Genomic DNA, 72089 nt, shown 5'->3' on the forward strand with positions numbered 1-72089 from the left:
AAAGCAATCATGGCACACCAACAATAAATAAATGGCATAAAATACATTCATGAAAAATAGAATCTGTAGCCTATCAAATCTGTAGCCTACTGCACTAACAATAACAACCACAGTTGAATTTACCTATCATATACCTATCAACATTTTATTATCACACTGTTGTGTGTTGTGTGTTGCGTGTGTGTGGTGGGTGTTTCTTAGTGCTTTAGATTGTCATAAAAGCTGTGAAAGTCTTTTGGCATGATCTCCTTGAGCTCTTGGAGATGTTTGAAACAAACTCCTGCACACACTCATTCTCTGTCCATTAACATTTAAAAAGAAAACACGAGCAGATGACCTTTGTGAAGACACCCTTCTCCTCTTTACTGGGGTGACATCTATCAAACCTTGCACATACATTCTCTTCTCTTCCCAGTTTATGTTCTCCCAAAAGCATTGAAAAATCTTCTCCCTGTCTGCCTCATACAGAGCAGAGCTTCTCTGAGAGCCTGAGAGGAGGGGGGAGTTGTTTGTTTTTGACGGACAGTTTGAGGGTCCAATGGAGTTAGGCGTTTTCGTCAGAGGCAATGTATTTATTTGGTCATAAATGCGGTGGTTTTGTGGTGGCATTGGCATTACAGGCTCATAGCAGTGTTGCCAGAGAATGTGTTGCGAATAATATGGAAAAGAAAATGCTGTGACAGTATATTTTCTTGTGTATATTATCTCTTGATGTTCAAGTCATGATGACCCAGTCTCTTCCATGCACCACTTTCTTCCACAAATAAAAATGTGCACTTTTTCATATGAACACTGGAGGGAGCTATAGGCTAAAATGTGGTAGATAGATGTATCCTTGTTATTTTTAACTCTATGATGTAACCTCACATACCAGCCTCATGCACTTGCGCAACACACACACACACACACACACACACACACACACACACACACACACACACACACACACACACACACACACACACACACACACACACACACACACACACACACACACACACACACACGTGTTTACATCTTTTCTCAGACCCCTCCTCCACTACACACATTCTTGGGTATTTACAAATACACAAAAGCCATTAGCCTGCCTAAACTATCACCACAAAACCCAGGGGCCCTCTGATGAAAGAAAGTAAAATAAAATAAAAGGTATAAGACCCAGGTCAAATTTGAAGGCATCAGCAAAATTGCTGCACAAATAATGTCAAAGGAACAAGACCACGTGAGGTATTTATTCGGTGGTGGAAAAAGTACTAAAAAGGTGCTTAGGCTAAGTAAAAGTATCAATACTGCAATGTAGAAACACTCCATTACATGTAAAAGTCCGGTAATCAAAATGTACTTGAGTAAAAGTACATAAGTATTGGCATCAACATATACTTGAAGTACCAAAAGTAAAAGTACTCATTCTGCAGAATGTCCTGTTTCACAAGGTATCATGTTTATAATAAAATGTATAAAGATCTTTTGAAAATAGCAGATCTACAAGCTCACAATGCGTCGCAATGCGACGCATTGTGAGCTTGTAGATCGGCTACTTTCAAATAGCCAAAGTTTAAAAAGGGCTGAACTGGTTAATGTAAGTTTTGTAATAATAATTCAAATCTACAAAGTAACTAGTAACTTCAGTTTTGTACAATATTAGCTTCTGAGATGCAGTGGAATAGAAGTAAAAGTACTGAAAATTGGAAATACTCCAGTAAAGTAAAAGTACCTCAAAATTGTACTTAAGTGCAGTACTTGAGTAAATGTACGTATAGTTACTTTCCACCACTGGTATTATTTGTTAGGCTGCTGAACTAAATGCATCTCACTTTGACTGGTCCTGTCATCAATAAATCAGGCGTTTAGTGTCCAGGGGACACCGGAGAGGTCACTTGAGCCTGGACGGCACCTGACCCCTCTCTTTCTGTGCTTTCACTGATGAGACAGAAAATGTATCTGCTGACACGAGGCAGAACCAGAACCAACAAATATGTTACACTATAAATGGACTTATGTAACATCATCATTGTAAAGCACACATTTGTAGGTCACTGGGTCATTCTGAGATTAGTCCAAAACGAGGCATTTTGTGTGTGAATTCTCTACTTCGTGTAGATCTGGGGTTTCTCTTCTTTTTTTAAATAAGAATATATTTTTTGAAGAACTTCAACTTCCCTTATTATGATTAACATTTGTCACACATTTCTCAACAGCAGTGAAACTCTGGCTAAAGCGATTCAGTGAAACGAAAGAAAAATTCAAGCTGAGTGTGTCAGGCTAAAAGAGTGTTGTAATCAGTGGTGGAAAAAGTACTCAAATGTTTTACCTAAGTAAAAGTATCAATACTGCAATAGAAATACTCTGTTACAAGTAAAAGTCAGGAATTCAAAATGTACTAAGTAAAAGTACAAAAGTGTTGGTATCAAAATGTACTTAAAGTACTAAAAGTACAAAGTACTCATTATGCAGTAGGCTATGCCACTTACATTTTTAAATGTATACAAATCTTTTGAAAATCGCAGTAGATGTGTTGATCGGCTATTTTCAAAAAGCCAAAGTTTTAATAGGGCTGAAATTGGTTAATGTATATTTTGTAATAATAATTCAAATCTACAAAGTAACTAGTAACTAAAGTTTTCAAATAATTGTTGTGGAGCAAAAGTACAATATTTGACTCTGAGATGTAGTGGAGTAGAAGTAAAAGTACTGAAAATTGGAAATACTCAAGTAAAGTAAAAGAAATACCTCAAAATTGTACAGTACAGCACTTTAGTTACTTTACACCACTGCATGGTTGTAACTTGTAACAAACATGAAACATCTTAATTTATTGCAGAGCTATTCTCGTTCTATAACCATCACGACGTCATGATGTCAACAACACACTCCCTCCCAGGCTCCTCCCACTGCGCGGGGTAACTGTCAAAACAAATCATTATTTCTTCATCCGATGGATCGTTAAGACCACGGTAACGTTTCTTGATCCACTTTTTGTTCATCGCCATGTTGTATTATTATTCCGCATGTACGTTTCTCTCATGATAATAATGCTCAGCTGACGCATGGTATGGTATGCTCATTGTTAGCACTAGCAACACACGATCGGTGTTAGACTGAAATGGGTGGCCTGCACTGGCCTATCGAATTCTGTTACTCCGGTTTTACATAATGACTGCAGAGTGCTGACAGTTATTGTACTTACAACCTCAAAACACCAAATACATGTTTTTAGGTGAATGAATGAATAGTTTAGTTCGATACTCTTTTTTTTTTCCAGTGACACATTTTATTTATTTTTATTTTTTTAATTTAGCCTGATCGAAAAGGCTTATTAATGCCTATCCTTATTTTGTTACATTTTAACAAGAAAGAAGGATGTGAAGAACTTAACAAACATAAAAAATCCATAATGTACATAAGTAGATCCCTAGTCTATCAATCCTACATTTGATCACATTAACAACTTTGGTCAATAAATGCATCAATCATTTCATTCGGTCTTTGTCCAGTATAAACTATTTGAACCTTTAAAAAGAAAATTGCATTAAATGTATACTTTGCTTAATAGTCTCACAGCTTCACACCACGAACAGAAATACATGTACTTTTCAAAGTAGTACTATACTAACACTTGGTTGTTTTAAGTTTAGTTCCCCCCTGTCCCCTCTCAACTCATACCTACCATTCCTATCCTTAAACTATATATGTTGCCACTTTCCAGGAAACAGCTTATGTCTTGCTTTATAAATGATGTGTCACTTAATTGCAATGTGCAACCATTAGCGCCAATCTGACCAGCTGTTGTGCGTTTATAGTTACTGGCGTGCGGCCGCACTGGATCAAACCCAACAGTCTGTCATCGCATGTTACAGCGATACCCTCCCCCTTGAAGTAACAGTATTCTATAGGTCAACGCCTTTCGGTGTAACCGTAGTATTACAGCACGCTTTTATCTGATCCGGTGCAGGGCGGTTTTGAAGCGAGCGTCAAACCTACAGCAACTGGCCAACAAAAACCAGCCATCACATCGTTCCAGATCGTCGTAGCTACTCTGTCGGGATCCCCTGAAAACGGGGAGATCATTAGATCATCGGGCTTAAAACGCTAATGTTAAAACGTGACGTTATGATCGATTCGTGACAAGTTTAAACAATTGAAATGACTCTTTAAAACCGCAGGACAACAATGGCTGGTGGTGTCGGAGCGACTAGTGAGCGTTGTCGTTGTGTGCACTCGGACTGTTGCCTGTCAGCAGGATCATCATAAAGCCAAGCCAGGCTTCACAGAGCCAAGCAGATCAGAGGAGCCACATCATCATCACCACCGAGGGATACACAGAGGTAAATAAATGTTCATCTCAACTCAACTCGAGTATAAATGTATAAATCCATGAATGTAATCTAAACGTGATTATAAATAAGTGCAAAAAAAAAGGGTCCCCATAAAGTGATGATCCGCCAAAAACGCATTGCTTCGGCCCTAGTCCAGCTTTTAAATGTAGGCCTAAAAAGGATATTAGACATACCAAACATTATTATTATTATTATTATTATTATTTTAAATTGGGGGGTGCTTTATTTTATTTTATTGTATTTTGTATTTGTCTTTGCTTCGTGTTGTCTTTTTCTTTTTTATGCTTTGAACTTGTGACCTTTGCCTTTGTCTTTTTTTCATTGCTTCATTTTGAAAAAATCAATGCAAACGACATACCAAACATATTGACGAATACTATAGCAGTGAATGCAATATATACTAAACTAGGCACTACATTCTGACCTGTAACACTGTTCTTGTCAGTTGTAGTTTTAACTGTAAATTCCTTGAATGTGCATTTGCTAAGATTTGTCAAAGAAAATAACATGTTCATTGTTCACAGACAAAGAAGTTAAGAACTTTGAGTATTATTTCCTACAATCAAGTAAATGTCATGCCTGGTTATTCTGTAAACGGCAACACTTCAACCAAGTGTTGTTGCAAAACTTCAACCACAATTGTGTGTGTAGCCTGCAGTGGTGCAATTTTCAATACTTTCACTTCTACCCCACTACATCTCAGAGGAAAATATTGTACTTTTACTCCACTACAATTATATGAAAACTTTAGTTACTTTGTAGATTTTGATTATTATTACAAAACACACTAACCACTTCAGCCCTATATATATATATATATATATATATATATATATATATATATATATATATATATATATATATATATATATATATATATATATATTTATTTATTTATTTCGGCCATTTGAAAATAGCAGATCTACAAGCTCACAATGTGTCGCATCAAGCTTGGGACATTCTGCACAATGAGTACTTTTACTTTTGGTACTTTATGTATGTTTTTATGCCGATACTTTTGCACTTTTACCCAAGTACATTTTGAATACGGGACTTCTACTGGTAACAGAGTATATCTACATTGCAGTATTGATACTTTTACTTAAGTAAAACATGTGAGTACTTCTTCCATCACTGGTAGCTTTGCTACTGTATTACCACAGACAGATATAAAGTTAGGTGTTTTTGCACATCATGACCGTTTGACCCAAGTAAAAGCAGCTCTTCCAGACATAAATGAACATATAAAAACAAGACCAGGAGACCTGGTTCTGCCAGACCCAGAATGAAGCTGATGAGCTTTACTTAATTACATACTTGTGACATAATAATGATGTCATGAATAGTTCATGACGAAAGGGGGACAGACTTTTTTTTGGCTGGGGCCGGAGGACAAAGTGACCATGCCCATGTATGGACGAAACAGGTACAAAGCCTCATGTAAGCCCGACCCCTTGGGTCTGGCAAAAAAGGTTTTGTCGGACAATAACTGTTACGAAAGGCTTTCACTCACCCTCACAACATATGGATATTTGATAGGTTGCCATAGTTACCCACTGAATATTGGCACTCCATATATGGAGCTATCCGACATATCTAACTAACCTATCTAAGTCTGACATCACAAACTCCATATTTGGGCGTGATTGATCTCCATATACGGATATGGCTGCCTCATCGTGACATCAGTGAAATGTCACGAGCCTCCAGCCAAGCACTATATAAAGGGTGACCGTCACCCTTGAAGGCAGACGCAAGCAGTATTTCCTCCACGCCTCGATTATCTCCGAGACACGACTTCTCAAGACTATATTCGCAGTCAACCTTCAAGTCCCTTGACCAGCTCTCACCCGAGAGACTCCAGCACCTTTTAGGATCAGGATATTTGGCCTTACAACCCAGATATCTCCATTATACAGGGATCATCCGATCCAATCTTCTCAATCAGCAGGGTTCAACATCTCGGTTAAGTTCTTACCCGGACTCCACTGCGGTGGGTCCTAGACTCGGAGAACCAGTCCCTTTGAGTATTATTTTATAATAATCTTTTGGCACACACCACCACACAGCCGCTGACAGTTGATGCAGAAAGATTGCAGGTCATTATTGCTTAGGGAATTGAGTTGACATTGGAATGCTTTCTTTTCTCTCCCCCAGCTTGTTTGAACCATAAATCGACCTGAAAACATCCTGTGGCCATCATGGAAACCTGTCAAGTCACTCTAGTTGTGAGAGGAGACACAATACCAGGTATGACAAGTTTGAACAAAAGTACTTAGCCGCGAGCAACTTGGATGCAAATGGCATCCAAGTTGCTTGCAGCTACTTTATTTTAGATTTGTGTTTTAAATTAGATTTTTAGATAGTCAATTGCATTTTTTAGATTTGAAGTTTTATATTGTAATCAGCACAATAATTCAGTGTTTTTAACCTGTCTTTTAACATCTGTGATCATGCTGAAAGATGAGAAAACTAACAATTTAAGACTCATCTTTGCAATTCAGACTGAACTTGTACTTGCCAACCAAATGAAGTAATCTTGGGACATGCAAGTTTATGTGCCTAAGGGACATTTTCAAGCTGTTTTTTGAAATTGCACTGGCCAGTAATATGATTAACCCTTTGTCCAGTTTTTTGTGCAGTGTAACAAGTAGAATGATGTGGACCTTTTGTAGGTGAGGTGATTGCTGTGGTGGGTAGCTGTGGAGCCCTTGGCAGCTGGTGCCATGCGAGAGCTGTGCCTTTGCAGCCTGTTGGTGATACAGGGTAGGTGAAACATTACGATGAATTAATGTGAGCTCCTCGGGTATAATTTGCTCTTTGAGATATTACCCTGTTTATACTTTTTTTCTTGAAAAAGAAAGAAGCAAGCACTCATCAGACGCGTCGTTCAAAGTACAAAAAGTAACGGGTGCACGGTTCAGGCAGAAACAGTTTCTTTGAAAAGACTACCAGCACTCACTTTCAGTTTAAACTTTTTATTTTGGTTCCTTCACACCCTTGGACGTGAAGTTTCGAGCCTATCGGCTCTTCAGACACTGAAGTACACACACAGGTTTCTGTGTTGTGCTTGTAGGTGCTTGTGTGTTTACTCCAGTGTCCGATGAAGAGCCGATGGGCTCGAAACGTCACGTCCAATGGCGTAAAGGTCAAGGAACCAAAATAAAACTTTTAAGCTTTAGAGCATGATCTAGTGTGCGGGCGTCGTCAACATTGGCCACGTTGTCAACATTGGCCACATAGTTTCCATAACCCTTGACCATTTACGTCCCCATTGCTTCATTTTTGAGATATTGTGTTTACATTTTGGGCTTAATCAATTAACACTACAGAATATACCTGAACAATTTTGTTACCTTAAACTCACTGTATTGATACAATTCCTCGTTGTACTAAAGGTTCCAGTTCAAAATGCAGTACTTGTAAATAACTATCTTTCCAGGGTTATTGATTCACAGATTTAGGAATTTGAATAGCTTGTTATTAGAGTAATGCAGTAATGTTTGCTCAAATAAACAGCATGGTGTCTTTCAAAAGGGGGATTTACTTATACCTAGCAACTTTAAAGTCTCATAGAATGTTTTTCCACTGAATCAACATGAATGGCACTTAAAACGTAGGCTAAATATAACTGAAATAATTAGGCTGGTAACAAAAGGCGCTGCACGCAACCTACCGGTACTTTTTCTGTTTATTGTGACCCTGACTGATACTTTATTTGGCCAAATGTGTCGGCCAATATAGGACTTTTAAACAATATTAAGTGTTTGTCAGAGAAAAAAAATTGTTACTTGTAACGGACAAAAAAGTTATCTTGAATGTAAATGTCTTGCCTCAAATATATTTGAGTTTTAAATTCTTAGCCCAAACGAAAGATATTTTGAGTATCCTGCGTGTGTTCTGTACTGTTGGTGTTTGTTCTAAATGAAATCCATACAGGACAAGATCAGTGACTCATTCTGGCTCTCATTTACAAAATGTTGGTTGTTTCCTCCAACAGTGCCACGTGGAGTAAAACTATCACTGTTCCCAGGGGAGCCGTGTCAAATTACCGTTATTTCAAGGGTTTCTTCCTGGCATCAAAGGTGAGTAGTTTTTGTTCTTTCCCCAAGCTAAAATCTAATGGTATTTTAATGGTGATGTTGAAGTCACTCCGTCATTTGTACAATTGATGTGTGTTGTTTGTAATTATTTCTTTTAAGGTCATTAGCAAGAAGGGGATGAGCAGGTTTTACTCGACTGTTTGTTTTGTACACTGTTGTTATGGTTGTTTTCTTGCCAATTGGAAGATTTGCATATACTGTATCAGAAGGCAATTCTACTTGGCCGCTCCTATTAGGGCTGGGCTATATGGGAAAATCAAATATCACAATATTTTGACCAAATATCTGCTATTGATATTGTTGGAATGACTAATGTTGCTTTCACAAAATACTTACACAATGAGCTTTTTGATAAATAATCATCAGTAATGCAAATTTAATAACTAAGTGAGTAAAGGCAAATGATTGAACAGCTAGAACGTAAGTTGAGAAAATTGCATTACTAATGTCTTTAAAACCAGGAAAATACAACACTTTTGCCATATGATATTACCATAATATTACAATATCCAAAATCTCAGACGATATCTAGTCTCATATATCATATATATATATATCATATATATATATCATATATTATATCATATATCGATATAATATTGATAAGCTGCCCAGCCCTAGTTCACATGGTCTTTGCATCGCATTCCCTACATTTGTGTGTATCCTTCTTGGAAATGAACCCATGTCACTCTATGCAATCCTGGGCTGGCTGCCAGCTGGCCTGCTCTAATCTTAGCACGTGAGCTTCTCCCATGTGTACCAGGGAGAAAGCTACAGCAAGAATACACACTCGCATAACCAACACATACCAGGGATAGAATATCTCTTCTAGAGCAAGGGATAGAAGAGATACAGTCTATCAGAGTGAGAGAGCGTGATAAGAGAGGAAACTTGGCAGGCAGACTGGTAACGGCTAGCGTTTTCCTCGAGTGTTGTTGTTGTTGCCTTGAGGACATGCTGACTTTGCTTAAGTCTGGTTCTGGGTTTGTTTTCCTTCTCATTCATGGGTGGAGTTGACACCATGATGGATAAAGAAACTGTACTCTCTCCATGTACATGTTTGAACTGGTTGCTATTTTTCTTTTTTTCTCCTCACTACTTTAGGGCTCCTAAAGCCTGTACTGGTCTCATTTCATTTTACTGGCCTACTTTTTAAAAGCTCTGTCGATGGTGTCACGTGCCGAACATAGCGGATCTACAAGATGTGATACATGAGGTTGTAGATTGGCTATTTTCATCACGCGACACATCATTTAGTGAAATATAAATCAGGTGTGCTCTTGGGAATTTTCTTTTCTTTTTCTTTTTTTTGCCCTCATGGAGTAAAGGCTTAGTAGCAATCATTCACTACTTTATAAAGGCAAGTTCCAAACCAATTGTAATTCATTCACTCAAAAAATACTCAGTGGTTCACAATCCTAGTCCAGGCCCTGAGGATTGTACAACCTACAGTATATGCTGGAAGAAAATAAAGTTTGATAATCAATGTGTTCACACATAAAGGGCAACATATAATGTAATTGAAGCCATGATTCCAACTTTATCCTTGATTGTAACTAACAAATTCGCTTTCCAGGTTTCAACCTGCATTTCAACCTGGTGATGGCTCGTATCGCAATACAGTAAATCTATTGCCAATGAATATGATGATATGTACAGTCTATCAACAATGTATAATGGTGGATATTTTCACAGTCTATTAACAGTCTATGAACCCTGAGTATATGAATGAATATACTGTATAGTCTATCAACAATGAATACAGATGGGTGACAAATTAAAGGAAAAACCAACAGAGTTTCTTTGTAAGGTGTTGGACCACCACAAGCCGCCAGAATAGCTTCATTGCACCGTGGCACAGATTCTTCAAGTCTGTGGAACTTAACTGGAAGGATAGGTACCAGTCAGTCATATTCCCTAATTTGGTGTTTTGATGATGGTGTCTAACACCTCGGTCCAAAATCTCCCATAGGTGTTCAATTGGGTTGAGATCTGGTGACTGCGAAGGCCATAGCATAATGATTCAGATCATTTCCATACTCATCAAAGCCATTCAGTCACTCCTCATGCCCTGTAGTGTTTATGTAAATGTTTAATCATATGATAAAGGTGATCACTCAGAATTACTTTGTCATTCCCCGCATATTGCCCCCCCGTCCCCAGCCTATTAGAGCCACATAATAGAGCCCTCACCGTTGGGGTCAAGCATTCATGCCTTACACAACACAGGCACTCGCCCACCTGTGGAGATTGCAGAATAAGGTGACGGATGTCTCATCTGATCATATGACTTTTCTTTCCACATCTCTGTAGACCAGCTTCCAGTACCTTTTCCAGTTTTTGCACTGGGCTTTGTGTACTGACAACCCTACTTATAACATCCCTCTCTGTCGACAGGCTTTTCTTGCTGACACAGTCTGACCCTGATCACATCCTGCATTGACTGATGTCTTTCTCCCATAGATCGAAATGCAGATGTCACAGTAGTCACAGTTCCTATAGAAATACTAGCCAGTTGAGCAGTCTTTGTCACTGAAGCTCTTGCCATCTGTGCACCAATAATCAACCATCTTTCTTTCAGTCACTTAGATCCTTTCCTCTTAACATCTTGATATGTGTATGCATACCACAGATAGGCTGTGCATCATGCAGTAGTACAAGCATCTGCCTTTGTTATGTTTCTCCACTCATTTTATTCAATTTTTTCCTTTAATTTGTCACGTGTCTATATGAATGAATACATGTATAATGCATATATATGAATTTATAAATATTGGAATTGCAGAGTTCTGGTGGTCCCTGTCAAGTGATAGTCAATAAGTGGGAGACCCATCAGCAACCGCGCACTCTGCGCCCCACAGGTACCCACACAAGAAAGACAATCATATTGTTGGGTTTGATAACGTTGCTCCATACAGATACAACCTCCCCTTTTTGGGCACTCATTCTCAAAGTTTATTTGGGGAATAGGTACATCTGAGCTTCAGCTTCAGTTCTTTAAAGGGCCTGATATATACTTTGTCGAGCATGGTGTCACATACCGAAAATAGCTGATCTACAAGCTCTCAACACGTTGTGCGTGTTGAGCTTGTAGATCGGCTATGCAACTCAGTGTAAATCCGGCTTAAGGGCAACTTCTATGTTTAGGGCGCACTCTCTACTGTGGGAGCTTTGGCGAGGTGTGGTTTTGCTGGGGGGGGGTGGGCTTTGTTGTTAAAGCTGGAACAATCTAGAGTCATACAGGAAACACTATTGTAAATACAGGCGGATCCCTCTGGTGAACACTATTGTGTTTAGGACTCCCACTGACAAAGGTTCTTTAGAAACACAGCTTGATAGGAACAAAATAACATGCAGTGCGTAGACATGTCCCCTACCCTGCGTGTTGTCCCCTCACCCTGGACCCTGTCACCCCATCCCCCCTTTTTTTTACCCCCTTCTAACAAGTCCCTCAGAGGACCTTGTGTCTTACGACTTGTATTTTAGTTGTTTCTGCAAGTTAGCCAGCAGATGCTTTTCTTTTCTTTTAGAATTCAAACCTGTTGCAATTAGTAGACTCTTTAATGTGCTCTATGGAGAAGAGCTTGCTTTTGAATTGAATCTGAATAGTGTATATCAGAATTCAATGGGTGACGCTTAAAGAAATGCCATCAACCACTAAAACAAATATGGCAAATAAATTCAAATTCAGATCCACAAGTTTTAGTGGTTGTTTAAATGTCTATTTAAAAGTCTTCTAATATATTGTTTCCTCCTTGCAGAGGCACTCTTGGATGTTGATGATGGCCAGTTTGGAGTTCACAGTAAGTTGAAGAATACACCGTTAAATCTACCACTGTCATTTACAGTATGAGTCATGGATGCCCGTTAGAATCACTGTCTTGATTAATGCCCCATAAGTTATCAATACTATAAGCAGCACATTACGTGTCTTCAAAATGACTCTGTCTTGCTCTGAGAGATTGAAATCCATACCAATGACCTCTTAGAGACTTACCGGTAAGCATTTAGGATTCGTGAGGTTTCAAGGTCACTGTTCTAGCCTGTCCTTTTCTTATTGTCGTCAGTGTGGCCAGATGCATGGGTAGAGCTCAAGGGAGCTATTGGGTGTCTTAGTTCTCACCATGCCTTTTCTCCCTGTACTCCGCCCTCCCTGCAGATGGTGTAGATTGTATAGACGCTGGGTGGCTGACATGCCAGACAGAGATTCGTCTACGTCTGCACCATTCCAAAAAGTCTCCAGTATCCATCACCAAGAAGAAATACAAGAAGTCTCGCTTCAGGTAAGCAGGGATGGAATTCAACACCACCACTCTCTGAAGGTCCCGGCTGAAAGGGACATGAGACAGTTGTAATCGAGCAGAACTGCAGTTCCTTTTGACGTAAATGCTCCCTGACAACTTGGGTAATTCATGAACAGCCTAAATGGTGTCGCACTCCATGAGCAGTGACTGAAAGGTGCCAATTTGACTGTTAGATATTCACAAGAACTAGGCAATGTAGAAATAACTATTTGAGAAACGGGTGTACAACAGAACAGATACATGATGCCCCACAGGACACAGTAATTAATTCTCCCATTCCCTATTCCCTCCCTCCACCCCTGGCCCACTGACAAACAAATAGCTAATACAAATAAATGATCACAAAACGGCGACAATCAAACAATACATACTATAGGCAGTGACCGTATTCTGAAAATGGTAAACCAATTGCAGGCAATGACTGAATTTGTCCACACTCCATCACTAACCATATCAGTTAGTAGGTCCATTGTCTAATTGAGAAAACGGTGGAAACCAAAGGTCGTGGAATATCTGTCCACGGTTATGCTTTTCAAAGGTCAATTTCTCTAGTGGAAGAAGTCTATGAACTTAAGTCAAGATGATCTTGAAACATCTTAAAAGTGGGAGTAATTTTTCCAAAACCGTAGAATACATTTCTGGGCAAGTATGTTATAATAATTAACAGTCTATATTTTTTGGACCAACACTGATTTTGTAAATAAGTTAATTGAATTTCAGAAACATTTTAGCTTTTCACAGTACCAAAACATGGGTAAAAATGTCTTCTTAGAATGTCAATCTTTAGAAATGTTATGCATTTTTATTGGAGTTGGATAATATTTATCCCTTTTGAGATTTCAGAGGACATTGTTTGGTGTTACATACTTCAGACCTCACCATAGCTAAATAAAAAATAGAGGAAAAATGTTTATGATCTTAAATCCTACTTTAGTGAAATTACAATTTTTACACCAAGTCCCCTAATCACCCCACACTTATTTATTTGGCTTACTGTTTATTGGATAACATTAATTTATTGGGAAAAGTCTACATGATGTTATAATCCTGGTATTTCAGATTTGATTTGCTTTTCCTTCCCAGGATTAGGCTGCAGTGGGAGGGCTTCGAGGAGGAGGGGGAAGATGAGGAAGAGGAGCTGCCCCACCCTCCCTCCTGGCACAAGATTTCCACCACTCTACAGACCAGCATGATCAGTAAGGACGGCTACAAGTCACGGCACTTCCAGCCTGAGGACGGATACGCCCTGGAGGCTTCCCAGTGGATGGAGTACAGCATCCACACCATGAACCCAGACAACCTGGAGCTCACTTTCGAGTTCTTTGAGGTAACTTCATCTGATTCACAAGTGTCCGTAAATAACCTACAACCTGAATCGAGAGACTTGGGTTGAAGCCAGGAATCATTAAAATGGTTAAAAGTGGTCAAGCTGGTAGCTGAACACATGACAATGCCCAAGACAAAATATGAGACTTCACCTAGTTTACACCTGTTCAACATTGCGCTAATCTCATGTCTTCAACATTGCGCTAATCTCATGTCTATGTCTCCAGGAGGACATGGGTCAACATGTGGTCCTGGGGGACACCCACCCAGGGCATGTGGGTACTGCCATTCTCCTCTCCTCCACCTTCCTAGAGAGTGGCAAGGACATTGGAGTAGCCACGCTTCCCATCATGGGCCGGAATTCCAGACAGACCATCGGGAAAGTCAGAGGTAAAGTTTTGTAGGAACGTTCATTTGCATTGATCACCAACGATCAATATACTGTAGGACAGTTAGGATACATTGACCACTAACTATCATTGTTAGACAGTTCAGACACATGGTTCACTAATGACCACTAACAATCGGTGTAGTACAGTTCAGACACGTATTACTGGTCTTATCCGGCTGCAGGTGAAATAAAAGTGACCCACCCAGCCTGTATTCAAAGGATGCCTTTTGTATGAAGATATCAACCGAATAACGTGTTCACTTGTGTTTTCCTTCCAGTGGACTATCTGGTGATAAGGCCCATCCAGCGCCTTCAGTGTGACATGAGCACCTCCTTCACTAAATACTGGAAGAAGAGGAAAGCCCTGGATGTTGGCCACAGAGGAGCTGGCAGCACACACGCAGCCAAGTAAAGCATGAACACACACACACACACGCAGTGTTAAGCCTCATTTAAACTCTTATCACACTCAATTTAAAGCTAATTACCCTCAATTTGACCACTTTAATCCTGGCGTCCCTATTTTGGGCATGTCATTATAGGTGTCTTTTCTTTTTTTATACAGCAGATCTACGAGCTCACAAGTTTGAGCTTGTGGATCTGCTATTGATACGACAAAGTATAAAACAGGTCTTAAGTGGTTAAATGATGCTTTATGCCTTGATATCTCATACTGCAGTACTAATGTTATGAGAGATGTTCATCATTGACAAAAAGATATATTGTCAGATAGACTGTACACCAAAGAATCAACTTTTATCATCACATCACAGTGGTTTTACAGGTGTAAAGAAGAGGGTGAAATTATTTTGTTCATTTGTAGTTTTCAGGAAAGTGAAGAAGAGTAGAGCAAGGAAAGCAAGCATAGAAGCAGGTCAAATAATCAAGTGTTCCTATGAATAGAGTGGGGAAAAATACATAAAGATTTGACATGTGTAGTAAAACGTATGTATATGTAATGTATGCACATGAGGTTAAAAATAGCAGCAGATGTGTACACGAGGGGCAAAGAACAGTAACAGATATAGAACATTGGCCTTTGTGCAAGTGGTCTCACGTGCAGGTAAGACATGCAGTAAAGGAAAGTAGTCCACGTGAAGGAAGGTCTGTGTGTTCTGTACAGACACAAATGCATGCCTAGACTTTGCAACCAAATCCCACCATAAAGTAAACTCACACAGTGTGAATCTGATAGTTAATTTGTCCTGTGCTTATTACCTGATATATGTTGTTATATTCATGTACGTGTATTGTTCAATTTCTGTTTTTTACAGGCACCACAAAGTCAGGGAGAACACCATAGCCTCATTCACAAGCGCTGCCAAACATGTAAGTTAGCCACTTAAGGCGGCTTTCCATATACATGGACTTACCTAGCCCCACCCCACACCGCCCACCACAGCGACGGTTTCCACTACAATGAAGTGGGTAGAGTGGTGTGTAAGTGGTACTAAACTGGTGCCTAAAAAGTACCCAGTCTTGGGTAGGTCTGAGCTGGGCTAAGCGGGGCTAAAGCTGTGCTGCTACTGATTGGTCGGCTCACAGCTGTGTCTGTCCACTCAGGTCTCTGTAAAATGTAAACACTACGGTAGCAGTGTTGCCATGTCCACTTATTATAAGCGACATTGGGCTTATTTTTCTGTAAAGTTGCTTGTAAATATTGGTAGTACTTTTACTCCACTACAATTATCTGAAAACGTATTAGTTACTAGTTACTAGTTACTTTTCAGATATAAATGATTACATTATAAAACATACATTAACCACTTAAGCCCTATTTTATACCTAGGCTATTTGAAAATAGCCGATCTACAAGCTCACAACGCATCGCATCATTGTAGATCTGCTATTTTCAAACATTTTAGTACTTACTTTTGGTACCTTAAGTACATTTTGATACCAATAGTTTTTGTACTTTTACTCAAGTAATTCCAGACTTTCACTTGTAGAGTGCTTCTACATTGCAGTATTGATACTTTTATTTAAGTAAAACATTTGAGTACTTTTTCCACCACTGCTTGTTTCTAAAATGTAGTTGATTATTTGGGGCTTGTTTCCATATGTTGTTGAAACCAGTGGTTCTTAAACATTTTCATGTCAAGGACCCCCAAATTAATATGTATTTGTCAACATTATATATGTATATATTTTTTTTAAATAGCAGATGCACACACTCACAATGCGTCGCATCGCTACGCGTTGTGAGTTTGTAGATCTGCTATTTTCAAATAGCCGTAGATAGTCGCTTCTTTTGGGATTGTTTTCATAGACCTGATTGCTTATTTTTTTCTGCTAAACCTGGCAACAATGAATGTGCGACGATACACGCTAATAATGTTTTTTATATAAGTGATGGCAACGTGTTTAGACACCACACAGGTCTTCCCAACAATAGCGAAGATTAAAGTCAGGCTGAACATGGCCAAATAATAACTTAAGAGCCAAACTAGCTCTGAGGAAGCACGCTAGCATTTAGGCTAACCCTGTAGCCTGAGGCTAAGTTGGTGTGTTAAAGAAAGGGGCGTTGATTTCCTTCGGGAGGGGAGGGGAGGGTGGGGATTTTGCAAGTGGGGACTTTTGTGCAATGGAAACGCAAGACATTTTGAAGCGGTGCGGTGCGGTTCTGGACTGTACTGGACAGTGTCGTGCTTAAGCTGTGATGGAAAAGCGGCTTTAGAGGCCTATTTCATACTTTGTTGACGATTTTGTCACACAGAGAAAATAGCCCATCTATGCACATTGCGAGCTTGTAGATACGCTATTTTTGAAAGAAAAAAATAAGTTATTTAAATTTATTTTTGTCTAAATTAGGGACACCAGGTTGAATGTAGTCATAGATCCTTCATAATGATGGCCCATTCCACGCTTTGTCAATCGTACAAAATGGTCCAAACTTCCGGTCTCCCAAGTGGGCACGGTCACAGCCTAGAAGTCTAGAACAAAGATAATTTGTCTGTCTGACCCATGTGACAACACATCGCAAATCAATCGAAGCTGGGTAGTCTTGGTTTCATCCTATCGTCTTTGATCGGGTTAACCTACGTGACACCACCTCCCCCTATGCCATTCCTTTGTTTCTGTGGTTGTGATGTTGTATTTGTGTTCCTGCAGGGTGCTGCCTATGTGGAGTTTGATGTTCACCTCTCCAAGGATTTCGTCCCCATCGTTTACCATGATCTGACCTGCTGTATCTCCACCAGGAAGGTAATAATTCATGGCTTTGTTCAGACTGCACACAAATCTGAAATCTTACCTTTTGTACGTGCCGACTGTCCACAATGTTATTTGCGAGTGATCAGATCAGATTTGTGTATTCAGACATCGTCGACCTATCTGCATTGGTTGCCGTATTGATTATTGTTAATGTTACAATGTTGCAACAATTGAATCTCCCCAGTCAAATCTGGATAGGCCAAAACTCTTATTTGGCATTAAGAGGTTTATCGGTGACACCGCCCTCGTCTCTGCATCAGTACACACAATCTAATATAACCAGAACATTGTACATCTCATCTCCCTGTCTGCCATTAATGGGCAAAAAAAAAGACATTGTTATAAAAACAGCTGAGTCATGAAGTCGCATAAAACGATCGCAATGAGGCTGTAGGTCTGTCTGTCTGTCAGCTGCTCAACTATGCAAACCTCTAGGTTGCCTCGTCCAGAAAAGCAACCACCATGCAAAACAAACCTTTTAGAACACATGTAGAAATATTTCAAATGAAACCACAAGACAGTATGACGATGTGTGGTTTCTGTTGCAAACCCCAGCATAAATTGTTTCCTCTTATACTCTGTGACAGAAAAACGACAAGACTTCTCTGGAGCTGATTGAGGTGCCAGTGAAAGACCTGACCTTTGACCAGCTGCAACTTTTGAAGGTAATGTGAAGGCACTGTTCATGCATAGATATGTAGCTCAAAGTGGTAGTAAGAGACCTGACATTAAGACCAGCTACAGCTTTTGAAGGTGATTGAATGAATACTTTTTATTGTGATGGCACCTTTTCTACTTAACCATACGTATGTAAGTAGAAATATATCTGTCTTAGTTAACTGGTAGAAATGTTGTCTTATGCATTGGAGACCTGGGTTTGAATCCCAAGCCGGACATACCTTTCGTCTTAAAAAAGAAATGTGTACAAAACATTAACAATATAATAAACGCCAAGGTATTGAGTATCATTTGTTGATTTGTTTTCCAGCTGGTCCATGCCAGAGCCATCAAAGTGAACGATCCCAAAGGTATGCAACTGTTCTTCCCGTCTCTCTGCCACAGAAGTTAATAAGATTAGATTCTCATTTCTGAGATTTATACCTAATTGCATGACGGCACTTTGCTGATCGCCACCGTCGTGCAACGGAGTATAAATGAAGCATTATGATAAGCCATTGCACCGCTGTTGCAGCAGGGGCTTTGATTTACCTCTATGCTTGTTGCATATGCTTTCGAGCTGTGGGCTTGTAGGATCAAAAGAATGGCTTGAATCCAGGCCTTTTGTTCTGATGAAAGATGGCAATCCTCAGCCATTGCTTTCATCACTATAAAGCTCATGTGTGTGTGTTGACTTAAAGTCTCTGGGAATCAACTGTTTGTCCTTTAGATCTGATGGATGACGAAGATGAAGTTGATGAACATCAGCCCTTCCCCTCACTCTCACAGGTAAATAACTGCTTCATGACGTGCTACTTAAGTACATTATTTGATTGTTATGCATCAAGCTTTGCTTTTGCTCTCACAACGACCATTAAATAATCTAAGAGACGTGTACATTCATAGCGTAATAATTCCTCAGCTGGTAGACTATTGGTTCTATTCCCGGTTCCTACAACACTGTATTATTATTATTACATTTCTGTTTTCTAGATCTTCGAAGCTGTTCCTGAGCATGTTGGCTTCAACATCGAACTCAAGTGGATTTGCCAATTGAAGGTCGGTTCTGCCTGTCCGGATTAGTGTGTTTTTACTACTATTTTACTCAGAGAATGGATATAAATGTGTTGTGATCAATACTGAGGATTTGATGGTGCCTGTACTGCATTATCTAGAAAAGAAATAAACTGATACTTCATGTGTTAATTGTGAATTTATTTTTGTTTCAAAATGTAATTGGAGGATGAACCCCTTGAGATGCATCGTCTCGTTTTCAAGGGGGTCCTCACATTTAAGCTATGGTTACTCTGCTTTGTCCTTAATAGAGATGACCTTTTTTGTATTGACAGGATGAGACGTGGGACGGCAATCTGCCATCCTACTTCAACATGAACACTTACCTGGACGTCATCTTGTCATGTGTTCTGCAGAAAGCGGGCAAGAGACGCATTGTTTTCTCTTGCTTCGACCCGGATATCTGCACCATGTAAGCGCTTTGGGCTACCTGTCATGTGCCTCCACAATTAGATTATGTTGTGTGGGAACAGAGCATAGCATGTTTATGCCCTGGTCAGTTTGCACAAATGTTCTTTTTCACGGTGCTGCTGCTGCTCGTGGTGTTTATCACTCCCCAGTAGGAAGGTTTTGCTGATACTGCAGAGCCTTTGGCTTAATTCTTCCATTGCGTCAATGTTAACCAGACGCAATCATTTTTTTCTGATAAAGCCAGCCTGCCTTAGAGGATGTATTTCCATGTCACTCCCTAGTCCCTACAACCTTTAGATTGTGACGTTTAAGTTAAGTGACTCCTGTTACACTAAGTTAACTAAGTTTGCTATTGTTCATATATCCCAACATGCATTTATTCAGTTCAGTGCACAGGGTTACCTCAAGTACGGTGTGCCGTCACCGGTTTAGGGTTTTCGTGACATATTTTGGGGTTCAATGGCAATTTGGTAGAATTGGTGACCACCTTAGGTGTTAACAACCAATCACACAGCTGAAATACACCCTCCTGTTAGTTACTGATTGACATGGCATCTCCAAATCTAAAGACTAATGAAGATTTGTATTGTCCTTTTGTACGTTCATTTAGTCATTTGACTGTGTGCCCACCCAGCCTTGGGTCACACAAAACAAACTCTGTAATGGTCATTGAGGTCCTGTCCTCTTCCTCCCTTAGGGTGCGTCAGAAGCAGAACAAATACCCCATCCTCTTCCTGACCCAGGGTATCACAGACCTCTATCCCGAGATGATGGACATCCGCTGCCAAACTACCCAGATCGCCATGAGCTTTGCACAGAGCGAGAACATCTTGGTAAGCGGTGCTGGCACTAGCCGAGCAATTTATCTCTCTTTTTGACATTTTACACCTGTTGGCAACATACTGAAGTCTTCTGCCTGGCAAGCAAATACCACCAGTTTACAGCTTGTGTTCACATTTTCAACCCATGTTCGTATTGATTTTTTGGGGGTGGCAGAGAGCTCACAGACAAAGCAAACAGACTCCTGACCCACAGTTTATCCATGACGTATCAAAGCACAATCGATAAGGATTTCGATTGGATGGGTGCCGCTCATCTGTCCTTTATTGATCATTCCTCTGCTCTGCTCTTCTCTTCTCCCATCCACTCAAATCACTGCTACTCATCCCATCGTGCTGTATTATGATTCATTCTTCTTTTTCCTGTCCCTCCAGGGTATCAGTGCACACAGCGACGAGCTTCTGCAGAACCTGAGCTACATCCGCGAGGCCCAGTCCAAAGGCCTGGTGGTGTTCAGCTGGGGAGAGCACAACAACGACCACGAGACCAGGATGATGCTGAGAGAGCAGGGGATTGACGGGCTGATCTATGACACGTAGGTCAAAGCAGGTCGAGCGGAAACGAGTACAAGGCCTTTAAGACTTTAAGTCGTTAGTTAACCCATTAAGACCACCGAGTGCCGACAACCGAGTGTTGCGCTATGAGCTTGTAGATCTGCTTTTTTTTATTTTTTATTTTTTTTGTGCAAATCTTTGAATAAATATTTTTTAAAAACATTTTAACTCTAATCTTTGCTTCTGGGGGATTCTACAAATTCTACTAAATCCTAACAGTTTTCTGATAAACTTACTGTATGTTGCTCTATCAGTGGTGCTCAAACTTTTTCATGTTAACCCCCAAAATGATATGTATTTGGCCACAGACCCCCATCTCAAAATATTTTGTTCCAGGGACCCCCAGAAGCAAAGATTTGAGTTTAAAATGTTTGCTTTAAAAATATGTATATTCAAAGATTTGCACAAATTTCCAAAGATTTTTCAAAAATCTGATCTACAAGCTCATAGCGTATGTATGAGCTTTTAGATCTGCTATTTTTGAATAGCCAAAGTATAAAATAATAGTTGAAGTGGTTACACAGATGCGTTCCCGGTTTTAATGGGTCAAGTGTGGATTCCTAACGGAAACACACCTTATATTATTAGGTGCCTATTATACAGCTTTGTATTATTAGGTTCCTTATTATCAGTGCTGTAGTCTAGGTTTATTCAGACGGTATGCCATAATTATTCCCTCGCGCACGGCACGTGCACATATTCGTGCACGGTCACAGAATGAATTATTGTGGTTACACTATTTTTTTCAAAATTTCTGTTTGAGTAGAACACACCACTGCTTATTATGTAACCTTACATTATCAGGTGCCCTTTACAGCTGAGGTTTGAAGGTCAGATCAATGCCATTTGTTAGATTAGGATAGATTTATGGACAGTCAAAGGTGAAGCATTACAGTATGTTTGACGTACTGTAAAGGAATATCGTTTGTTGGAACAAAGCCATTGGTGCGTTCTCCTCCCTTTTTGGTTGTATGTAAAGGCGCACCTGTTTGAACAACAAAAAAAGCAGTAACCCAAGTAATCCAATCGTAACCTGTTAGACCTAGCGTGTTGCTAGGACTGCCTGTCTGCCAAAAAACACATTCCATATCTTGCCATGCTTTTCAGCACCATTGCCAGTGTGTCAGGTCAGTTAGATTTATAAGATGATAGCAGGGTGTGTTGTACCAAACAAGCTACAAATTGAATTTGAGTTCACACAGATCAGTGGCATACAGAAATGTTTGTTCCAATGTTCAATGCCAAAAACAACTACATTGTTAATCTTAGTTATTCAAACGACAATTAATCATCAAGTACAATGATCGTGGCAGCGCTAGCAGTATGTTCATGTTTATTGGCAGCACACAATATGTGTTCAGGTGTTTGACACAGAGCAGTGGTATGGGTACAGCTGGTGCAGAACTCATGTGAAGCTCAGCACAACACCACATCTGGCTCCCTGTAGTTGAACTTTTGCATGGCACGCTCTATGATGAAATTCCCTGGTACAACAAAAGTAAGAGTAAGAAACCAGTTCTATTGTTTGCAGTAGAGATTGTTTGCAGTAGAGATTAGTGATAGTGAAATCGCATTGGACTTTATTTCTCCAATAAATATGACGGAAACTTACAAATAAATCATACAACCTCTAGAAGTAGGTGTTGCCCCCACCACCACCATTTTGCAGCAAACTAAAATGGCTATCTACTTACAATTTAAGCATTTTGTCTCTGTTGGAAACCTATCCAGTCCTTACTCATCCCATTATTAATAATTAACTCTTTTAAAATGTAAAGGCCTATATTTATGTCGGCCATTGTTTGTTTGTATGTATGTGCCACTTCGGTTGTTAGAAGAACCTGTTTATTTTGGTTGCCTAGCAGCATACCCAGAATCTCCTCGACCTACCGCTGTGCCAAGCAGGAAGCAATGCACACATCGTGTCCAATCTGTAGAGGTGTTTCACAAAACATAGGAATCTCAGCCCTGACTGAATGTTTTGCCTGGGTGCCAACTCGAAGTAGTTATTGATTTAGTGCACCAGTTTACCACCCTCAAACTAGAGCCCTTGTAGTCTTAATAATGATGTGGCCTCCCTGTCCAATGGTGTGGCCTCCCTATCCAACCGTGAACTAACAATAGTCAGTTACTGTGTGTGCAGTTTGGGAATGAAGCCACACAATCAGTCGTGAAGCCGCACTGCACAGGCTGACTGTTTGTTGGCATGTTCCACGTTGACTGGTGTTGAGACAGTTTGCGCCTCATTTGGCTAAATAGAAATGTAGATCTTTATAAATACTTTTCACAGCAACAACACTTTGTCAGGGTATGTAATGAAAATGTAATATTACAGAACTCTGAACTGACAGGCGTTTGGCATGGGCCACAGCAGTTGTTCAAGAACTAGGTTATTCATTACCTAATATTGGAACATGTCACTGGACGATGGGTAAAGTTATATAGCTGGCTCAGCCAAAACGGATGCTTCCTCAAAGGAGCACTTTGTCTGCTCTGACCGTGTGACCGGAGCTGTTCATTCAGCCACCTCAGTGCTCTCTCTTCCCCATACCGTGAAACTGTGTTTGTGTGTGAGCTGCGACCTACATTTTTCGATCCCTTTCTCAGAAAATTGGCCATAGGGATTAGGGAGTTATGCCACTGGTTCTCCGGTTCACCTACATTCTACGTCTAAGACGAGGCGGTAGCACCATCCTCACGTTGTTGTCATAACTGTGCCTCTTTCTTTCAGAATTTGTGAATGCTTGGATCCATATTTTGACTCAAGTTCTTCAGATGCCCGTAATGTCTCTCTGGTTCCTGGTTGTGTCTTTATTGATTTGCTCACTCACCACCCGCCTTATGGTTGCTGTTGTTTTTCTGTGTTTTGCTTGGTTGTTTGTTTTTGCTTTGATGCCCTCTGCAAAACTACTGCCTGAAAGCACCACAGCTCACCGCTTAACACTCAGCTGGAACAGAGAAGTGTTCCTTGACAATGATGCACAACGGTTGACTTCTCGCTGGTCTCAAACTTTGACTCCGCTGTCAAAGACAGCTTGCTTCCCTGTTGGTTCTTTGATGAGATTCTCACAGTATAGTTGGATGTCAAACAGCGATTAGATTGGTCAACTGCCCTGTCTATCATTTTGGACTCTAGACGATACATGTCCCCTCCCCTCCTGCTGGTTGATGCCTGTATGACTATGTGTTAAGCTCTTTATCCCTGCTTGTTATGCATGTGATAACTGCTTGCAGAAGTACAGAGTGAATGGCTTGACTAGCACACAAAACGGGTCAGACTAGACCTGCTTCCTTTAAAAAGGTCACCTTTTGACCTCAGGGTTGAAGCACTTTCCCTGAAGGCTAGCACCTCTGTGTTTTAGCGATGAAACTGGATAGTGTGACACCGTGGTTTGGCCAAAGAGGTGACACTTAACCACGTGTAATCTTTTAACTGCTTAATTTAAGAGGGTGGATGGTCTCGAATAACCAGTATCTTCTAGAAAGCTGCATTTTGGCCTAATATTTCTAGCTATTTGTCTGCATCTTGGAACAGGACGCCAACATTCCACATACCTGTTCTACTTTTTTTCTCTTTTTTTTTGGTTTGGGGAGGATCTGAATCGGTCTCATTCCCCATTTGGATTTAATTTATGCAGTGACTGAAAGCTAGCTGCTGCTATTGGACATACTGCAGTTGTCATTAAAGGGACACTATCATGATTTTCTGCATTGTCTCTATTTGTTTTAGTGCTAATGTGCCATTAGCAACCATAACACGGAGCAGTCTTCTGTGTGTTTCTGAAATGCCATTGACGTTGAGCTGAAAAGTTAACTCCAGTAATGTTGCAGGAGTAAAATCTGTGAATGTGAAAACTGCAACCCCTAATTACTGGCTTTTAGCTGATGTCCTGGGTGGCTGACCTGTGACATTGGCTTTGTTCATTGTAATTATGATAAAATGTCGATTTTCAACCACTTTAGTGTAATGCGGTCAATAGACTGTAGTGTATGGGCGTGTCAGGCCAGTGGTTGCCCGTGAAATGCATCATGGGAATTGTAGGAAGACCAAGAACTGCCGAAATAGATAGACAAGGGAAATTTCAGAATGAGTTGCCTCATAAATACTGTATATAAGCTTCAACAATTACTTGAAATGCACATCAGAAGTGTGATGGTGTCTCTTTAATAAACCTTGGATGCATGAAGTAATGTGGTTTGTGCCTCTGTGATAGTTTGGAGTAGTGTTCATGTTTGAACAGCCTAATGATAATGTAGAATATCCATTTTTATTGGGGATCTTATCCGAGTGATAAGATTCCTTATTGAGTCGGAGCAAAAACCAGTTTAACCAGTTGGATGAAATAACATTTTTCCGCCTACTCATTCATTATCGGATGTTGTTCTGCTGCATCTTGCATCGATACTGAATCATGGTTATTGTCATTTTTCTAGCCTAAACTTCATTTTGTCAGCTTAGTTGTGTTTGCTTCTTTTTGTACTGTACCAAAGGCAATATCCCTGCAACAGGAGGGATCAGTTAACGTTTTAAAGCTTTGACACAGTCGGAAAGAGAGAATGATTGAATCAAAGCCATGACAAAAGTTTTACTTTGACACCTCCGTGTACTCTGTGACCACTGTGACTGATTTACCCCCCTCTGTCTCTCCTGTTATTCAAGGATTTGTGAAGACCTGGGAGAGCAGCCCAACATCTTCAAAGTAGAGGAGCAGCACTCCCTACGGGAGGTGATCACACAGGAGACCATGGAGACCTGCTCCTGCTACACCATCCCGTGCTCCTCCACCCCATGCCCTACCTCCAAGGCTCGCGCGGGCAGCGGCAGCGCCGAGTCCGATTCCGGCCTCAGCTCCTCTTAAATCTTCTGCTCACTGCCATGACCTCATACTTTGCTCACTTTTTTTTCTCCAGTCGAAAATGCATCATTTTATGTATTTTATGCGCATAGCAGTAGATGACCGGATAGTGCGTCGACTAGAGTTGTTCCGATACTGATGCCAGAAATGCCTTCCGATACGGCATAAAATGCTGGATCAGGTATTTGCGAGTACGCAAGTCTTATGAACCGATCAGATGTCACGTAATTTAACCAGATAATAGCTCATTGTGCTACCCAGGCAAACAACACATGTGGTGCTAGCAGAGAGTGTATTGTCACTCTCAGAATGGCATTCATTCTCTGTATGTATATTTTCCATGTTGTACAAAGGGTTCATGTTGTACAAATGTACCTGAGCCAGGCCATACATACAACCATGATTTGTAATCAAATCACAACCATGGTTACACACACTTGACATCGGATCGGTTGGCAAGTTAGAAGCGGTATCGGAACATCTCTAGCAACGGCCACATAGTAATTGCAGGGTCCCTGGGATTCGATTCCAGCAGGATATCTGTGTTGCATGTCGTTCGTTCCCCGTTTCTCTGCAGTCTAAACACGGGCAACCTACTAGTTGTGCATAGTTCAATTCAACCATGAAATGCCAAACTTCTGATGATGTACATTTACATCGTTTTCTTATAGCATCTATGAAATGTAATGCAGGGAAGTGAAATTGCTTGAGACAAGCTTTCAAATGCAATCAGTCTCATCCTCATCCATCCGATGAATAGTTTAGTTCAGAGGTTATGTACGACGATGTGTTATTCACCACCAAATTGCAACATATGGCCGATATTGAGTAGTAAGAGATCTAATGTCGTAGGAAACTTCATGGCCTCCTGTTGTGGTTTGATGATCCGAGTAGTGTAGTGACATACGCATGTACATCCTGTACTGTACACACACACACACACACAGTGTCGTTACAATGTTTCGCAATCACTGCACAGCTCTAACTAACAAAGCGAAAAAACTGCCTGGAAAAATAATCTGTAGAGCAAGACTTTTTTTTTTTAATACTTAACTACTGCCTCACGTCCATGCTGGAGGGCACCGAGGTTTTTGGTGGAAGAATAACCGATTGAGGACGAATGTCTTTTCTGAGTTAATGTGTGTGTACAGTACATGGGTTGAGGCTGGAGCTAGTAATTCTTTTTTACTTTTTTCCTATCCTACCGTGCATGGCCAAAAAGCAATGACTATAACTTGAACCGGCGTTCACTCCACTCCCCCATACTGGGAAAGTTTGTAATTTTTATAGATGTATTTTGACCATTCATAATGTATCGTCTCTCAAATATCAACTTTATTTTTGTATATTTTGAAACGTGACGTACTTGTGTTATGTCTACTGCAGCAAAACGTGTCTACAGCTTCAGTTCTCACAAGTAGTCTGTAGTATTATTTTTTTTCTCCAGAAAATGGTGGAGTGATCGCCAAGTTGACATCCATGTGAATGTTTATACCATTTGTTTTATTTATTTTCATGTATTATGAAACGGGGCCTGTTTCAGGATCACATCATCTACTCAACATAATTGAAAAATGTCTACTCAAGGAATTCATAATCAAGGATAATTATTTTGCCATTTTATTTTATCTGTTAAAGTGCTAAAATTGTATATTAATAGATTCTACAGTAGCACTTGATGTCATAACGTCTAATGCTGCAAGATTATTTTTCTCTGTTCCGTTTCCATCAGGATGTCATTTCTTTCCTGTATATAACCAATACTTTTAAGAGCAATATTTATTGTACTCAAATAGCAACGGCTAATGGGTGCTGTATTAAGAATTCGACTAAACCGGTCAGGACAATATCCAGCTTAATACCAGGGTTTTTTCATATGACTCCCTAAGGGACTAGATCACATGACTCCCAGTACAATGACACATCGCATGTTGCCATTAATGAAAGCTCACCTCTCAGTGGCTTGATGAACAGCATCTTAAAGTCACCTACAATCTGAGCAGTGATTCTGTCTCACTTTTTGACTTGACTCAAAATGGACTGTTCAAAACAGTCCGCCTGTTTTCTAGGCACCTATAAATTCATACTCATGCACCACACTGGGATTTTTAAAGGTCATTCAGACGATTGAATGTGTCCTAGATTTAGGAGCACGGTCAATCCTTTTAATAATTGCGTTATCCTGTACATTTATCTGATGGGTGGGTGCGAGTGGGTAAAGAATGTTTTCTCTGCGACAGAGTTGGTAAATGGTACCTCACAGCCTTAATGAGGAAAGACTATGTAATACGTTTCCATTTATTTCTCTCGCTGCTGCTGCTTTATTCTTCGACAATACCTCGATCAATTTATTTCACCAGACCAAAAGTTTTTCTTTTCTCTTCTGTTGAAGAACAAACACTTTGCTCGCTTTGCACTTTCAGAAATCACAACACCCATCATTTGACTTCCATTTGCTGTACGTTAAAATCATATTTTGGTCAAATATACATCTGGGAATATGCACATATACGTGATATATATTACAATGGTTCATCTGTAGATCATGCAAAGACGTCTGTAGATGTATGTATACTGCCTGTGTCTCCATCTGAGAGCTGTAAAAAACATTTGAGGTATGCATGCTTCTCAGAGTTGGATGTATAAAACCAGTGTATCGGTAATATTACTGCTCTGAACACAGGAAAGTAAATAAAACATGAACACATTTACAAAAACAATTGTTTTCTTTTTTGTAGATGGGGATGCTAGATTTCAAGTGGTTAACTACTATTCAACCTGTGAGCCGTGAGGATATTGCAAGTGGGCTCTCAAATAATTGGTAAAACACTAAAGACTTAATTGATATAACAATAATATAAAAAGTCATGGATTATTTTCTTAAAACCTTGAAAAAACATCATTGTGATACCAATACATAGGAACTTCTATACTATGTTAGTTCCATTGATCCAAGCCAGAACCCAATCAATTCAAATCATGCTCTGAAAATGCATGCAGTCCATCCATCTGTGCCGCCCACGCCCAGATTTTCAAGTGGGCTCTGATCCAGAAAAGGTTGGGAACCACTGATGGATCGTATTAGCCATCATATCCAGTAGCTGCTACAGCGGGACAGGAAAATGCGAGCCATTGTATGATCTCTACAACATGTGTAGTGATAAATTACTCAAAACACAGACATGGCACTATGGGTGTCTTACTGTCATCTCTTAACTGCTCATCTGAACCATATCAGAGTGAACCCTGAACTGTTTATTCACCATCACTGTAAAGGTACAAAATGGCTCTTCAAAGATAAATTACAACTGATATACAGTATAGAAAAAGACAATTAGAATTAGATTTCACATTCCATTTTTGGCTTACATTATGTTAACGGTGTAATCACATTAGCTAATGCATCTTGCTACATAACACTGTTGTGACGTCAGTGTAGGGAATTAAAGTGACACTGATGTCAGACTGTTTGACTGACTACTGTAGGTGGTGAAAGAGAGATCGTCATTTCAGAAAGCAAGGGAATGAAAGGCACAGGTCTTCAGCAGCGACAACGGCAAACTTATTTGCTGCAAACACACACAAAAAATTCAAAGAGCTGAATTTTGTATCCACTCCAGACATCTAAAGATGGAAGGCTAGCATACAGTATTGTACTGGGTTTTGGTGACGGGTTACATTCAGTGTCAAGTCTAATTTTAAACTAACATGTTTAAATGGTCTATTCAAACATGTCAGTTGCATGGACAGCTTGCATACCCATGGCCACAGGGTCTAAAATTAACACTGAGGAGTTGACAGAAAATGCTGTAGTTTATACTACTCAATAGGAATACATTTACTTACTATAAAAGAAATGTATTCACTTTCTCTCTCGACATATTTTCAAAGCTTTTTACATGCACACACCGAGGCATTGTGTGTGTGTTGTGTTGTGTTGTGTTGTGTTGTGCAGTCCACTCATTCATAACGTTGCATTGCAGCACTGAACACCTCCCCGCCTGCCTACCAGATGCAGATGCACTATCAGCCATTCTGAGAGTGCAATGTGCATCATGGTCACACATGACGCGGCCGTAAACGTCACACCTGCTCTCAGCCCCTGGTTTGATGGCAGCTTTCTTGACCTTAACGTCATTAAGACCAAGGACCTGTGTCAGACAGGAGCAGGTGGCACAGGGGAGGGCCTGTCACCATGAATTGGCAGGAAGTGGAGCAACGTCCTCTGACACTTCAGTACAGCAGCCAAAGTCAACATCATTTACATACAAGGCAGCAGGTGGATCCACACTGGCCTGCTGTTATGTCTTCAACACACCGATCTGCTGTTGCCGTGGCTGTTTCCTTCATACTTGAACAAGACCGAAAGGGTCGAAAAAACGTCGTATCTGCTGTTTGTTTGAATAAAACCTTGGAGCATAAAAGTGAGTTGCGAGCCCTATCTTTGTTTCATTATCACGGTTCTTACAGTTAAAGGTCAGCACCAAAGAACGGAGGATGTGCGTTATTTGTTTTTCTGCCTTGGCAGTTTCCGCCAGCTTCTTTGTGATCTGAAGCACAAAATATTTCCACAGGTAGTCCGGCACTCTTCAAGCCCACATGGTGTACCTCACCTGCTTTAAGACCCATTTTTGGGGCTGTTACCCAGGCATCTCTCCCACAGCTGCCAGATCACCTGGATGTCACACGCATACCTGGATCATAGGCAGATTGAGATATATCAGTACAAATGTTTCACACAAACCTACAAAGCAAAGGAGAGGAAAGTGAACTTACTCACTTATGTGATGATGACCCGGATTGTTGCTTATGCGTCACAGCAGGCTAATCTAAGCAGGCTATAAGGCATATGATAAAGTTACAGGATTTTAGTGATATCAAGATTAGCCTGGAATGAGGCTAAGTAGTTTCTACACGTTGCAAATCTCACGGTCCAGATGGGCAACTTTGCCTGTGCTGATTCACTGGCAGCTCCTTTCTAAAGGCTGTCCCAGCTTTCACTGGACACAGAGGAGCAGGGCAATCTTGGACCTGTGGAAACAGTCTGTGATTGTGCCCAAAAATAGGCCAAAAGAAATTAATGACCAATTACCCTAACCTCAATCTGGGAACCAATGAAGATTTTTTTTGTCTTTGTTTTTGCCTCTGGGGGCACGACCTCCTCATTTGTGTCAAGCAGGAACTTGGGTTTCTGAGTCTTGCTTTCTGAGTTCTCACCGTTCTTGGATTCTTGGATGAGTTTACATACAGTACCAGTCAAAACGAGGCGTTGAGGACGCACTTCTTGCAATGAGCAACAGTATGTTTGAACACTGATCAACTTCACAATATAGTGAGGATTTTGTCTGTTGATTTTAGCAGTGCATTTAACATCATCCAACCCCACCTGCTGGTAGGCAAATTGATGGCACGTGGGCTTAATCCTAGCCTCATTCAATGGATTAGTGATCTACTGAACCATACACAGCAGGTTAGATTCAATACAGCAACCCCCCCCCCCAGGGCTGTGTTTTGTCTCTTATACCAGTGGTTCTCAAACTTTATTTTAGTGTAAGCCTACCCCTGCTACAGTACAAAACATCACAAAACATCCTTCCTGATACTGACACATTTTTGGTTTTCTGTCTTGGATTTTCTTTGTCCTATATGTCCTATATTTCTTTATTGTAGCCTATTTTGTTGTTGTTTTTGTCATGAGATCATCTTCACCCAATCACCTTTGCATCCCTGCCAAGTAATAAAATACTGTAACAATGAAAAGTTATAGAGGCCACTGTCATTTAAATTCTTGGGCTGATTTTTGTTCCCAGTCCGTGCACAATACAATAACGTGTATATTTAGGATACCATTGTGAGATTTCGTAGGCCTATAATGTACATTTGTTGAGATGTAGGATAAGCCAAAGTTTTAGGGTTCAAAACTGCTAAGTAACATTTTCGCACTCCATCTAAACTCTAAAAGGTCATCTGATCTCTGAAAGGTTAACTATTTGGTTTTCACATGCATCTTTCATGCCTTTGTTATGTACCATGTTGAGATATAATAGCCTTGTTATGTCCCATGTAGAGACGTATGACTTGATGTACCATGTTTTTAGCATACTGTACAAGGCTTGGTAGGAGAGAACAGATGGCAGCAGGAGTTTTGGTATTTAAGTGCTCTTTATTTTCCAGTTCCTTACAGAAACTTAAATGAATCTGCCTGACATACATACATATAAAGTCCTAGTAAGTCGATATTGCCACAGAGAAATGATGGTGTCCAAGGTAAGCCCCGATCGTTATGCTGCATCAGTGGAATGGCTCCGGACTCACTATTATCAGAGGACAAAAAACATTAGAAAGGGCTCACTGACACTCAACCCAATTACTTGCGCCACATTATACCTACTAAGCAATGCCTACTGCCGCAGAATGCCACTCCTACGCTATCCCCTTACAGTGAACCACAAAACCACACCCCACCATTACAGATATAATGTAGCATATTGAGAAATAGGATACAGTATGTACCATGTTAAGATGTAAGATAAAATGTACAGTGTTGAGATGTAGGATATAATGTACATATTGAGATGTAGGTAAAATGTTAAGATGCATTACATACAATATGTACATGTTGATATATATCAGTGTTTCTCAACCTTTTTTGGGCCAGTGCTCCCTATCCAATATCCAGGTCCCCACAGCCAATTAAAATGCTCCCTCCGCCAAGAGCACCCCATCACCCCCCTTTAAAAAACATTGCTTCCAGCACCCTCCAAATTTCTCTGCACGCTCCCTGGGGGGCTGTACCGCCCCGTCGAGAAAAATAAATAAATATATATATACAATATACATGATGAGATGTAAGATATAATGTACAGTACCATGCTGAGAGGCTGCCAGCCTTTTATCTGTGGGATCAGCATAGAGTTTTCCATTCAAGGCTGTCACTGCTGACTCATAGTCCTCATCTGAAAATACACAACACGTCATGCTTTCCTTCAGTGTGCAGAAAACAGTGCTTTCCTTGCTTAATTTCTCCTTGAGAATCAATAATGTATCAATCAATCAATCAATCAATCAATCAATCAAACTCCTCTTTAGACATTCTGTCCTAGGCCAGCTAAAGGCACATTTGGGTCTGGAGAAGGTGTTGATCACTAGTATAGATGGTTTCAAAATTCTATTGTTGCTAGGAGAAAACCCTTGTGACTATCCTGTTGAAAAAAGATGGGATAAGATGTAGCAACATCAGCTGCTGATGTTGAGGAAATGGATTTGCCTCAAATTCAGAGATCGTTTTGTGAATCCAAAACTAAATGATAAAATAAGCTATTTTACATTAGATAGATGTTAGATTACATATCAGGGAGCACACATGCTCCATTTAATCATACTTACGCCTCCCGACTATATCGGGAGAGGCCTTCCCCCTCCAAGCCTGATCGGGTACCGATTATCTGGCAATATTATCCTCTCATTTTCAATCATGTATCTGAACGATCACTACTGTTCAAGTGGGTCACGGCACGATATGATGGGAGTGGCATACGACAGAGAGAAAGACATGCAGTTTACAAGGACACAGCTGTCAAGTGAATGAGATGACTTTTGACATGACTTCATAACAGCCTGTTATGAAACAACCCGTTATGGGCGTTTTGGACAGCTGAGGCCAGTTGATATGTGGCAAGACACGACTCATGGTATCACAACACCTCCAAGGCCTTAAAAACAAGGCTCCAAACATCCCAAAACAAACTTGTAAGGCTACTTCTTGGCCTCAATCACAAAACCCATCTAACCCCTGCTCATTTTGCTAGGATTGGATGGCTTAGGGTTGAGGACAGAGTACAGCAACGTGGACTCACTCTCACATTCCTCCCCGGTATCAGTCTGGACTTCGGCCCATAGGGAGCAGGTATGAGAAATCAGAAAATGATTTTGATGCTTTTCACTGTTGTACGGACAGCAGTTGAAACGCAGTCACTGATTTCTGATCATTTTCTGATTTCTCATACTCGCTCCCTATGGGCCGAAGTCCAGACTGATACCAGGGAGGAACGTGAGAGTGAATCCACGTTATCAGTCTGGTCAATGCCAGGCTAGCGTTGCTCACCCCCGGCCCCAGCCCGATAATCTTAATAAAGTGTGCATGCCCCATTATTTAAAAATCTTGCAGTGTGTGCATGTTTAAGATATTCCAATAAGACATCTTTTAAGATTTTCCTGTAGTGTAGCAACCAGACTTCAAGATTTTAAAACTCCTGCAGTGTGAGCCCAGTTTAAGGAAAAAGGACAGAGGTGGCAGGTTTCACTTTGTAGCTGCAGCCTCACCGTCATCTGTCTGGGAGTCACTGGTGTAGCCTTGTTCGTTCTTGTAGCAGAAGAAGGTGTGGGGCAGCAGCAGCTTCCTGGCCAAGGAGGCCTGCTCGGCAGTGGGGCTCCTTACATACACCACCTCCACGTCTCTGTCTGACTCACCAGCACTATCTCCCTCTGCCTGCGGGGGCACTACACAGCAATAAAGACATGAAGGGGAAAAAAACATTGTGAAGAGCCTGCAGCAGGAGGCATAAAATAGGATAAATGAAGGTGCCACGGTGTTGTGTAACACTATATAAGGCCGTTGCTATCGATCAAATTTGCAGCTCTGAAATGTTCCTAATTATAGGGATTCTCTGTATATCCAGGTGTTAGTTAGATATAGAAACTCTCCATGCATTGCACAAAATCATACCATGCATTTTTTCCACAACAATACAATACATAGCCTATGTACAACTACGCAGTATTATGTACTACTATGTACTACTTCATTCAGAATGTATTTCCTACTTAATTTTCAAAATCCATGATACAACCTGTGAAACACAGGAGCGTTCTACCCTAGCTTGAACCCTAGCTACCATACTACACTAAAATGGTTGCAATGAGAGGCAGCACACAGAGCATCCCTCTCCGAGGTACTGTGGCCAACACAGCCCTTGTTTTTACATCCTGGTCGAGTACCATGCATCTCAGTCTTGGACCATATTACTTGTAGCCTACTATGTGCTGCACCAGGGATGCCAAATAAGGATTAAAAAAGGAAAGATTCCAAGGGCCCTGGGTGGACAGGTGCCCTCAAAGATGCCATGGTTTACAGGTTTCATTATTTGATATTGTACTGTAAGTCAAAAATCTCAAAATACATACGCTCCTGTATCTTATTCACTTGTATAGACTAATATACAAGTACATTCAACGTGAGATGATAACCTACCCTAGCTTAATTGTATCTTTGTATCCTATCCCGGGGCACTGCTGCTGACATATCATAGCCGCTGCTAACTTTAGTTATTCACATCTATCTATCTATCTTTTATTATTATTATTTCATGAGAGGAGAGAGTGACGTCTTATTTCTTCTGCATTGCGAGCGCTCCATAAGTAGAGTAAGTAAGCCTTGCCGAGCCATGTGGCCCAAAGGGTAGGAGCCTATCTCCTGTTTCTGTAGCGTGAGGCGGCTTGATGTACAAGTACATCCCTCCCACAAATCAAGAAGTAAACCAACAACTTAACTTCAGAATCAAACAAAAGTGGCCAACATGAATAGATACCTTTCTCTGGGATTCTGAATGCAGACGTTGCTTGTGAAGCATGTTCAATATGCCCAGAGTCTTTGGCTTTGGAAGAGGACGAAGATGCCTCTGTCTCGTCTGTCTTGTACATGTCCTCTTCACCCTGGTCAGCTGAGGTATCACTATCAGCCTTGTTGGGGGTCGCCGGGAGTGATGAAAACAGCTTCTCACTAGTGCGAGAAAAGCCTTTGAAATGTGGGTCTTTCTGTCCAAACTGGAAGTCTCCTCCCGTAATCTTAGCCAACTCTGCAAAAATGAAGGTGTTATAATGAATGGATAATGGATTTTGATCTTGGCCAGAGAGTATGGATGGCGCTTCCATTGATGCTGTGGATGCTGTTCTAGCTGAGGGGTTAGGAGCTTGACAAGAAACACAACTATCGGCAAAGACCTCATTCCTCACAGCACATGTGTCACAGTCCCACTGACTTGGCTTTTTGCGAAACTCTCCAAAACCAGTGAATCTACAGGTAGAGCTTGAACTAATGGGTTTTGAATCAATCCCAAACTTGATGGTTAAGCCACCTGCTGAGGTTGACCCTGCAGTGAGGCCTTTGGTTTCCCTGCAATCTGGCCTTGAAGAATTAAGATTATCACTTTGGCAAGCAACACACTTTGCAGCCATGGCAAAATTTCTCACACAGCAAACTTTACAGTCCCAGTCTCCTTTATTCAATACAAACTGGGCTCCTAATGTTGTTGCTTGGAATTCAGTGGGTTCTGTTTCTTTCTTCTCTTGCTCATCATGCTTTTCTGGTAACTTGGGCACAATTTTCTTTTACTTCCACAAACTTTGTTTTGAAGAGCGCTGCCTCATCTGTGGCTTTGACGCAGATGGATAGCTGCTCTGACTTTGGCCGTTTAAATGCATGATCAATGGTAGGAGCTTTTTTCACCTAAAATGACAAAATGACAAAATCATACTTAATGACAATACTTGATGACAACCAGAATTATGTGATTTTACTTTTTTAGAATTGTATCTCCAGAATTTCTTTTGTGTAAATATTTATCAGAATTAAGTGTAAACTTAACATATGACAGTCTGAAATATTTTATTTATCAATGCCAGGGGTTTTCAAAGTAAAGAAAGTGATTCTTCCTTCAGAAAAGCTTGACGGGCGCTCGGGTGGCACAGTGGGAAAGTACCTGCTAGGGCTAGTGGAACGAATTTCGGGAGTCGACTATATTTTGAATATGAATTTCTTTTTAAATCTTCATATGTTGAAATTGACGTTCGAATATTGTTTTAATTTTTTATGTTTCAAACATCTTCCAAAGTGGAAATTGCAGATCTACAAGCTCATCATTGCATCACGTCGAGTAACTAATCTAATGATGCAAATCTTTCTTTCTGACCTACCAAAGTGCAAACAAAAGCTTTTTTTACGTGTGTGTGTGTGTGTGTGTGTGTGTGTGTGTGTGTGTGTGTGTGTGTGTGTGTGTGTGTGTGTGTGTGTGTGTGTGTGTGTGTGTGTGTGTGTGTGTGTGTGTGTGTGTGTGTGTGTGTGTGTGTGTGTGTGTGTTTGTTCGTAAGTGTGTGTGTGTGTTTGTTCGTAAAAGTTAACTTAAAAGTTATGTTTAAGAAACTTTCATAATTATAACAGCAAAAGTTAATCTATGTAACATTGTTTACTCTGTGGTTACAACAGTCCTGGGGGCGGTCAAGGGTGGATGGAGAGCCCGTTCTCTTCTACTAATGCTGAACGGTGGATGGATCTATATTACAGTAACACCCATGCAAATGAGAAATTGAGTGGTTAAGAACGTTACACAGCCGTTTACAGAGCGACGCAAACCAGCAGGAGTTAACTTTTTACTATATCACCCGCCATGTTATGAAAATGATCACCTCCAACGCGTACTGTGCTCGGAGGTTCCGACACACAAAAGCTTATAACAGCAGTGAAAATTAAGAGGTATTTCCACACCAAAAATTCCAAAACACTCTGATAATCCAGTGGAGTTTATTCAACATAAAAGGCGGAATTAATTGGAAACAGACTAAATTGGGGAGAAAAAGGGTTCCAAATAATTGATTTAAATAAATCAATAAATAAAATGTAAATAAAATAATATAAAAAAAACCTGGACATGTCCAGGTAAAAGAGGAAGTTTGTTCACCCTAACAGAACGTCATACTATCTATATGGCATTTGGTCGCAGCTCGGCGCCTGGATGTGAACTGTCCAGTTTTATAAGGTTACAAAGGGATTCTGTTGCAAGTTGCAACTCGTTGCATCGCGAATCATTGGTGTGAACTCGGCTTAAAACAAAAGAAATTACAAATCTTTGAAGTCTTGAGTGTAATATCCTGAACGTTTTGTTATAGACCACAATCATGACATATAAGGTATCATTGGGCAACTTGGACATGACCCTAGTGACTATAAGAGACAAATCTAGTCAATTATGAGACACGTATACATCAATAAATCAATACCTCATTCCACAAAGGGTTTTGATTGTTTTTGATCTCCTTGGTCTCCCTCAGTGGCGTAGCTATAGACAGTGCAGCCAGTGCGGTTGCACTGGGGCCCGTGGGGTGGATGGCCCGTGCCCCCCTGCGATGTCTTGGGCGGATAACGGGCCGTTCAGATATGCCTGCGTTCAAAGGAGTTAACAACTCACATAAATCCAATTCAATCCACTTTATTTATAGAGCACATTTAAAACAACAGTGTTGAACCAAAGTGCTGTACACTCAGTAACAAAAAAAACAACTAAAATATACAAGAGCAAAACAATAAAAAGGGCAACTCTCAGTCTGATTTTTAGAACGCCTAGGAGTACGAGTGAGTACTCTATGACTCAGACATAACTATCCTGATGATGAAACATCACTTTTCAAAGAGGCAAACAAACGTGTCAGTCACTTGAGTTTGTAATTTATATAATTATCTACATATTATCACAGGTATAACCCTAACCTTACTTAAAGTAATTGATGTGAACTACAACCTGACACAATAGAATTACATTATATTGGTATTATTGTTATATTTTGAACAACACAATAATCTATTTGGGACGATGTGAAGTCACTGGCCTTTTCTGCCAGCATGGTAGTCCTCAAGACGCAACTCCTAGATAGATAGATTAGAAGCAGAGAGAGGGGGGGGGGAGAGAGAAAGAGAGAGAGAACCACAATGGAAATAAGTCCTGGATTTGATTGTGTTTTATCCTGAAATTGCTTTTTGCTGCATTTCAAATAAACTACTGTACATGTAAGCCTAAACCTAAGAGAGAGAGAGAGGCAGTTGTTAGTGTATTTGCAGTGGCATTGTTTTATTTAGTATATGTGTATTAAATTCCATATATGCATAAGTGCAGCATCGTGCAGATTGCACCATTCTGTGACCAGCATCAGCATAGGGAAGGCTACATTCATGTCATTAAATTGGCAAATGAATACAAATCTTGTATAATTTGACCAGTGAGTTTTGGTGTGTAAATGAACAAAACTGTGTTTTTGATTAATCAACAATAGCAAAATCAAAACTAAGTCCTGACTCCTGACACTGCTCAGGCATGTATTGTCAGAGGAGCCAAGAGGTTTTATTTATTGATTAATTTAATTTACTCATCACATTATTTAAAATATTTTACTTGAATTGATGAATTGTTTGTTTGTGTGTGTGTGTGTGTGTGTGTGTGTGTGTGTGTGTGTGTGTGTGTGTGTGTGTGTGTGTGTGTGTGTGTGTGTGTGTGTGTGTGCATACGTGTGTGTTAATACCTCCAGTGATTTGCTCTCGTATTCCTTCATTGCAGTTATACACTGGTGTTTGGTGTTGATACTGGTGCCTACGCCCCCTAGTACTTCAATGTCAGATGCTGTAGGAGGCTGGCAGGGGGGGGGGGTGGGGGGGGTTAATACCAAGTTACCAAGTGATATCTATATAACATTGACATTGTATACCTGAAACTACATCTAAACTATACTGTAGAAAAGGTGCACTCCTTGGAGGCACCCCCCACAGATCCCCACCAGACAGGAGAGAAATCATAATCTCTCGCCTTTGGCAATTTATAACAAAAAAGACAAACAATATGTTTTATATGGAGTTCTGATTTGGCAATAACAGCATTCCCATACCAGATCAAATATTTTCTAATGCAAAATGGCAACCCTATCTAATAGAACGGCGACAGCTAGGTCTAAAACTACACCATCACATATACAATACATGAAGGGTTAGAGTGAAGGAGATACTTACGTTGAATTTGACAGTGGTGCCACCTTGGGTGGAGGATAAACCAGACACTCCAAACGTGTAGTTTGAACCAGAAGTTCCACTAAACAGGCTGGAGGTGGTGTTAGTGTTTCCAAACAGACCTCCACTCCAGGTACTGGTACCAAAGGCTGCAAATATACAATAATACATTATGTTACAATACTACTGGCACACAATAATAAACAGTACTACAGTACTTGTACTAGTACACAATACTGCACTACGGGTACACAATAACAAATATTACTACACTACTGATTAGGGATGGGACGATATACGATATTATCGTATATCGCGATAAAAAACGTCCACGATAACTGTATCGCAGGTACTGTAATTATCGCGAAAAAAGAAAAAAGAAAAAAGTTCGACCAAAAAATATGTTGGTGTCCATTTGCCTTGCCAGGTTGCATATCCGGCCTAGAGAGAATCAAAGGAAACGGAAACAGCTGTGAGCATGCATATATATGTGTGTGGACTGCACCGGATACAGTTCCAAAGAAGGCGGGTGTAATGTAATAGTCAGCGTCGCAGCGAGTCAGTGCACTCGCCTCACTGTCCCTTGTAGTCTACTAGCTTGTTGTGCAACGCACTAGTACGAAGGTGTCCGTAGCTGAGATAGAGAATATACGGCAGTGCCGTCGAGAACGCGCGTTGTACCCAGCTTTATTGCCAATATGTTGAGCTGCTGATCTTTAGTAAACTAAGTTGTTTATCACGTCACGTTTATATCAAGTTGTTGTCTAATGTCTAGCCTGTAACCCAGACTGATTCGCTCCATTCGGCTGACTTTTTTTTCTTCTCACAACTTCACATCCACCGAACGGATTCCCCCCGTGCTGGAAAGCCTGGTGATTCGAGGTTAGGATCCCAGGCTAGTTGTTGTCAAGCCTCATCCATATTACAGCGTGGAATTGAAGTTAACGCGAAAAATAAGCCGTTTGTGAATATGCTGAGTTGAACGACCGCGTTGTGCAGCAAAAATTAGCCGACCTACAAACTTCGTGACCAAGACGCGTTCGTGAGCTTGTAGATTGGCTCTTTTTGATGCGTCACACGGCGCGCAACCAAATATAAAGTCATTATTTCTTAGCAGCAATTACTGCACGTCCCGTTCCGTTTTAACTTTACATTGTCAGATTGATATTTATATAGCCAGTGGTGACTGGTGGAGAAAGTACTCACTTTTTTACTTAAATAAAAGTATCAATACTGCAATGTCCGTTTTCTGAATTTCTAAATTTGGTTTCTACTGTATGATGACCACACTACGAAACACCACTTATCTAGTTGATTAACAACTGTCCTGAATGAACAGAGTTTTGAATAGCAGTCCTAAGGCCGGCTACTAGTCGGAAGCGACTAATAACTAATATTATTACTTTTAAATGTTACAATTATTTTCTAGTTCTCTTAATTATCTGTATGATACAAGATGAATTTCCTAACAGACCAGTCTTACCCAGTAGTCCATTTCACCTGTATGGTGAAATTAACTCTAGCTGCTATACAAAGTGTGTCATATCCGGTCTTAACCACTTAACCCCAATATACTCTGCTTGTCTATTTGTGTCTATTATGACAGGTAGTTTGGTTAAAATCCTGGTTTTACCGCCAACTTGCCCATGTGTGTAGCATCAGTCTACTCCATTTCAAATATCCCTTTGGCAGCAAAGAAATGTTGTCTTCTGACTTTTATCCACTGTTTACTACGATGGCTGGTTGACCAAAAAAACATGGAAAATATTAATCTCACCTGTAATCTCTGGCCAAGTTGTCGTCAGGATGTTGTTTAGTTTGTCCCTCAGACCGGACACAGCATCACTCACATCCTTGAAGGAACGCAGAGGATGTATAACAATACTGGGTAAGACTGGAGATCCACTGGAACTGTTGAGAGACTGGTAACTCTGGACAGAGAAGAGACATATAGACCAGTAGACAGGGATGGAAGCACAAAATACCAAGAGATAAATAGATTAGTTAGAACTTTGATTAAGACTGGTATTCTTGTTTCTCAGCTAGTTTAAACTTATACACAAAGAACAGACCTAAAGTCAATAATATGGGTCTGAATGTGTCTTATGACCTTTTCTTTCATGTCAATTGCTCAGTTGTTCTGTAGAGATAGTATGAGTGAAGTTCTCTAAATCTTTAACAACAACCAGCACTACAACAACTACTACTACAACTACTACAACCAGCACAAATAGTCATAATCGTAATAATAATAGCAGCCTAATAATAATAATAATAATAATAACAATAATAAAAATAATAATGATAATATTCTCATTTTTCAAAACAAACCTTCATGATTAGTCAATTTATCAGAAAACACATGATGGTGGAAGAGTGAAAACTGTCTGTGGAACCTGAATGAAATGGATGATGTCATCAGTGTTGGACAGCTCCTCCAGCTCGGCATGCCTCCTCTCCAGATTAGCTATCTCCTCCTCCAGCTGCCTCACGAGTCCCTCAGCCTGAGCCACTGCAGTCTTCTCCTGGTCCAAGATCAGTTTGTTAACCTCACTGCGCCTTCTCTCAATGGACACAATCATCTCAGAGAAGATCTTGTCACTGGCCTCCACGGCTTCTTCTGCAGAAGTCTAGTTAACACAACGAGACACGCACATACACACTCATCCACACAATACAAAAACAGTACAAGAAATATCACTAGTGACTAGCATGATCTGTATTATATCTGTTTAGTTTTTTCAAAAACGCTGTGGGAGCCACATATGGCTAGCGTTATTTTATAGGTTGCTGCTATGGAAATGTTGCAAACCGATCAATATCAGTTATTCTGAAGGTGGAGAAATTTGTGTGGAGAAAATATTAGCTCACCTTCAGGATCTCTGTGGCCTGTCTCAGGTCTATCAGTTCTTTCTTTCTATCCTGGATCTTCAGGTGGATGTTTTGCTGATTCCACACCAGCTGTTTCTGCAAGAAATTAACATTGGAAGAGACAGTTTGGTTTGTATCCACACATACTATGAAGTCAACAGTGACGACTAACTTCTCCTAATACATTTTTGCAGTGACAGGATTCAGTGACAATGACTATAATTTGTGAAATGTCACATCATTCTCCTATGTTTTTCATTGGGTCCAAAATGGCTGTACTTCTGTAGTACTTTTTATTACTTGTTGTAGATCAAGGTCAGGCTTAGATTTATCTTTGGGTTTATACAGAAGGAAACCAATGCTTCATGATCGTTTCCTTCTACTTTAATCTATGAAACGTGAACTAATAACTTGTCGAACAAGTGATTGCGATCCTACTTGTTTCTCAGTCCTCTCTGCTGCAGCGGACACAGTGTTGTGGCCCTTATGTTCATCCATGATGCACAGATAGCAGATACACTGCTGGTCTGTGCGACAGTACACATCCATCAGTCTGTCATGACTGGAGCACATCTTCTCCTGCAGTCGGGCCGTGGCCGGGACCAGCTTGTGCTTCTTCAGTGCAAGAACATTGTAGTGAGGCTGGAGGTGAGTCTCACAGTAAGAAACCTGACACACCAGACAAGACATAAGGGCTTTGTGGCGTGTGGTTCCAGTGCAGAAATCACAGACCACATCTGCTGGGTCGGCGTGGACCGGAGCAGCAGAGGGAGAACACTGCTGACCTTCTGAATTCCTCACTTTCTCCACAATCTGGAAGACAAAAGTAATGGAGGGGATGTCACTCACTGATGACAAAGAAACTACATGCAGATTGAAGTTAATGATTCACACTGAGAAGTGGTGGAATCTGCTAGGACCATAGGAATTGTGTGTGTGTCACACACACACACACACACACACACACACACACACACACACACACACACACACACACTATGTCAAATGCCTTAGGCCTATCTATGCATTATATCAACTTCAATGTTTCAGTGTGATCAACATTTATCAGCCTGTGATGAGGAAAATAATATTATGTTACCACTATTATTACCACCACCAATACCATCTTGCTCACCACCAATAGGCTACTGTCTTGCTCATTTTTATTCCCTCACCTGAGACAGCATATTGTTTTTCTTCAGAACAGGCCTGGGACTGAAGCTCTCTCTGCACTCAGGACAGCAGTAGTCTCTGTTCTGGTCCCAGTAACCCTCAATACAGCTTCTACAGTAGCTGTGACCACAAGGTAGAGTCACTGGTTCCTTTAAAAGGTCTAGGCAGATAGAACAGCAGAACTGATCTCGGTCCAGAATAACTCCGTGCTGTTGTTGCGCCATCTTACTGATCACACCGCTCTCACACCACTAACACTGACAATAAGTTTCGTTTTCTCTGAAAAGACCAAGAAAGTTAGTTTCGTTTTCTCTTTACAGACTAGCCCTGGTCCAGAGCGTTAGTGAGTTCTCTCTAACGCTTTACTTTATTCAACTGCGCCCTCTACAGATATGGGCAATATAAATTACCAATTACCAGATCTGTAGGGGGCGCAGTGGAATAAATACAATTATTTCCATCTAGCGGACATATTTTATTTTCTGTCCAGAAAGTGTATTATACAGAGAAGGTGGGGTCCTGAGAGGCTCCCCATCCTGGAGAATAGACTTTCAACAACACAAAACTGCCTTTGTTTTGATGATTATAGCGAAATAGTTTTTTTTTTTTTTTACTAAAGTTGGACTTGGAGACCTAGCACCGCAGTGGCACATACAGACAGACAGACAGACAGACAGACAGAGGTATTTAGAAGATAGATAGATAGATAGATAGATAGATAGATAGATAGATCATCATGATTTGTGTGCATGGGGGACCTCATCTTAAACAAGCTCAGTGCTTAGGGCGCGTTCGAAAATACAGCACTGAGCGCACTGGCCAATACAAACTAATAGGCGAGTGTGCTCCGGTGCGTAATTTCCGAACGCACCCTTAATGAGTATTCCAGTTTAGTAGACCTTGTATTGTGAACAGTGAATTTGTACTTCCATGTACTGTTGTTATCATCTACTCTTACTAAATAAAGTACATCAATCAATCAATCATAGAATTTAAGTGAAACAATTTAAGTCCCCCATGGGGAATATTGGCCCAAATTAAGTTTGATTTCACATTCAGGTGTAAAATAATTGTAGGCTATTTGTTGCTTGCTTCATAAACAAATGCTCTTTATTTGTTCATTAATGTATAAGCACAACTTCTTTTCTCCACATAAATATTCCATACAGAACAATGATGACTAGTATCTTCCATCTTCTCAGATATGAAGAATTCCTCAATGTATATGAATTGAATGAATGAATTTGGTGATAAAAAAGAAATCTGCATCAATGTTCAAACAAGTTTTAGTTTATTTGTGTATTGTGTATATGCAATTCTGCAACGGCAGGAAAAACACAGCATGTAAGCTCAATTTTGAGAAATTATACATTTTATATTTTAGAAACAGAATAGGGGCTATAGTCTGGAAGCATACATTTTTTCCCATGCTCTCTTTTCTTTTTTCCATACTTATATAGACCTGGAAATTACTCAAATAAAATTCCATACTTGCGCAGGAACCCTGTAAAAGTAGTGAAGCTAAACTAAAGTAATGAAAATATACTATTTGCTATGTACAAATAGGGCTTCTGCTAATTCAATAGTCAATATGATACATTTAATTTAAATTTCATTATATATATGCAAAAAAAGATTATTCGTATGATTTTATTCCTATCTAAAAAAATATGCTCGACCAAATGGTTGAATTGCCATTTAGTGGTAAAGGCAGATCTAAAATAATAAATGAACCATTTTGATGATCTGAGTGATGAAGAAGAAGATGACCAAACAGATGATGCTGATCAACTCTCACAAGCAGAAGAGACTGGGGAACATATGCCTTCCCCTGTTTAGATACATCCTTGACCTGCGCATCTCAAATTCCTGTGGGATTGTGTTCTACTGAATGGGAAACGAATGTCTCTCAAACGGTTCTGACTGGCAGTTGCCCTCTGTTTGAAGCAAGTCAACATGCAAGCATTCATAGTTGGTTAGCCATCATCTTGCTCTCCACTACAGGTACCATTTCAGAAGAAACGCTACACAAGACCGTCACAACAACCAGATGTGCACTATGACAACTGTGGATATTGGCTACTTCGCTGTGACAAGCAGGGACAATGCATACTCTGTCCAAAGGGTGTGTCCAGATGAAAGTGCCAGAAATGCATGGTTTTCCTGTGTTGGAGTCCAAAATGGTAATGCTTCGTAGCGTACCACCAGATAAGACAGTGGATCTAATGGCCCAAAACATTTATGCTGTTGCACCACACTCAAATCAGGCACTCAGCAAGTATGGTTGTGGTGTGTGTGTGTGTGTGTGCGTGTGTGTGTGTGTGTGTGTGTGTGTGTGTGTTGGCTGATTTAGGCCATTTAGTCACACCTGGCCTGAGTACAAATTAATTGGGCTCCGAGCTGGGTGTGACTGTGCGCACATGCAGTCACACCCAATTAGTTTATAATATCTGAAATTTATATAGCTCTTTTTTGAGTACCCAAAGACGCTTTACATGGGGGGCATGAAAATACAACAAAGAAAAACAACTTCATTAGCGGGGAAAAAACACTAAGAAAAGGCAAAGACTAAGGAATAAAACTAGAAAATATTGTTCCCTAAAGAAACAATGTGGGCTCGCTTTAAAGCCAAAAAAGTAGTAGTATAAAAAGTACAAATTCAGTTTGACTTGGTATCTCTGTCTGTGTGTTGTGTGTGGGTGTAGACTTGCATCCAGTTGATCAGATGGGGAGCACCTGTTATCATTCTCCTAATTGTTATCAGTTACACACCTGCTTGCATAGCTGACGGAAGTAAGGGGATGGAGGGGGAGGGGGGAGGTTTTGTGGGGTTATGTTGACCAATACACACCATTACTGTTAAATTGGAGCTTGACATGTACAAAATTATTGCCATCAAAATGTAAGTACGAAAGTATAAGGTAAATGGCACACACACATCCAAAGCGTTTTACATACATTGTGCATTACATTCAGTGTTTTGAGGAGTGGCCACCCTGGAAGTCCTCTTTAGCCTTGGCTTCTTCAAAACTGTCTTTGAATTTGTTGGCCGTCTCCTGCAACTTGAATCTCACAGCCAGTTGCTCTACTTTGCCGTCTGCTCCTTCACTAAAGTCTAGGGCGCTCCAGATCCAGGCCTTCTCAGAACCCTTCATTGGTTCCAACTTCATGGCTGCAGTGATCCAGTGGTTTGCGCAAAGCTTGAGCACCTGGTCCCTCCTCATGATCAGCCTCACCCGCTTGGTGTCGTAATGCTGCAGGATCTTGAGGTCTCCGATGCCCCTCTCCTTCCACTGGCTCACGTCTTTATCGTAGCGATACATCTTGGCCCGGTGGCAGAACACCTCCTCCTCCTCTTCCTCCCCAGTGGATGTGTCCACCAGGTCAGGTAAGGGGACCACAGGTTCAAAGTATATGTCATCCTCCTCCTCAGTCTTGTACATGTCCTCCTTGCCCTGGTCAGCTGAGGCAACCCCCTTGCTGGGGTTCACCGGGAGTGCTGCAAACAGCTGTTCACCAGCACGAGAAAAGCCTTTGAAATGAGAAAAGCCTTTGAAATCGGGGTCTTTCTGTCCAAACTGGAAGTCTTCACTAGCCAGATCTCCAAAACCTAAGGTATTAGGCTTAACATTGAATAGTGGATTATCTGGGTCCGTGTCTTCCAACGATGGTGTGGAGATAGAAACACCAGTCTCCTTTTCTTTCTCTCTGTGCTGATCGGTAATGTTTTTAAGAAACATGGAAGCAGACCCTGATGCAGGTGTTGGATCTGCAGGTGTTGGATCCTCAGTTGCAGAAGTTTCCTTTCCAGTGTCCTGACTCTGAGTGCCAAACTTAAAGCCACCAGATGAAACGGCAGTGAGAAGGAGAACCCTGAAGCACTACTAGCCCTAGATGGTTGAGCCTCAAACATGAATGAAGAAGCAGAGTTTTTGTCTTTGTTTTGGCCAAACTTAAAAGAGCTACCAAAGGGTGCTGTAAAGCCAGTTCCAGAAGGTTGACTGGATGCATTTTTACTTCCAAACCTAAGGCTGAATGCAGAGCTGGAAGGAGCAGTGCTGCTGGCTGTGCTACTTGAATTGGGATTAGGAGTCTGACAGGACACGCACTGATTGGAAGAATCGTTCCTTACCAGACAAGCGTCACAGTCCCACTGTCCATTCTTCTTTGCAAAAGCGGCTCCAAAATTTGACCGAGATGATGTGGCTGCTGGCTTTGGGGCTGGAGGTTCTATATTTGTTGTAGCTGAGGGATTAGGGCTTTGACATGAGACACAATTTTTGGCATAAGCTTCATTTCGTACACAGCACGTGTCACAGTCCCACTGTCCTAGCTTCTTACCAAATTGTGCCCCGAATCCATAGCCAAAAGCAGGCCGAGAGGGTTTTGCGGCAGGTGCAGGTGGACCTGCAGTTGATGCAGTGTTAGTCGAGGGGTTAGGAGTTTGACAAGAAACGCAGTTTGCAGAAGCCTCGTTTCTAAAACAGCACACGTTACAGTCCCACTGTCCTGGCTTCTTACCAAACTGTGCCCCAAAATTAGAGCCAAAAGCAGGACCAAAGGGTTTCGCTGGGGGAGCAGATGGGGCTGCCATTGAGTCTGTTTTAGCTGAGGGGTTGGGAGTTTGACAAAAAAGACAACTGTCCGCAGGGCCCTCATTCCTCACAGTACATGTGTCACAGTCCCATTGCCCTGGCTTTTTGACAAACTGAGCGAAGCCAGAGCCAAACGCAGCAGCTGACGGCTTGTTTGCAGTGTCCGCAGGTGTTGAAGTAGCAGCAGTTGTACCACATTTAAAAGAAGCTCCGAAAGCTCCAAAACCTGTGGATCTAGTGCCTGAACTGGTGGGTTTCGACGAATCAGGCCCAAACTTGAAGGAGAAGCCCCCTTCTGAGGTTGACCCTTCAGCAAGGCCTTTGGTTTCATTGCCGTCTGGCTGTGATGAAGCATTAGGATTGTCACTCTGACAAGCAACACACTTTGTAGCTGTGGCATTATTTCTCACACAGCAAACATTACATTCCCATTCTCCTTCTTTCAATTTGAAAAAAGAGAACCCGCCATCGGCAAAAGAGAACCCTCCGTCATTTCTAGTGCCAAATGTTAAGATGCCAGGTTGGGTGGGGGGCTGCTCGGGGGCCGGAGGCATCTGCTCAGGTGGATCCGTTTTGGTGGGAAGATCTGACGTCAGAAGGCCCAGCAGCCGTTCACTGTGTTTGTTGGCTGAGCCTGAGAAGGTGAAGTTGAATTTGAACGAGGATGAGGGTGTGGACTGAGCCACTACTCCAGCTTCAAAACTCGGCACTTTGGGGACCTTGGATGGCGCCTGGGGGTCAAAAGCGATCTTTCCAAAGTCCATGGCCTTCCCCTCAGCGCTTTTTGGTGGCTGTACAGGGACTACAGACGGCTTCGTGAAGTAACCAGGCTCAGGCAGTGGAGGAGGGTTGGTGGCGGGCTGTGGTGGAGGTGGCATGCGGCTCATACCATACATTGGGCCCTGTGAATAAGGAAAATAAATTTGAATTCACTAAACCAGAGCTAGGGCAAGAATAATAAAAGACAAAAATGTAAATCACCATTTGCTAAATTAGACCTGCTGGTGGCGCTATAACAGGCCAATGTGAAAAGGGTGGCATTTCTTCCTCGGCCTAGAGGGAATGTGTGTGTGAAATGTCACGGAAATCGCAAGCTGCGTTCATGATTTGAGGCATTTTGTTCAAAACGGACCAATCCTGCAAACTTTGGAAGCCAACCTTAGCCAATGAGGATTGAATATGGGAAATCGGACAGATCCGTGTTGATCACATGACTATAGAGATACTGTGTACCGATTTGCATGACGTTCGGATAAAATCTGTAGGAGTAATATAAAAAAATTGGTTTTGCACAAATCTGCCTCCTGGTGGCGCTATAACAGGCCCATGCGGAAAAAAAATTGGTTCTGAATTGGCATCGAGGGAGTGTGTGTGCACAGTTTCGCAGCGACCGGGCCAACGGTGCTGGAGATTAGCTGGTAACGGACGGACAGGACACACAGACGGACGGACAGGGTGCAAAACATACTCTCTCGCCATGCCTTTCGGCCTGGCGGAGACAAAAAGTCCTGAGGATTTGTTTACATTGTGGTCCTATGTATTCAATTAATCAACAGAGCATAGAATATTAACATACAGTCACCAACAAATACAATTTTGAATTAATATCTAACTCCCCATGTAGTTTCAGGGCAGTTTTGAAAGAAACCAGTGTTACACTTACATATCCTAATGGATGATGTCAGGGCATTCCACATTTTGGAGGCAGAGTAGTAGAATGAGAATTTTCAAATGTTTGTTCAAAATTTGGGGGGTACTGGATCGTGTTCGTGATACATGGCGTTTTGATTTTAAGAAATAGGCCCCTCCCATAAATAAATAGGCCCCTCCCACAAATGTAATGGGCCAATTACATTGTCAAATCACTCCTGAGATCACTCGCATTTCATTTTGAGAGGTTTGATCCCCCCAAAAATCTTGTTATTGCATCAAACGGTTACATTTTGCGCATTTGTGGCACCCCCTATTGATCAAAGTGGAAATGCTTTTGGTGATTCGTTGAGTAAACCACCCTTGACATGAGATCTAAATTTGGGATTGACTGGACATTTCGTCCAATATTTGTAAAATAGGCCCCTCCCACGCACATGATCCCAATGAAGCCGGTCAATTTGACATATGGCACGAGTGTGTGCCGCAAAAACTGTTGGAGGAGTAGCGCGCTGCAAAATAAAGTTTATCTATAAAGAATAATATTATACTTTCATAAAGAAAATGCAGTGCTTTACATCAACAAAATCACATGCACAGTGCTTCACATAAGAATGTATATGTAATGAACATGAAAACCGAGTGCATACAAATGCATAATGCATAACATACAGAAATGGCCCTCGAAGGGTTAAGATTATTATTATTATTATTATTTTACAATCACTGTACTGCATCCAACACAGTTTCTGGTTGATAGTGGACAGTATTGACAGTATTTAAATCCTTTTTAACATGGGCGTCAATGGGAAATTGTGACATCACCTTTTTCAGCATTTTTCAATATGTTCCACCACTGGGATTTTTGATATGTTATTACTATCATATTTATGAAACAAAAAAAGTTGAAAGAGTTTCTGTTGCAATTTGTCCTAGGTTAACCCCTTACTTTCCATAGATTGCCTGGACTAAATGGTGAGTAAATCAAGCAGGCATGTCATGTCAGCTGTCAATCACTCAACTCAATGAAAGCCAATGGAAGCTGAATCGAAAAAATAGGTTCAGACCAGAGCAGACATTGCAGACAGACTGAATTCTTACTTTGCTTACTTTTCATTGCTCCTGTAATGCTCTGTATATAGATATATAATACAAAAATAATACAAAATAAATAAATAATGGATAAAACATTGGTGGCTATAGTCACCGAAGCCCCTGCGTAACGCCGCCCATGATGCAAACTCCACACAGAAAGGCCATGGTCATGGTCATGAACACCACCTAGGGTATGGGCACTGATGACGGAGAGGAAAGAGTACGCGCCCACAGCGTCCACAGCGTCCCCGGCGGGAATCAAACCCAGGACCTTCTAGCTGTGAGGCGCTACCGACTACGCCACCGTGCCCCCCAGATTAATTATGTTTTGGCAGTGTGTAAACAACTAAAACTACACAAGCTACATCTAAATCTACACCAATTACACCTAAAACTACACCAACTACATCTAAAACTATTCCAGCTAAACCTAAAAATACTTCAGCTACACCTAAAAATGCTCCAGCTACACCACAAAAATAGCTTCAGGTACATCTAAAACTACACCAGCTAAATCAAACCACACCAGCTATATCTAAAACTACGACAGCTACACCTAAAGCTACACCCTCACATATACAGTACATGAAGGGTTAGAGTGAAGGAGATACTTACGTTGAATTTTAGACTGCGGTGACGCTGGCCGCACTTCAGAGAGAGACAGTCGCACTAGCCGCGCTTCAAATATTCCTGCGCAGCTACGTGGCCTTGTACGTTAGGCGAACTGATGGTGCGTTCAATGAAATCGTAAATCCCAGTCACTTCAATATATACATGTAAAAATGTAATAAAACAATCTAAAAACATTGTTTGTGTCTAATGTTCTCGTCTGTGATGATTACCAAAATGTTTTACTGGACAAATTATTAATAATAAAATATTGAAATATTACAGAATCCCATACAGTTCAATGAATCTTTTGGGAAAATCATAAAAAAAATCTAAAAACAGAGTTATCACCCAGCAACTAAATGTTATTGTGCCCATGTGTGTCCTTTACAATATGTGATTATTACCATATGTTTTACTGTACCAATTATTAATAATACATTATTAAAATATTACAGAATCCCATCCATTTCCATGTAATCTTTCGAAAAATAATAAGAAATTAAAAAAACATAGCTGTCACCCAAGGACTAAATATTAATGTGCCCCATGGTCTCCTGCACACCAGGGATGAGTATCAATATGTTTTACAGCAGCAATTATTAATAACAAATTATTGAAATATTACAGAATCCCATCCATTTCAATGTTATTTTTCGAAAAATCATAAAAAATTCAAAAAACATAGTTATCACCCAAGGACTAAATATTAATGTGCCCCATGGTCTCTTGCACACCAGGGATGATTATCAATATGTTTTACAGCAGCAATTATTAATAATAAAGTATTGAAATATTACAGAATCCCATCCATTTCAATGTTATCTTTCAAAAAATCATAACAAATTCAAAAAACATAGTTATCACCCAAGGACTAAATAGTATTATTTCCCATGGTCTCTTGCACACCAGGGATGATTATCAATATGTTTTACAGCAGCAATTATTAATAATAAATTATTGAAATATTACAGAATCCCATCCATTTAAATGTTATCTTTCAAAAAATCATAAAAAAATCAAAAAACATAGTTATCACCCAAGGACTAAATAGTTTTATTTCCCATGGTCTCTTGCACACCAGGGATGATTATCAATATGTTTTACAGCAGCAATTATTAATAATAAATTATTGAAATATTACAGAATCCCATCCATTTCAATGTTATCTTTCAAAAAATATAAAAAATTTAAAAAAACATAGTTATCACCCAAGGACTAAATATTAATGTGCCCCATGGTCTCTTGCACACCAGGGATCATTATCAATATGTTTTACAGCAGCAATTATTAATAATAAATTATTGAAATATTACAGAATCCCTTCCATTTCAATGTTATCTTTCAAAAAATCATAAAAAATTCAAAAAACATAGTTATCACCCAAGGACTAAATAGTTTTATTTCCCTTGGTCTCCTGCACACCAGGGATGAGTATCAATATGTTTTACAGCAGCAATTATTAATAATAAATTATTGAAATATTACAGAATCCCATCCATTTCAATGTTATCTTTCAAAAAATCATAAAAAAATCTAAAAACATAGTTATCACCCAAGGACTAAATAGTTTTATTTGCCATGGTCTCTTGCACACCAGGGATGATTATCAATATGTTTTACAGCAGCAATTATTAATAATAAATTATTGAAATATTACAGAATCCCATCCATTTCAATGTTATCTTTCAAAAAATATAAAAAATTTAAAAAAACATAGTTATCACCCAAGGACTAAATATTAATGTGCCCCATGGTCTCTTGCACACCAGGGATGATTATCAATATGTTTTACAGCAGCAATTATTAATAATAAATTATTGAAATATTACAGAATCCCATCCATTTCAATGTTATCTTTCAAAAAATCATAACAAATTCAAAAAACATAGTTATCACCCAAGGACTAAATATTAATGTGCCCCATGGTCTCTTGCACACCAGGGATCATTATCAATATGTTTTACAGCAGCAATTATTAATAATAAATTATTGAAATATTACAGAATCCCATCCATTTAAATGTTATCTTTCAAAAAATCATAAAAAAATCAAAAAACATAGTTATCACCCAAGGACTAAATAGTTTTATTTCCCATGGTCTCTTGCACACCAGGGATGATTATCAATATGTTTTACAGCAGCAATTATTAATAATAAATTATTGAAATATTACAGAATCCCATCCATTTCAATGTTATCTTTCAAAAAATATAAAAAATTTAAAAAAACATAGTTATCACCCAAGGACTAAATATTAATGTGCCCCATGGTCTCTTGCACACCAGGGATCATTATCAATATGTTTTACAGCAGCAATTATTAATAATAAATTATTGAAATATTACAGAATCCCTTCCATTTCAATGTTATCTTTCAAAAAATCATAAAAAATTCAAAAAACATAGTTATCACCCAAGGACTAAATAGTTTTATTTCCCATGGTCTTCTGCACACCAGGGATGATTATCAATATGTTTTACAGCAGCAATTATTAATAATAAATTATTGAAATATTACAGAATCCCATCCATTTCAATGTTATCTTTCAAAAAATCATAAAAAAATCTAAAAACATAGTTATCACCCAAGGACTAAATAGTTTTATTTCCCTTGGTCTCCTGCACACCAGGGATGATTATCAATATGTTTTACAGCAGCAATTATTAATAATAAATTATTGAAATATTACAGAATCCCATCCATTTCAATGTTATCTTTCAAAAAATCATAACAAATTCAAAAAACATAGTTATCACCCAAGGACTAAATATTAATGTGCCCCATGGTCTCTTGCACACCAGGGATCATTATCAATATGTTTTACAGCAGCAATTATTAATAATAAATTATTGAAATATTACAGAATCCCATCCATTTAAATGTTATCTTTCAAAAAATCATAAAAAAATCAAAAAACATAGTTATCACCCAAGGACTAAATAGTTTTATTTCCCATGGTCTCTTGCACACCAGGGATGATTATCAATATGTTTTACAGCAGCAATTATTAATAATAAATTATTGAAATATTACAGAATCCCATCCATTTCAATGTTATCTTTCAAAAAATATAAAAAATTTAAAAAAACATAGTTATCACCCAAGGACTAAATATTAATGTGCCCCATGGTCTCTTGCACACCAGGGATCATTATCAATATGTTTTACAGCAGCAATTATTAATAATAAATTATTGAAATATTACAGAATCCCTTCCATTTCAATGTTATCTTTCAAAAAATCATAAAAAATTCAAAAAACATAGTTATCACCCAAGGACTAAATAGTTTTATTTCCCATGGTCTTCTGCACACCAGGGATGATTATCAATATGTTTTACAGCAGCAATTATTAATAATAAATTATTGAAATATTACAGAATCCCATCCATTTCAATGTTATCTTTCAAAAAATCATAAAAAAATCTAAAAACATAGTTATCACCCAAGGACTAAATAGTTTTATTTCCCTTGGTCTCCTGCACACCAGGGATGATTATCAATATGTTTTACAGCAGCAATTATTAATAATAAATTATTGAAATATTACAGAATCCCATCCATTTCAATGTTATCTTTCAAAAAATATAAAAAATTTAAAAAAACATAGTTATCACCCAAGGACTAAATATTAATGTGCCCCATGGTCTCTTGCACACCAGGGATGATTATCAATATGTTTTACAGCAGCAATTATTAATAATAAATTATTGAAATATTACAGAATCCCATCCATTTCAATGTTATCTTTCAAAAAATCATAACAAATTCAAAAAACATAGTTATCACCCAAGGACTAAATATTAATGTGCCCCATGGTCTCTTGCACACCAGGGATCATTATCAATATGTTTTACAGCAGCAATTATTAATAATAAATTATTGAAATATTACAGAATCCCATCCATTTAAATGTTATCTTTCAAAAAATCATAAAAAAATCAAAAAACATAGTTATCACCCAAGGACTAAATAGTTTTATTTCCCATGGTCTCTTGGGTCGGGGGATCTTAGTATAATTTGAAATTCAATTCTAATTCACTTTTTAAACAATAATTTTACTGATTTTCCTTTCAGAAACCAAATTAAATATTGCTCCATTTTTCAAATAATCACTTCCAAATTAAACCTCAGATTATACTAAGATCCCCCGGGCTTTTGGAGTCAGGGCATCTTATTTATTATTTGTTTTTCAATTGGAATAAGCGTCTGAAAAGTATATTTTACTGATTTTCGTTTCAGATCCTAAATAAAACATTGCTTCATTTTGAAACTTTTCTTTTTCCCCTTAAAATCTGGAAAATGGCCCATTTTTATGATATTCTCATTAGTATTTTGGCTTTTTTTGATTTGGGACTGACACTGAAAAAAAGCTCTTAAAAAAGGTTTTGGCGTTTTTTCATCCCAGACCAAAAATCAAATAATGGCTTCATTTATCCAATTTTCTAGCCCACCAAAAAATCAGGAAAATGCTCCATTTTTCTGATATTCTGATTAGTATTTTGGCATTTTTTGATTTGGGACTGACAAAGGAAAAAGCTCTTTATTTGTCTTTTTTTTTCTTAATTCATCTGGAATCCAAAAGCCTGGAATGGTTATTATTCAAAATGTCAGTCATCTTTTAGTCTACCTTTTTCATCAAAACAAAGAAGCCATGTGACCATGGGTCAAAGCACATGGTCTTTGTCCTTCAAAGTAAAAGTTGTAGTCTAACATGTAATCAATAGGATCTACAGACAGTCATTAACACCACATGTAATTACTGTATGATGTGTTTTTTAATGCATTTTCTGTCATTTTTTTTAGATCAAAGCTACATCTCACAAAAGTATGTTGCAAGACTACTAAAACCTTTCTGGGACATAAAACCGTAAACTCCTTACAACTATATACTTGTGGTGTGGAAGCTCCACCAGCAGGGGTCATTCACTTTCTAGGACCTGGCTAAGATATGTGTGCGCTTCATTTAGGAGAGAATATCTCAACTGTTCTTGGCTAATATGACCCCAGGGAACAACTTAGGAACTGTGACTAATTCTCTATTCGGGACGAAATACCCGAAAATGACCACGCCCTTTTAAAAATCAAATCAAATCAAATCAAGGTTTATTTATATAGCACATTTAACATGACCAGGTCAACCAAAGTGCTGTACAGGTAAAAAGCAAAACAAAGCAAAAAAATAGTAAACAATGAGTAAGCACAGACAAACAAACATTAGCGCCAATAGAGGAAGGTAAGGCTGCTTTAGTTGTTACTGAATGCCAAGGACAAAAAATTAGTCTTTAGTAAAGATGACTGGGCTGCTTTGATGCGTAAAGGAAAGTCATTCCAGAGGGGGCAGCCACGGCAAAGGCCCGGTCACCCCTGGTAACTTTAGTGGGTGCAGTTGGCACTTCCAGCAGCAGCTGGTCAGCAAACCATAACATCAATGCTCAGCATAAAGTGAATACTATCATAATAGTCAAAGGTGTATGGAATTTGAACAATATGTTCAAATTAGAATCTGAAAAGTTAATTGCTAAACAACAAATCGTTGCTAGGAATGTGTCTTGGTGTTACAACAACAGAACAGCTCTGCGATAACTGATACATACTGCACCACACACACACACGCACACGCGCGCACACGCACGCACACACACACACACACACACACACACACACACACACACACACACACACACACACACACACACACACACACACACACACACACACACACACACACACACACACACACACACACACACACACACACACACACACACACACACACACACACACACAAGCCGGCAAGAGCCGTGGTGGCCACAGCAGAGTAGATGAATCCTGACAGTGGCTAGTGACTAGTACCGTATGATATCATACTAGTCAATGGTGTATAGAATAGTAATACTATATAGTATTACACTTTATGCTGAGCATTGTTGAACATACTGTATTAGCTCTAGCTGTAGGTCTATCATCATAGGAATTAGTTCTACTGTTAAATCATTCTTGTTTCAATGAAATTACATCGTAAGATACATTGGTTGTTTCAGAACATAGTAGCCATATTTGTGATAATCAAATTAGTGTCCTCTAGATAGATTAAATCATAAAGATAAGCATTCAAACATGTTTTTAATTGTCCAAAAACATGATTTAGACACCAAGTTTGCATTCATAGCTGAAAATGTGGTTCAAACGTTATAGCCAAAAACTTTGTCAGGTGGCGGTCATATTGGATTTGGCCACTATGATGACCCTGAAGGTTGCTGGCTCGGGCGCTCTTGCTAAATCATTAGAGCATGCCCTGGGTTACATCTGGGACAAATGTGGTGCTCTTAGATTGATTTGCGCAAAAATATCCTTATGGCCCTGGACAGTAATACGTTTCTTTTAGCTGTTCTGTCAAATATAAAATTATACATTTTACACTTTACTATGTTTCCCTAATCATAAGTATTCTGAACATTTTGAACACCTCAGTAAATCTGTAGCTCCAAAGGTTTAGCAGATAGAGCCATGTTGGAAGTAGTGCACCGGTTATGGTCATTTAAAAAAAGAGCGTGGTCATTTTCGGGTATTTCATTCCGGATAGAGAATTAGTCACAGTTCCTAAGTTGTTCCCTGGGGTCATATTAGCCAAGAACAGTTGAGATATTCTCTCCTAAATTAAGTACATACAATAAAGAATACATCACATGGATGCACCTGGGATGTATCATCAGTGTTGTAGCCTGGGGTCATAGGGTGTTTCGGGTCCAAGTCTGACATCTGATGGCAATTGATATCCCTTTAAAGCTTTAGTTAATACTAGTTGGTATTATAAGAATATGCGATTGCTTTAATTACTATTGTTTAATTGCTGTCCCAATAAAGAAGACAAAACTGTCAGATGGCCCGGCCGTTGAAGTGATGAGAGGTCATCTGTCTGTACATGTGTATGCATTTGTGGTTTCTGTTCCTTTCTGTCCTTCCCTAATCTTAGAAAGATGCAGGTTGGAGAGAAATCCCCCCCCCCCCCCCCCCCCCATTGTTTGAAGACAAATGCTGAGTCAGGTGGCGAACCAACCTGAAGACCATCCCACATTTCAGTATATAGGGGCTCTAGGGACAGATAAGAGGGCTCAGACTTAGTGAGGTGACCTCGATGCAATTTGTTGCTGATAAGGAAAGCTAGTGTGAGCCCAGAGATCTCTGTTAAGTACATTTCTCTAACTTTTAACTTACTGCTTGATTAATTAATACACTTAATTTTAACAGTCTTGTCTGCTCTTAATTTCACCAATACAATGGACGGACAAACGACAAATTATGTCATTGCACAATTTGTCTGTTGTTTAAATAGCTGAAATCTCCAACACATCATAGAATCTCTCCTAGACGATTATCATGGAGATACCTAACATACCTAGCGCTGACATCAGAGAACCCCTACTGGAACTCCATATATGGAGATAACCAAAACGTCCAGGACAAACATCAAAGTCCTAAGGGAGTTCATCAGGACTGACATCATGGCTAAGGGAGTTCATCAGTGAAACCGAGCGACATTAACTCTTAGATAAGCATCAGACAACTCATCAGCCTAGTTGGTTTTCACAGCCTAAGCCTTACATATCGATTTTACTTACTTCTCATAGCGGCTCTCGGATCTGGTCAAAGAATCAGCCGATTATCAGTTCAACAGAAAGGATTTTTTTCCCTTCAATATTTAAAATTGTATATATTTGTTTTTATTAACGCGAGAACAATGGTTTCCATTATAGCGTGCTAACAGGAATAGAAAGCCTGTAGTTTCTATTATCTTGGATTCCCCATCGGAATTTTTTTTTCGATGGGTGCCATATTATCATGAGCATTATTGAGGAACAATTATATGAAGACAGGTTGAAAATGGGTGAACTCGTCCTTTAAATCCTGATGTGAAAGAAAATATTTGTATAGAAGAACAAAAAGGTTGTTAGGTTGACAGCACCTCAGTAAAACTACTAAGGTGCTGTGAAGTTGGGAGGCACAAGGGGAAAGTGAATGACCCCTGCTGGTGGAGCTTCCACACCACAAGTATATAGTTGTAAGGGATTTACGGTTTTATGTCCCAGAAAGGTTTGGTAGTCTTGCAACATACTTTTGTGAGCCGTAGCTTTGATCTAAAAAAAAAAGACAGAAAAGGCATTAAAAACAACATCATACAGTCATTAGATGTGGTGTTAATGACTGTCTGTAGATCCTATTGCTTACATGTTAGACTACAACTTTTACTTTGAAGGACAAAGACCATGTGATGTAACACGTGGTCACGTGACATCTTTGTTTTGATGAAAAATGTAGATTAAAAGATGACTGACATTTTGAAAAACAAAGACAAATAAAGATGTTTTCCTTTGTCAGTCCCAAATCAAAAGATGACAAAATACTAATCAGAATATCAGAAAAATGGAGCATTTTCCTGATTTTTGGGTGGGCTAGAAAATTGAAAAAATGAAGACATTCTTTGATTTTTATTCTGGGATGAAAAAACTGAAAAAAACCCTATTTTGAGCTTTTCTCAGTGTCAGTCCCAAATCAAAAGACGCCAAAATACTAAGCACAATATCAGAAAAATGGAGCATTTTCCTGATTTTTTTGTGGGCTAGAAAATTGGAAAAATGAAGCAATGTTTAATTTAGATTCTAAAAGGAAAATCAGTAAAATAGACTTTTCAGATGTGAATTTGAATTGAATATAATATATCAGATTATACTAAGATACCCCCAACTGACCTTGGGATCTTAGTATAATCTGAGGTTTAATTTGGAAGTGATTATTTGAAAAATGGAGCAATATTTAATTTGGTTTCTGAAAGGAAAATCAGTAAAATAATTATTTGAAAAGTGAATCGGAATTGAATTTCAAATTATACTAAGATCCCCCGACCCTCTTGCACACCAGGGATGATTATCAATATGTTTTACAGCAGCAATTATTAATAATAAATTATTGAAATATTACAGAATCCCATCCATTTCAATGTTATCTTTCAAAAAATATAAAAAATTTAAAAAAACATAGTTATCACCCAAGGACTAAATATTAATGTGCCCCATGGTCTCTTGCACACCAGGGATCATTATCAATATGTTTTACAGCATCAATTATTAATAATAAATTATTGAAATATTACAGAATCCCATCCATTTCAATGTTATCTTTCAAAAAATCATAAAAAAATCAAAAAACATAGTTATCACCCAAGGACTAAATAGTTTTATTTCCCATGGTCTCCTGCACACCAGTGATGATTATCAATATGTTTTACAATAGCAATTATTAATATTAAATTATTGAAATATTACAGAATCCCATCCATTTCAATGTTATCTTTCAAAAAATCATAAAAAATTCTAATAACATAGTTATCACCCAAGGACAAAATAGTTTTATTTCCCATGGTCTCCTGGGTCGGGGGATCTTAGTATAATTTGAAATTCAATTCCGATTCACTTTTCAAATAATTATTTTACTGATTTTCCTTTCAGAAACCAAATTAAATATTGCTCCATTTTTCAAATAATCACTTCCAAATTAAACCTCAGATTATACTAAGATCCCAAGGTCAGTTGGGGGTATCTTAGTATAATCTGATATATTATATTCAATTCAAATTCACATCTGAAAAGTCTATTTTACTGATTTTCCTTTTAGAATCTAAATTAAACATTGCTTCATTTTTCCAATTTTCTAGCCCACAAAAAAATCAGGAAAATGCTCCATTTTTCTGATATTGTGCTTAGTATTTTGGCGTCTTTTGATTTGGGACTGACACTGAGAAAAGCTCAAAATAGGGTTTTTTTTTTTTTTTTCATCCCAGAATAAAAATCAAAGAATGTCTATTTTACTGATTTTCCTTTTAGAATCTAAATTAAACATTGCTTCATTTTTCCAATTTTCTAGCCTACCCAAAAATCAGGAAAATGCTCCATTTTTCTGATATTGTGCTTAGTATTTTGGCATCTTTTGATTTGGGACTGACAAAGGAAAACATCTTTATTTGTCTTTGTTTTTCAAAATGTCAGTCATCTTTTAATCTACATTTTTCATCAAAACAAAGATGTCACGTGACCACGTGTTACATCACATGGTCTTTGTCCTTCAAAGTAAAAGTTGTAGTCTAACATGTAAGCAATAGGATCTACAGACAGTCATTAACACCACATCTAATGACTGTATGATGTTGTTTTTAATGCCTTTTCTGTCTTTTTTTTTAGATCAAAGCTACGGCTCACAAAAGTATGTTGCAAGACTACCAAACCTTTCTGGGACATAAAACCGTAAATCCCTTACAACTATATACTTGTGGTGTGGAAGCTCCACCAGCAGGGGTCATTCACTTTCCCCTTGTGCCTCCCAACTTCACAGCACCTTAGTAGTTTTACTGAGGTGCTGTCAACCTAACAACCTTTTTGTTCTTCTATACAAATATTTTCTTTCACATCAGGATTTAAAGGACGAGTTCACCCATTTTCAACCTGTCTTCATATAATTGTTCCTCAATAATGCTCATGATAATATGGCACCCATCGAGAAAAAAATAATCGATGGGGAATCCAAGATAATAGAAACTACAGGCTTTCTATTCCTGTTAGCACGCTATAATGGAAACCATTGTTCTCGCGTTAATAAAAACAAATATATACAATTTTAAATATTGAAGGGAAAAAAATCCTTTCTGTTGAACTGATAATCGGCTGATTCTTTGACCAGATCCGAGAGCCGCTATGAGAAGTAAGTAAAATCGATATGTAAGGCTTAGGCTGTGAAAACCAACTAGGCTGATGAGTTGTCTGATGCTTATCTAATGTCGCTCGGTTTCACTGATGAACTCCCTTAGCCATGATGTCAGTCCTGATGAACTCCCTTTATACTGAAATGTGGGATGGTCTTCAGGTTGGTTCGCCACCTGACTCAGCATTTGTCTTCAAACAATGGGGGGGGGGGGGATTTCTCTCCAACCTGCATCTTTCTAAGATTAGGGAAGGACAGAAAGGAACAGAAACCACAAATGCATACACATGTACAGACAGATGACCTCTCATCACTTCAACGGCCGGGCCATCTGACAGTTTTGTCTTCTTTATTGGGACAGCAATTAAACAATAGTAATTAAAGCAATCGCATATTCTTATAATACCAACTAGTATTAACTAAAGCTTTAAAGGGATATCAATTGCCATCAGATGTCAGACTTGGGGAGGTTAATTGTCTCCATCTATGGGAATCTCCATTTGGGAAGGTTGTGATCGAATAGGTCACTAAAGTCGGGACTGAATAGGTCATTCATCCCATTAGGTTTCTGGGCACCTTGCCATGATCCACCTTGCGGTGTTATCCATCTATGGCTAATGCTGGCAAGTATGCCCTGAACGTTCTTTATACTTTCACTGGTAGATGCGTTTCTGAAGTGTCCATAGCCCTCCTATGAGACACAGACTGAGAAGAAAAAAATCACACAATTTTAGCAGGAGCATTAGTGAGGATCTATGAAGATAGGTTGAAAATGGGTGAAGTCGTTCTTTAATGATCATTAGACTAATAACCCATTACCCATTATCAATAAGTAACCCACCTGTATCCCAAACTCCCTCCCCAGTCAGAGTTCATAGTTTTATTGAATGTAGAATTATGTGCAGGATGTCAATTGTATATGTGAGGGAACTTAATTTACTGTCTTTCCCTATAGGACTGACCGTGGGTAGCTACCTGGGATGTAAGTTGGGGCTTGATCAACCCCGGCTGGGTCACCTGGGCGAGGGTTCATGTTGCGAGACCCGAAACACCCTATGACCCCAGGCTACAACACTGATGATACATCCCAGGTGCATCCATGTGATGTATTCGTTATTGTATGTACTTAATTTGAGAGAATATCTCAACTGTTCTTGGCTAATATGACCCCAGGGAACAACTTAGGAACTGTGACTAATTCTCTATCCGGAATGAAATACCCGAAAATGACCACGCTCTTTTTTTAAATGACCATAACCGGTGCACTACTTCCAACATGGCTCTATCTGCTAAACCTTTGGAGCTACAGATTTACTGAGGTGCTCAAAATGTTCAGAATACTTTCCCTTTCACTTTACTTATGATTAGGGAAACATAGTAAAGTGTAAAATTTCTAATTTGATATTTGACAGAACAGCTAAAAGAAACAGCTAAAAGAAACGTATTACTGTCCAGGGCCATAAGGATATTTTTGCGCAAATCAATCTAAGAGCACCACATTTGTCCCAGATGTAACCCAGGGCATGCTCTAATGATTTAGCAAGAGCGCCCGAGCCAGCAACCTTCAGGGTCATCATAGTGGCCAAATCCAATATGACCGCCACCTGACAAAGTTTTTGGCTATAACGTTTGAACCACATTTTCAGCTATGAATGCAAACTTGGTGTCTAAATCATGTTTTTTGACAATTAAAAACATGTTTGAATGCTTATCTTTATGATTTAATCTATCTAGAGGACACTAATTTGATTATCACAAATATGGCTACTATGTTCTGAAACAACCAATGTATCTTACGATGTAATTTAATTGAAACAAGAATGATTTAACAGTAGAACTAATTCCTATGATGATAGACCTACAGCTAGAGCTAATACAGTATGTTCAACAATGCTCAGCATAAAGTGTAATACTATATAGTATTACTATTCTATACACCATTGACTAGTATGATATCATACGGTACTAGTCACTAGCCACTGTCAGGATTCATCTACTCTGCTGTGGCCACCACGGCTCTTGCCGGCGTACAGTATATGATGATGACCATATACTCCAATCTTTGGACATGGAAAGTTGATCTTTTCAGGCTCCAAAGTAAGGGTGACCAGAGTTTCTTTGAGATACCTGCACTCCTTTTCCCATAGTCAGGGAAGGCTGATGTTGGTCAAATGGTAACCAGGTCCCTTGAGAACTTCCTCCCACCCAAGCTGCACTGATTCAGCATGTCCGAACCTGGGAACCTTACTGGACCCATCAGGCAGATGCCAGTAAAGCTTGCGCCATCCTCCTCCACTGTGGCTGCAAAAGTCATGTAGTGGACACAGCAAATGCTGCAAAACTGGAGTCTGCTGCATCTCGATATATAGATGTTGTGTGATTAGGACATTAAAAACAATCATCACCCGAGGAATCAAAAGGACTGAGCACATGCAACTGTGTGTGTGTGTGTGTGTGTGTGTGTGTGTGTGTGTGTGTGTGTGCGTGTGCGTGTGCGTGTGCGCGCGTGTGTGTGTGTGTGGTGCAGTATGTATCAGTTATCGCAGAGCTGTTCTGTTGTTGTAACACCAAGACACATTCCTAGCAACGATTTGTTGTTTAGCAATTCACTTTTCAGATTCTAATTTGAACATATTGTTCAAATTCCATACACCTTTGACTATTATGATAGTATTCACTTTATGCTGAGCATTGATGTTATGGTTTGCTGACCAGCTGCTGCTGGAAGTGCCAACTGCACCCACTAAAGTTACCAGGGGTGACCGGGCCTTTGCCGTGGCTGCCCCCTCTGGAATGACTTTCCTTTACGCATCAAAGCAGCCCAGTCATCTTTACTAAAGACTAATTTTTTGTCCTTGGCATTCAGTAACAACTAAAGCAGCCTTACCTTCCTCTATTGGCGCTAATGTTTGTTTGTCTGTGCTTACTCATTGTTTACTATTTTTTGCTTTGTTTTGCTTTTTACCTGTACAGCACTTTGGTTGACCTGGTCATGTTAAATGTGCTATATAAATAAACCTTGATTTGATTTGATTTGATTTTTAAAAGGGCGTGGTCATTTTCGGGTATTTCGTCCCGAATAGAGAATTAGTCACAGTTCCTAAGTTGTTCCCTGGGGTCATATTAGCCAAGAACAGTTGAGATATTCTCTCCTAAATGAAGTGCACACATATCTTAGCCAGGTCCTAGAAAGTGAATGACCCCTGCTGGTGGAGCTTCCACACCACAAGTATATAGTTGTAAGGAGTTTACGGTTTTATGTCCCAGAAAGGTTTTAGTAGTCTTGCAACATACTTTTGTGAGATGTAGCTTTGATCTAAAAAAAATGACAGAAAATGCATTAAAAAACACATCATACAGTAATTACATGTGGTGTTAATGACTGTCTGTAGATCCTATTGATTACATTTTAGACTACAACTTTTACTTTGAAGGACAAAGACCATGTGCTTTGACCCATGGTAACATGGCTTCTTTGTTTTGATGAAAAAGGTAGACTAAAAGATGACTGACATTTTGAATAATAACCATTCCAGGCTTTTGGATTCCAGATGAATTAAGAAAAAAAAAGACAAATAAAGAGCTTTTTCCTTTGTCAGTCCCAAATCAAAAAATGCCAAAATACTAATCAGAATATCAGAAAAATGGAGCATTTTCCTGATTTTTTGGTGGGCTAGAAAATTGGATAAATGAAGCCATTATTTGATTTTTGGTCTGGGATGAAAAAACGCCAAAACCTTTTTTAAGAGCTTTTTTTCAGTGTCAGTCCCAAATCAAAAAAAGCCAAAATACTAATGAGAATATCATAAAAATGGGCCATTTTCCAGATTTTAAGGGAAAAAAGAAAAGTTTCAAAATGAAGCAATGTTTTATTTAGGATCTGAAACGAAAATCAGTAAAATATACTTTTCAGACGCTTATTCCAATTGAAAAACAAATAATAAATAAGATGCCCTGACTCCAAAAGCCCGGGGGATCTTAGTATAATCTGAGGTTTAATTTGGAAGTGATTATTTGAAAAATGGAGCAATATTTAATTTGGTTTCTGAAAGGAAAATCAGTAAAATTATTGTTTAAAAAGTGAATTAGAATTGAATTTCAAATTATACTAAGATCCCCCGACCTGGGATTCTGTAATATTTCAATAATGTATTATTAATAATTGCTGCTGTAAAACATATTGATAATGATCCCTGGTGTGCAAGAGACCATGGGGCACATTAATATTTAGTCCTTGGGTGATAACTATGTTTTTTGAATTTGTTATTATTTTTTGAAAGATAACATTGAAATGGATGGGATTCTGTAATATTTCAATCATTTATTATTAATAATTGCTGCTGTAAAACATATTGATAATCATCCCTGGTGTGCAAGAGACCATGGGAAATAAAACTATTTAGTCCTTGGGTGATAACTATGTTATTAGAATTTTTTATGATTTTTTGAAAGATAACATTGAAATGGATGGGATTCTGTAATATTTCAATAATTTATTATTAATAATTGCTGCTGTAAAACATATTGATAATCATCCCTGGTGTGCAGGAGACCATGGGAAATAAAACTATTTAGTCCTTGGGTGATAACTATGTTTTTTGATTTTTTTATGATTTTTTGAAAGATAACATTTAAATGGATGGGATTCTGTAATATTTCAATAATTTATTATTAATAATTGCTGCTGTAAAACATATTGATAATGATCCCTGGTGTGCAAGAGACCATGGGGCACATTAATATTTAGTCCTTGGGTGATAACTATGTTTTTTGAATTTTTTATTTTTTTTTGAAAGATAACATTGAAATGGATGGGATTCTGTAATATTTCAATAATTTATTATTAATAATTGCTGCTGTAAAACATATTGATAATCATCCCTGGTGTGCAAGAGACCATGGGGCACATTAATATTTAGTCCTTGGGTGATAACTATGTTTTTTTAAATTTTTTATATTTTTTGAAAGATAACATTGAAATGGATGGGATTCTGTAATATTTCAATCATTTATTATTAATAATTGCTGCTGTAAAACATATTGATAATCATCCCTGGTGTGCAAGAGACCATGGGAAATAAAACTATTTAGTCCTTGGGTGATAACTATGTTATTAGAATTTTTTATGATTTTTTGAAAGATAACATTGAAATGGATGGGATTCTGTAATATTTCAATAATTTATTATTAATAATTGCTGCTGTAAAACATATTGATAATCATCCCTGGTGTGCAGGAGACCATGGGAAATAAAACTATTTAGTCCTTGGGTGATAACTATGTTTTTTGATTTTTTTATGATTTTTTGAAAGATAACATTTAAATGGATGGGATTCTGTAATATTTCAATAATTTATTATTAATAATTGCTGCTGTAAAACATATTGATAATGATCCCTGGTGTGCAAGAGACCATGGGGCACATTAATATTTAGTCCTTGGGTGATAACTATGTTTTTTGAATTTTCTATTTTTTTTTGAAAGATAACATTGAAATGGATGGGATTCTGTAATATTTCAATAATTTATTATTAATAATTGCTGCTGTAAAACATATTGATAATCATCCCTGGTGTGCAAGAGACCATGGGGCACATTAATATTTAGTCCTTGGGTGATAACTATGTTTTTTTTAAATTTTTTATATTTTTTGAAAGATAACATTGAAATGGATGGGATTCTGTAATATTTCAATCATTTATTATTAATAATTGCTGCTGTAAAACATATTGATAATCATCCCTGGTGTGCAAGAGACCATGGGAAATAAAACTATTTAGTCCTTGGGTGATAACTATGTTTTTAGATTTTTTTATGATTTTTTGAAAGATAACATTGAAATGGATGGGATTCTGTAATATTTCAATAATTTATTATTAATAATTGCTGCTGTAAAACATATTGATAATCATCCCTGGTGTGCAGGAGACCATGGGAAATAAATCTATTTAGTCCTTGGGTGATAACTATGTTATTAGATTTTTTTATGATTTTTTGAAAGATAACATTGAAATGGATGGGATTCTGTAATATTTCAATAATTTATTATTAATAATTGCTGCTGTAAAACATATTGATAATCATCCCTGGTGTGCAGGAGACCATGGGAAATAAAACTATTTAGTCCTTGGGTGATAACTATGTTTTTTGATTTTTTTATGATTTTTTGAAAGATAACATTTAAATGGATGGGATTCTGTAATATTTCAATAATTTATTATTAATAATTGCTGCTGTAAAACATATTGATAATGATCCCTGGTGTGCAAGAGACCATGGGGCACATTAATATTTAGTCCTTGGGTGATAACTATGTTTTTTGAATTTTCTATTTTTTTTTGAAAGATAACATTGAAATGGATGGGATTCTGTAATATTTCAATAATTTATTATTAATAATTGCTGCTGTAAAACATATTGATAATCATCCCTGGTGTGCAAGAGACCATGGGGCACATTAATATTTAGTCCTTGGGTGATAACTATGTTTTTTTTAAATTTTTTATATTTTTTGAAAGATAACATTGAAATGGATGGGATTCTGTAATATTTCAATCATTTATTATTAATAATTGCTGCTGTAAAACATATTGATAATCATCCCTGGTGTGCAAGAGACCATGGGAAATAAAACTATTTAGTCCTTGGGTGATAACTATGTTTTTAGATTTTTTTATGATTTTTTGAAAGATAACATTGAAATGGATGGGATTCTGTAATATTTCAATAATTTATTATTAATAATTGCTGCTGTAAAACATATTGATAATCATCCCTGGTGTGCAGGAGACCATGGGAAATAAATCTATTTAGTCCTTGGGTGATAACTATGTTATTAGAATTTTTTATGATTTTTTGAAAGATAACATTGAAATGGATGGGATTCTGTAATATTTCAATAATTTATTATTAATAATTGCTGCTGTAAAACATATTGATAATCATCCCTGGTGTGCAGGAGACCATGGGAAATAAAACTATTTAGTCCTTGGGTGATAACTATGTTTTTTGATTTTTTTATGATTTTTTGAAAGATAACATTTAAATGGATGGGATTCTGTAATATTTCAATAATTTATTATTAATAATTGCTGCTGTAAAACATATTGATAATGATCCCTGGTGTGCAAGAGACCATGGGGCACATTAATATTTAGTCCTTGGGTGATAACTATGTTTTTTGAATTTTTTATTTTTTTTTGAAAGATAACATTGAAATGGATGGGATTCTGTAATATTTCAATAATTTATTATTAATAATTGCTGCTGTAAAACATATTGATAATCATCCCTGGTGTGCAGGAGACCATGGGAAATAAATCTATTTAGTCCTTGGGTGATAACTATGTTATTAGAATTTTTTATGATTTTTTGAAAGATAACATTGAAATGGATGGGATTCTGTAATATTTCAATAATTTATTATTAATAATTGCTGCTGTAAAACATATTGATAATCATCCCTGGTGTGCAGGAGACCATGGGAAATAAAACTATTTAGTCCTTGGGTGATAACTATGTTTTTTGATTTTTTTATGATTTTTTGAAAGATAACATTTAAATGGATGGGATTCTGTAATATTTCAATAATTTATTATTAATAATTGCTGCTGTAAAACATATTGATAATGATCCCTGGTGTGCAAGAGACCATGGGGCACATTAATATTTAGTCCTTGGGTGATAACTATGTTTTTTGAATTTTTTATTTTTTTTTGAAAGATAACATTGAAATGGATGGGATTCTGTAATATTTCAATAATTTATTATTAATAATTGCTGCTGTAAAACATATTGATAATCATCCCTGGTGTGCAAGAGACCATGGGGCACATTAATATTTAGTCCTTGGGTGATAACTATGTTTTTTTAAATTTTTTATATTTTTTGAAAGATAACATTGAAATGGATGGGATTCTGTAATATTTCAATCATTTATTATTAATAATTGCTGCTGTAAAACATATTGATAATCATCCCTGGTGTGCAAGAGACCATGGGAAATAAAACTATTTAGTCCTTGGGTGATAACTATGTTTTTAGATTTTTTTATGATTTTTTGAAAGATAACATTGAAATGGATGGGATTCTGTAATATTTCAATAATTTATTATTAATAATTGCTGCTGTAAAACATATTGATAATGATCCCTGGTGTGCAAGAGACCATGGGGCACATTAATATTTAGTCCTTGGGTGATAACTATGTTTTTTGAATTTTTTAATATTTTTTGAAAGATAACATTGAAATGGATGGGATTCTGTAATATTTCAATAATTTATTATTAATAATTGCTGCTGTAAAACATATTGATAATGATCCCTGGTGTGCAAGAGACCATGGGGCACATTAATATTTAGTCCTTGGGTGATAACTATGTTTTTTGAATTTTTTAATATTTTTTGAAAGATAACATTGAAATGGATGGGATTCTGTAATATTTCAATAATTTATTATTAATAATTGCTGCTGTAAAACATATTGATAATCATCCCTGGTGTGCATGAGACCATGGGAAATAAAACTATTTAGTCCTTGGGTGATAACTATGTTTTTTGATTTTTTTATAATTTTTTGAAAGATAACATGGAAATGGATGGGATTCTGTAATATTTCAATACTTTATTATTAATAATTGCTGCTGTAAAACATATTGATAATGATCCCTGGTGTGCAAGAGACCATGGGGCACATTAATATTTAGTCCTTGGGTGATAACTATGTTTTTTGAATTTTTTAATTTTTTTTGAAAGATAACATTGAAATGGATGGGATTCTGTAATATTTCAATAATTTATTATTAATAATTGCTGCTGTAAAACATATTGATAATCATCCCTGGTGTGCAGGAGACTATGGGGCACATTACTATTTAGTCCTTGGGTGATAACTATGTTTTTAGATTTTTTTATGATTTTTCGAAAGATTCCTTGAAATGGATGGGATTCTGTAATATTTCAATACTTTATTAATAATAATTGCTGCTGTAAAACATATTTATAATGATCCCTGGTGTGCAGGAGACACTTGGGCACATTCATATTTAGTCCTTGGGTGATAACTATGTTTTTTGATTTTTTTATGATTTTTCGAAAAATAACATTGAAATGGATGGGATTCTGTAATATTTTCATAATTTATTATTAATAATTGCTGCTGTAAAACATATCGATAATCATCCCTGGTGTGCAGGAGACACTTGGGCACATTAATATATAGTTGTTGAATGATAACTATAATTTTTAATGATGTTTCGAAAGATTACATGTAAATGGATGGGATTCTGTAATATTTCAATAATTTATTATTATTAATCGGTACCGTAAAATATATTGGTAATAATCACATATTGTAAAGGACACACATTGGCACAATAACATTTAGTTGCTGGTTGATAACTTTGTTTTTAGATTTTCCCAAAAATTACATTGAACTGTTATATTTCAATATTTT

At 38.7% G+C, this 72089-nt stretch overlaps 2 protein-coding genes across 3 annotated transcripts; one reads left to right on the top strand and one right to left on the bottom strand.

The window, feature by feature from the left end:
• The first annotated feature begins 2879 nt into the window (after nucleotides 1-2879).
• gpcpd1 (glycerophosphocholine phosphodiesterase 1) lies at nucleotides 2880-28454 on the top strand. Of its 2 annotated transcripts, none has more exons than XM_080452986.1 (21): nucleotides 2880-2954; nucleotides 4164-4325; nucleotides 6495-6587; nucleotides 7013-7103; nucleotides 8338-8422; nucleotides 11226-11301; nucleotides 12202-12243; nucleotides 12600-12723; nucleotides 13828-14071; nucleotides 14298-14460; nucleotides 14740-14869; nucleotides 15736-15790; nucleotides 17573-17665; nucleotides 18262-18339; nucleotides 18663-18702; nucleotides 19062-19120; nucleotides 19325-19390; nucleotides 19681-19817; nucleotides 20514-20649; nucleotides 21031-21191; nucleotides 25871-28454. In XM_080452986.1, the coding sequence occupies exons 3-21, from the start codon at nucleotides 6539-6541 to the stop codon at nucleotides 26067-26069; spliced, it is 2028 nt and encodes a 675-aa protein (XP_080309112.1). In that variant the 5' UTR covers nucleotides 2880-2954; nucleotides 4164-4325; nucleotides 6495-6538; the 3' UTR covers nucleotides 26070-28454. The 2 variants fall into 2 exon arrangements, with proteins under 2 accessions (XP_080309112.1, XP_080309113.1); XM_080452987.1 differs by lacking the exon at nucleotides 2880-2954 and adding an exon at nucleotides 23942-23991 and having other exon boundaries at nucleotides 3962-4325; nucleotides 25871-26066.
• A 4481-nt stretch (nucleotides 28455-32935) lies between these two features.
• Nucleotides 32936-44178, bottom strand: LOC308103967 (E3 ubiquitin/ISG15 ligase TRIM25-like). The gene is made up of 12 exons (XM_080454202.1): nucleotides 43935-44178; nucleotides 43198-43572; nucleotides 42760-42855; nucleotides 42285-42518; nucleotides 41666-41819; nucleotides 39892-40037; nucleotides 39411-39518; nucleotides 38724-38760; nucleotides 38118-38278; nucleotides 35654-35920; nucleotides 34389-34565; nucleotides 32936-33022 (listed from the first exon to the last, which is right to left on the bottom strand). Exons 1-11 carry the CDS (start codon nucleotides 44154-44156, stop codon nucleotides 34500-34502), a joined length of 1866 nt encoding a protein of 621 aa, XP_080310328.1. The 5' UTR covers nucleotides 44157-44178; the 3' UTR covers nucleotides 32936-33022; nucleotides 34389-34499.
• Between the last annotated feature and the right edge of the window lie 27911 nt (nucleotides 44179-72089).

The sequence above is a fragment of the Gymnoscopelus braueri genome (assembly GCF_963280865.1).
Source record: "Gymnoscopelus braueri genome assembly, chromosome: 16".
NCBI lineage: Eukaryota > Metazoa > Chordata > Actinopteri > Myctophiformes > Myctophidae > Gymnoscopelus > Gymnoscopelus braueri.

Coding starts and splice junctions, on each gene's coding strand:
- gpcpd1 (XM_080452986.1), top strand. CDS start 6,539: ATGGAAACCTGTCAAGTCACTCTAGTTGTGAGAGGAGACACAATACCA. Junction 6,588..7,012: donor GAGAGGAGACACAATACCAG/GTATGACAAGTT, acceptor GACCTTTTGTAG/GTGAGGTGATTGCTGTGGTG. Junction 12,724..13,827: donor TACAAGAAGTCTCGCTTCAG/GTAAGCAGGGAT, acceptor TTTCCTTCCCAG/GATTAGGCTGCAGTGGGAGG.
- LOC308103967 (XM_080454202.1), bottom strand. CDS start 44,156: ATGGCGCAACAACAGCACGGAGTTATTCTGGACCGAGATCAGTTCTGC. Junction 41,820..42,284: donor ACATCATCCATTTCATTCAG/GTTCCACAGACA, acceptor TTCTCTGTCCAG/AGTTACCAGTCTCTCAACAG. Junction 38,279..38,723: donor CTACCATGCTGGCAGAAAAG/GCCAGTGACTTC, acceptor CTTTGAACGCAG/GCATATCTGAACGGCCCGTT.